Below are 64,869 nucleotides of genomic sequence, written 5' to 3' on the forward strand. Positions count from 1 at the left end.
AGGAGTGCTCAGTTGCTTGTAGAGTCCATCCCTATAAGACTTCGGTAGCAATTTTGTAGTGTCCATCCCTATAAGACTTTGGTAGCTCTTTGGTAGCAATGATAGTAACATGGAATAAGCCCCATCTAGGTAATGTAAAATAAACTCTGTTTATATATCCCATCACAGCTATTTTTGTGGCTGATGGACCTCAACCGCCACCCATCACAGTCAATGGGCAAGAAGTTGAATTTGTCAACTCATTTGAGTATCTTGGCTCCAATGTCACCAAGCAAGGAGATTGTCTTGCTGCCATGAAGTAAGGTGACACTAAGTATTATCTAAACAAACACCCATTAGGGATGGTCTGGCTAATACTTAGTCCTGCCTCAAGTGCAGTTGACTGGACTAGAAGACTGGACTAGAAGACTTCTTGAGGTCCCTTCCAGACCTACAATTCTATGAAACATTTAATCAGCACTGCTATGCATGTTATGCTCACTCTTTGGAAGCCTCTGTTGTATTAATGCCACAAGTCAACTCGGACTATGACATGTATCTACCAAGCAGCAATGGCTTCTGTGTTGTGTGGCTCCACAGAGGCACAAATGCACCTGCTGGATGCTTTTGACATGAAATAGCAATGATGTATTGAAGGCATATGGTGGTGTCATGATGTAATGAATGAGGATGTCAGGCATTGGACCAACCAGCCTCCAATGTCTTCCCAAGTGACTTCATGTTGGCTCAGGTGGCTTGTCCATGTGCTCAGTATGCTGGAGACCATACCAGCCCACTACCTTTGTGCATTTGTCTAACAAAAGCTGGATGGATAGACCTCGTGGACGGCTTCGCACATGCTGGAGGGATGTCATGACCCCTGACCTCTCATGCCTCAGCCTTAAAAAGAGCAGGCTGCAACATTGGTGGGAGACCAGGCTCTCTGGAAACAGATGATCCAAAGTGTGCACTCTGTTCTCCATGAGCAAGAGAATTAAGGAAATGAATGAATCTCTGCAATTAAACTGTCATGTTCCAGGCTGATGGTGCCAATGGCTAAGGTCCTCATCTGGGAGTTAGAAGACCTGGGTTCTGTTCCTTGCTGTAGTATTAATCTGCTGTATGACTTTGACCTCTCTATCAGTTTCCCAGCTATAAAAGAGAGGTAATGATACTTACCCTTCCTTGTAAAGTAATTTGAGGATGAAAAACTATATGTAAACTAAGTATTGTTATTACTATTCCAATAATCCATGAAAGTAAAGGGTCCATGATTATTTTGTTGGAGCAAGACCTGCACGATCCTGCAGCATCTAATGAGTAAATGAGGTGAGAACCTGCTGTAGAAAGTCTAAGTCCATAATTCAGACTCTCGGGGAGTCACTGTGAATGCAATTTGTGTAGGATGTTGTCATTATAAGTATTCGAGAAATGAATGCTGTTAAACCACCTGGTTTGCTGTCTGCTTTACAAGACGTCAGTTAAACTCCTCTGCTCTCCTTTTCCTCCTAGTCAGCAGTAAGGAAAAGTCCTGTATGCCTCAGGCATCTTTTAAGGTGCTTCATGCTGTCTGAATGGGAATCTGCCTATCCACAGTCAATGCTCTCTTTCAGTGGGGGGCGGAGGAACATACCTACAGTCCTTATCTGTACTGTCTGGAATAAAGGAATACGTCATGTCACACAGTGAGCTTGGAAGTACGTCAGACAGTTTAACTGACACTTTAAACTGTTGGGGACAGATCTTCAGTTGGTGTAAATCAGCATAGCAATGTTGACTTCAGTAAAAGTATACCACAGGGATGGCCAACCTATGGCTCTATGCGGCTCTTCAGAGGTTAATATAGGGCTCCTTGTATAGGCACCAACTCCGGGGCTGGAGCTACAGGTGCCAACTTTCCAATGTGCCGGGGGGTGCTCACTGCTCAACCCCCTGGCTCTGCCACAGGCCCTACCCCCACTCCACCTCTTCCCGCCCCCTCCCCTGAGTCTGCAGTGCCCTCGCTCCTCCCCATCCCCCTCAGAGCCTCCTGTATGCCTCAAAACAGCTGTTTGGGTGGGGGGGGGCATTGATCGGCGGGGCTGCCAGTGGGTGGGAGGCACTGGGAGCAGAAAGAGCTAATGTGGGGCTGCTGACATATTACTATGGCTCTTTGGCAATGTACATTGGTAAATTCTGGCTCCCTCTCAGGCTCAGGTTGGCCACCCCTGGTATACCAGTTCATGCCACATGAGGATCTGGCTTTTAAATACTTAGTTTGTCAAATGTGTTAACTGCAATGTCCTGAGAACATGTGAAATGGCCCTTAAACAACACGAGATTACTGCAAAAATGATTACTGATTAGTGCTAATGCAACACCTTTTTAATTGTTTGGATGGAAAGTGAATTACAAATTCTGGAGTGTTTTGGAAATAACACATTGCAAGAGATGGGTAAGAGAGAGTGGACTTTCTGGGGAAATCAACAGCTCTTGAACAGCGTCAGTGCTCACAATGTTAGGCTTGTGGGGTCAGGGGACAGCTTGGAAAGGAAATATAGAGTTCAATGAAACTGATGATACAATTTGCATGAAACTTCTCACATTTTTTTCAATACTTCATTTTATGTCGTTTATTTGGCGGGGTTGGGGTTTTTTTAGTCCCCATCATTTCACTTTTCCCAAAACTTCAAGGAGCCTGCAAGCCTTTTGCAGATTGGCCTGTTAAATCCATTTCTAGCTCAAGGTAGCACATTTTAAACTTCACATGAAGACACACTCCCTGACAGCCATCGTTAAAACAATAGACGGACAGTCACATGCACGTTTATAATACATTCTATACACAGAGACATGTGCATGTACGTAATAAATACCATCTGACTTAGGTGATCAATCAGACTCAACCAGCCCAGCTCAAGCTTTGAAAAAAGCAATGGGAAAATCTGCCACATAATCTTTTCAGGCATCTTAATGAAAACACACAAACACACTCATCAAACAAATCTGAATTTTATTAAAAGTCTCTTCTGTTTTGCAACCCCAAAACTGAGCCTATTTCAACAAAACCTTTTCATATGAATATTTTGTCTGTGCTACTTGAGAGATACCTGTCCTAAGAAAATGAGTGAATTAAACTACTCCTACTTAAAGCAGAATAAAATAATAAATCCGTTAATTTAGGCCTCAGTTCAACAAAACATACATGGTTAAATTTAGACATGCACTTAAGTCCTCTTAAAGTCAGTGGTACTTAAGTACATGTTTGTTTAAGAGTTTTGCAGGATAGGTAGGGACTTAAGCACATACATAAGTGCTTTATTGAATTGGAGCCTAAGGGTATGACTACACCACAGAGCTATAGCAGCATACCATACATAACCCTGTAACATAAACACAGACTGCAGAGACGGAAAGGGTTGTTCTGTCTCTGTAGGAACTCCACCTCCCAGAGCAATGGTAGCTAGGTGAACAGCAATAGTGTTTCATCTGCCTATCTGCGTATCCACTGGAGATTAGGTTGGCATAGCTACAGTGGTCAGGGGAGTGTGGATTTTTTTAGCACCCCTGAGTGCATAGCTATAGCAACCTAAGTTTTAAGTGTCGACCAGGCCTCAGACAGAGGAGGGAATAATATTCACCCTGTTGATAGACCTGGTCAGAAAACAAAATTTCTACTTCACAGGAAATTCCAAGATTTGAAGAAAAAAAAAATCCATTCCAAACCTTAGTGAAAACAAAAACATTGAAATTTCCCACAAAACAAAATTAAAAAATAAATTAAATTGGGGGAGGTCAATCTAAATCTTTGGTTTTAATAAAATTGAAACATTTTATTTCCATTTTTACAGTTAAAATGCGTACTATAAATTGCTAAACAATCACTTTGAAACAAAAAAAAATTAAAATATTCCATTCCAAAAATTTCAAAATAGAACATTTTTACCTTATGAAAATGCTTTGGGGTTTGTTTGTTTTTTTCCTTTTTTTCCCCCAAAATTGCTCAAAATCAACACATTTAGACAAAGTAATTCACTAGCCACAAATCAGCATTTTCTGATGGAAAATCATTCTGTTCAAAAATTTCTGAGTGATTCTATTTGTGGCCCAGCACCGGAAGCATGGCCACATGGAAGTAAGTAGGCATAGAGCTGGTTGTGGGAGAAGTGAACAAACAGCACATCAAGACTGGCACTGATGGAGCAGAGTGGATAAGAAGTGATGCAGAAAGAGACACGGGTAGATAAATAGGGAGGGTCAGAGTTTGGCAGGCTCTTGAAAGCAAGAATAAGGCCTTGAAGCCAAAGTAAGCACTAGATGAATGGGATTAGAGGGAAAAATATTGTCCTCTATTGAATCAGGGTGCTGACTTTGTACATCTGATAGTACTTTGTATATCGTCAGCATCACTGTTTCCCCTGTAGGATCAGTCTCTAGGCACGTTGCCCTGTTTGTGTCAGTCATTCATACAGCAACTGGAGAGAGCATTTTTTAAAAAACAAACAGGAAAATGTTACTATAAAACACCAAAATTGGTGAGGGGGATCCAGGACAGGGTTACATTTTTTTAAAAACTGACTAGATTTCAAGTTGATAGCACCCCTCAAAGGGTGGTAAAACTGACATGCATTTTCCTCATGTCCCAAATATCAGCCTTTATTCAGGCAACTAAACGTTAAAATGACATTGCAGACCTTATGCATTTTGGCCGGTGCACACGTGTGGACGAAGGGCTAGAGGTTACAGGCCTCTCCCTATGTCTTCCGAGGAAATTTCAGCCAATCAGTGGCTGAGTTTGAACTCAGAGTCAACATTTAGCCAGCAGTGTGCCCTCCTCCCACTCTTCCTAGCACTGGCGGAGAGTACAAACTGCTGTCCTGCACAGAGTTGTGAATACTTCACATAGCCAAACGCTTTATTATTGCACTAACAATGTGAAATGGCTCCTGTGTAAATCATGCGGTTGTTTACAAGAGAAGGGGTGAGGAGCAGGGAGATAGGCCTTGATGGGTTGCATATCCAACGCACACTGTGCAATGGCGAATATGGGCCCAGAGGCCCCTTAAATCAGCTAGGGTGCACCTAGCCTGGTCGAATTAGAAATAAAGCCCACCGGTAGGGGTGCTCCTCTTTCCCCTGCCCCCATAAAGAGCTAGGTGAGGGAGACCCAGAGAACAGAAGATGGAGAGTTTTTGCTCTCTGGGAAGCAGCATGAAAGAAAGCTGAGATGGAGAGAAAAGCAGATAGGCTTCTCCGGGGGTTAGCTGGAACCCTGAATGGAGCCCCTGCGTGAGGAGCGGGGTTTGTTGACTGAGGTACTAAAGCCTGTCGGAAGACAGTCTAGAGCGTTAGAGGCACGCCTGTGATGAGGTGGCGGCCAGCTGAGCCTAGCCAGTCCAAAGGTTTGGGTTTGTATGTGTTTCTTTTGCACTCTGGTAAAAGACACTGTGGCCTTAGAAGGGGCAGGGCTCTGCAGTGATCTGGACAGAGGGCCAGGGTGCTCTTTTGGCTGGAGCTGGCCAAGTGATCGTGGTAGGAAACTGAGGCAAGGGTGCTGCAGTGCTACAACCAGCTAAGGGGGGCGGGGTGTTGAGACAGCAGCTCTGCCACAGAAACTCAGGGATTTTGTCTGCACCTCCCTGCAGTGCTGGTTCAAAGGGGAACAGCAAAAGAGGGAGATGGTGTATCTACTCCAAAGGGGGATTATAAAATGACCTCACAGGGGTCAAGGTTTATCATCTGTGTCTCCAGAACAGATTTGCTCAGCTTCCCAAGTAAAGGATGTCAGTTGTGGTTTTTCCCAAGCTGTGAGCCCCGCAAACTCAAGCTGGGCTCTTACCCGCTCATGAATCAGCATTGTAACAGGGTGGCCTTCTGCTTCGAGGGCCTGGGGCCAGTCAGCCCTGTTCATTCAGCTCTATCCTACCACAGCTGGGCAGGTGTGCGACTCAAAAGGAGGAAGAAGAAGCTGCAGAAGAAGGTGGCCAGAATCCCCTGGAGAGGGTGGACTGGGTGAGGGGGGGAAGTCTTCTGTGTCTAGCCCTGAGGCAAGAAAGCCCTAAGGATTACCACCATAGCGGGGAGCTGGCCTAAGAGGAGGAAAGCCCAGCATTCAGGCTGGCTCAGGAGGAAAGTGGACAGGCTCCTCCGTGTGGGACAGGAAGCTGGGCTCAGGCTAGGAAGTGGCTGTGGGTTATAGCCTGCCAGAGCCCTTGGTAGGAAGCTAGACCTGGCCTAGATGGTTGGGTTGATTGGAACCCAAGAGCTGGCAGGCCATTGCTGCTGGGACCCTGCCTGTAAGGAAGGAGGCTGAAGCCTGAGCCTGGTGGGGCTGAAGACGCTCTTGTTTTGATATTGTTTCTGGACTTGGAGTAAGGGACTCTGTTACCCTGGAACGGACTGAAGGTTTAAAGTAAGTTGGTTGGAAGGTCAAGCCTAGGGTTGCCACATGTCTGGTTTTTGACTGGAAAGTCCGGTCGAAAGGGGACCTGTGCAGTCTGGTTACCAGGGTAACCGCAATCGGCCTTCATTGCCCGGAGGGCAGGAAGAGCAACTGCTGCAGGAGGAGCTCAGTGGATGGGCAGAAGCTTAATCTGAGGAACTGGCTCCCAGCTCCGCTGAAGAGTTAGGTACCAGCGCCGCAGAGGAGAGGGATCCTGACAGTGCGTGGCATTTGAGGCACGGAGCCAGCGGCTGGGTTTGCCACCCATGACTGCCTGTCCTGCCTTCTCAGTCTCTCGGGATCCTGATGGCCCCTTGCTCAGGGGACAGCCGCACTTCCGCCCCGCCATGCCCCAGTTAGGCCGGCAGGCTCCACATCAGCTTCTCCCAGCCTGGCTCTGCAGGTGGCAGGTTTGTCCCGGGGTATGGAGAGAGCTACCGACGTGTGGGGGGGAGCAACAGAGGTGCCTGTAGTGTCCAGTTTTGAAAAATTGGAAAGTTGTCAACCCTAAGCCGACTCTACAGTGGGAGTAGACCAAACAACATGGTGGGGAAGCTGAGGCAGAGTGGCTGCAATGCCACACGGTGCCTTGAAGGGGCTCTCCAGGATGGTGAGTCTCTTACAGTTACTATTAATTGTGGGGTGTTTGAAAACTGTGTTAATATTACAAGCTATGATTTCAAGCTTTAAGGGCTTACCCTTGTCCTGCGTGCAGGCTAGGGGACTTCCCTAAGGGAAGTGTGCAATCTGTGTCTTCTGCAAAAGAGCTAGCGTGGGGCAAGGTGAGTTGAGTGAGTTCTTTGCCAGAAGCCAGGTCTACACTGCAAACTGAGTGATGCAGTTATGCTGACCTAACCCCTGGTGTAGACAGCGCTATGTTGATGGGACAGCTTCTCCTGTTGACATAGCTACTGACTCTTGCAGCAGAGGATTAACTACGCCGATAGGAGAAGCTCTCCTTTTGGTGCAGCAGGGCCGTCACGGCTGCACTGCTTTAAGTATAGACCTGCCTTTAGATAGTAGCCTGCTATGCCTCTGTCTGTATTTGGTTGCTGTGTGTGTCAGGGTTCTGAACCCTTACAAACAAAGCAGCGTTTCGTTGCAACCTTTCACAAAGAGAATTTGTTTTGTTTCTAACTCTCTGTGTATATGTGGTGAACCAAACATTAGTAAAGATCCTGCAAGCTAAATTACATCCTCAGTAATACCAGTGCAATCCCATTGTCTCCCATTTTAATTCCTCACTAAGTGCTGTGCAAAATCTTGTCACCCATACATAGACTGCAGTGTATGAAGGCTCTGCGTTCTGTCAGCAACGTGGTGGCTGCTGAAAGAAACGGCTAAATACACTCCACTGAGGCTTTGGCCTCATCTCCATGAGAAAGTCACACCAGTCAGCCCCTGTGAGGATGCTGTTACTTCAGTTTAAGTGAGGCTTGTTTTGGTTTAGCCGAGGTCAGTACCTTATGTGTTTTAGATGTCTCTAGAGGCCTGAGCATTCGGGGACTGAGCTGGTTTCTCATGTTGTTAATAATAGTGCTGGAGCTGGACCAGCTTTGCTGCCAAAGCTGACTCCTCTGTGCTCATTGCCCATAATGAAAAGAATGCTCCTGGTTCCCATTTACACTGAGGCCCCCTTTATACCATTCTGGTAGCAAAAAAAGAAGCCTTAAAATGGGTGTAGATTACTTTTACACTCACTGCGAGACCATTTACACTGCCAGAGGAGTGCAAAGCTGTCTTCGAGTAAATAGGAACCATGGTCAATGTTTAAAACATGCAGAAATCCCATGTTTCTTCTGAGTGAGTTCTCTCTGCCTTCCTGGGGCAATGCCTGCTTCCCTTTTTATGACAGTACCAACTATGTACCCCCTGCTAAATTCTTGCTCCATAACCATGTGCTGCTTTAAATACTGTGTGAATGCTCTGATTTGATGCTGCTGCGTGCTCCTCATCCTCTAGTCTAGGCAATACTGACCATGTGCTGTGGTTTGTTGAGCACACACTGAAGTTAATGGAGCTCAGCCAGCTGAGAATCTCCCCCATTCTGTTACTGAATGTAGCTGCATGCTTCTGAGCAAAGTGAACTGCAGTGAACGGGTAACACCCGTGCTTTCTTCTCCGTACTGGCTTGCTGTTCACTTCCAGATGCAATCCAAGTTGTTGGTGATTTCCTTTAAGGCTATAAGTAACCTGAGACCTGGCTATTTGAGAGCTTGCTTCTTACCCTATGTTGCCATGCAGAGAAGAGGAGCTGGGAGGCTCTTGCTGATGGTTCCTAGTGTGAAATACTATCCTGAGCAACCTGTTTTCTCTCAGTTGAAGGCCTTTAAAAGTGCTCTCTTTAATTAACCAGAGCCCAAGCTTGAGACACTTCAGATCAAGGAGTTCTTATTTCTTTAGCCTAGGTCTAATTTTGGGGACATGCTTTTCTCTGTTAGTCTTGACAAAAGGATGGTGGCTTTCAGGCAGATTTATGTACCACCAAGAGTGCTGAAATGAATTGTTATGCAGCAGCAGAACTGACTGAAACCTCCATTACCTTGCACTAGGCCTGCTGTATGCATTACTGCTAACCCAAGCATTCAAAAATCATAGGCCTAGCTCTCAAAAATCATGAAACTGGCTTAATATTTGGTGGGGGGAGGGGTTAATTGCATCCTGGGTTTCGAACCTTCAGGGTGCTCTCATGCCATGGTTTCAGGTTACGTTTGCAATCATGAGGGCTAGAAGCTTTGTGGTTTTTTTGTTTTGTTTTGTTTTAAATAAAAGCTGAGGTTTTCATGAAACCATTTGTCTGCCCGAGCTGGTGCTCGAACCCCACCACACATCACAAGCGTTGGCCACAGTGACATTTGGAGGAAATGACTAGAGCTTTTGGAACAGGAACTTCAATGCAATGCAGTTTACAGAAGCAGATAGTCCACTCAGCCAACCCAGGGGCCACATAAAACCACCTTGTCCCGCGTTTGGTTCTGTGCCAAGCCCAGCTCAACCAGATCTGGTATGTGCTCCTGTTTTCTGACCCGAGAGAGGGCAGAACAGAAGAAAAGTCATAGTCTAGGCAATTGGATAAGTACATGGTCACTGTGAGACCCACAGCAAAGGGTGCAAGGGACAGAATGATCACGAGCTGGTGAACACTGAGAAAATTTGAAGAACAAGCAGACGGTTCATCATGGGGACCCTACCTCAGAGAGGTTTTGGGGAAATGCTCCACACAAATTAAAATCAATAGGGCTCAAGAATTGGTAACACACCTCGAAGGGCTACAGCACAGCAGCAGAATTTCAGCAGGTGTTGTGGTATTGTATCATTCTGTAGATCTTTGTAAAACAGCATCTATTTGTTAGTGACAAGTAGCTCATAAATGCATACACACTAGTAATAGCTAATGCAAGTGCTGCCCGTCTTCAAGCCAGTCTCATCTGCTGTGATGTAAAGCCCTCTTTGGGCATTCTGGGCCACCGCACAGGGAAATGTATGGGCGCGTACATGTAGAAATGAGAATCTTCCATCCTTCTGTCCTCTCTGCCTGTTTTTGTGATACTGCTATTTGACCCCACTCCCCTGCCCCTTGTACCACACATATTAGCCCTTATAGTTCCACACTGAAGATCATCCAAATCTGAATAATTCCCTTGTGTGGAGCTGGCAGGATTACTTCTAAAAATAATATCCACTGTGAATGCAGCTTTCCTTTCAGTTTGTGGCTCATTCATGAATGGATCCTGACTTTTGTGAACATATTTGGCATGCACCGAATAGTAGTCTAAATAAACAATTGTCAGCCTAAGGGTGGTCAGCTAACTGTTCACTTAGACCCTTAACTGTTTGCAGCGTGAATTCATCTTCTGAAACTTCTTAAACTCGGAACAACAAACTGTGACCAGCAAAGAGTGAATAATTTACTTCTGGTACAAACCTTTGGATGAATAATGATTTGTGCTCAAACTCATGGAACTTTCAGGATTCAGCAACACTTTTTCGTGACTACCTTGTGGTTGTATACATAGTCTTAAATACAGAATCACATGAAGCCATGAATAATAGTGACCTGGACTCAAGGCTTTCATTCATGAATCGGCTTTTTACATTTTCAACCAGTTCTGCCTTTGTCTCCGAATATCATCTGACTGAACATCTCACTGCTCTCCTGGGCATGTCCTCTGCAGTCTAATCAGGTGAAGAACCAGGGCTTCTGAACTTCAGTCAGGGTCAGTTTTACAGGCAGGTAGTATTGCCCATATTACATGTCAGAGCTGAGGGTCTCCAAAAGAGACATCAGCCTGAACCAGATGGGAAAACATGGGACAGTATTAATATGTACTAGAGGTGTTCCAGTAAATGTACTAACCCGCAGCTATTTACTAGAACAATGTAACGCTTCAATGGTTTTCAGTCAAACAGAGTTTTGTGACCTCTGTGCCATGCAAGAGCACTGATTATGGTGTATGTTTTGAATGAGGCATCTCTGAACTTAAAACCACATTTGCTGTCTGTGGCTGTGTTTAAGAGAGAAATATATGAGCTGCAAATCCAGATCTTTATCCAAATTTTCCCCAAGTTTAGGAATATTAGGAGCCATCTTTACTGATGTAAAATGTTTGTTTTGTAAAAGGCCAGATTCTGATAGCTTTATTCATGTTAACTAGACTAGAATGGTTGGACTAGAATCATCTGGTGGTCCCTCCTGACCTGAAACTCCTTATATTCTACATATAGCCTCTTTAGTCAATAGAACAGTTCAGTTAGTGTTACTGACCCCGGGGTAAGGGTCTCAATATCTGGCCCAAAGTAATATTACAATCATTCATTATAATGATTATTACACTAAAATTTTACAAGAGATGGAAAAGAAGGGACAAGGGGGATCCATCTCTAGTATGTAAGTGTTACAGTATGAAACCATTTGACTATAGGGTGTTGCAAACTTTTTGTATCACAAAATTAATCAAGAGACTAAGACAATGAGGACTTGTTTACAACTTGTACTTATTGTTAACAGCTGAGAAGTTTCTGAAGAATCTGTGGTTCATAAAACATTCAGTATTTTTTTAAACAGCATTCTAAACCACGTGTCAGTGTCGGGGGGGGGGGGAGCAGGAAGCAAAGTACAGGAGAAGTTGCACAGATGAATTTCACCTTTCTCCATTGGTGACCTGGGTAGAAGGAGAAACAAAAAGGATGACTCGGTAAAACTAAAATGTACATCTAAACCACCAATAATTGTATATGACAGACAAGGTGGGTGAGGTAATATTTTATTGGACCAAGTTCTGTTGGTGAGAGAGACAAGCTTTTGAGCTTAGATAGAGCTCTTCTTCTTTTCCCAAATCTGAAGAGCTATGTAAGCTCAAAAGCTTGCCTCTCTCACCAAAGAAGTTGGTCCAATAAAAGATATTTCCTCACCCACCTTGTCTCTCTAATATCCTGGACCAACACGGCTACAACAACACTGCACACAATAATTCTGTCTGTCTGATAACCAAAGGTGACACATTCCATTTGTGAAAGTACATGTGTGGTAGTTAAGAGTTCTGTTCACATCATCTGCTTGGTTTTTTTGTTTTGGTTTTTTTTAAAAAATACAGTTTAAGATTGCAGGATCAGAGCCTCTGTACTCCAAATTATTCACATGCTTAACTTCACACACTATGTGCTTGATTCTGTACCATTCAAGTCAATCAGAGTTTTCCATTAACTTGAATGTGAGCAGGATCTTGCCCTATGAAATCATTTGGGACTGCTCTCATCACAAAGTTAAGCATGTGAGTAACTCCTTGTAGGATTGGGACCATAATGCTTCTCAGTGTTGTAAGTCAGACTTCCATTGTCAGCTCAGCATAGGAATGTCCTGAGCACAGCTACATCTGTGCCAGAAGACCAAGTTAAAGCACAGAGCTCCCCAACTCAGTTAGAGCCTTGATCACGTCCACACAAGTTGTATTTGTGTTCTATCTCCAGTCATGGAACAGGGTTAAGCTACAACCCACATTTAGCCATCTTGTAAAGGGATCAGTAGAGAATCATACTGTAACTATATATGCAGTTGGACAGGTCTACCATGTTTCTACAACTCTATGGATCATGTTGCCATAATATCTGAACACCTTACAAATATTAATTTATCCTTCTAACATCCCAGTGAGGTACTGTAAGAACTTCCCCCATTTTGCAGGTGAAGAACTAAGGTAAGGAGAGACTGTGACCTGCCCTCAATTTAGGAATAAAAACTGGATTTCCAATTCATAAATCCCAGTTCAGTGCCTTAACCCCCAAACCCATCCAAAACCATCCATTCTCTCTTGCTTTGATCAATATGCAGTCTTGATGATGGTTGTATGGCTATCGCATCTAACCTATCTGGGATGATTTAGAGGTCCAAATACAAGTCAAAATCATGAATGAGATTTACAGTTCATAGTTTGGGTTTTTCTCAAAAGAGCCTAAGGGAGTTAGGCACCCATCTCCTTAGGTTCCTTTGAAAATCCCAGCCTGATCTTTGCCCTGGTCTAAAAGGTTAAATGTATGAAAATTACTATGAAGGATTCTTTGTCAGCATGTATCATTTAGATTAAGAACCCTAGAATTTCAGCAGAATGTTGATTATTCTTCGGATTGGGCTCGCCAAAGTTAGTGAGATGTTCAGTGATGATAAAGGAGTAATTAGGAAACCCCTTCTGAATTTGGGAAGAAAATTTTGGCACATTCTCTGTAAGAGCAAAAACCACATACATAAGGGGCCAGGACCATCTTTTTGTTCTGTGTTTGTACAGAACCCTAGAACAATGGGATACTGGTCCATTAGTAGGCCTCCTAGGCACCATGGTAACACAAATAACAACAAGGGAGATATCTGACATTAAATTATGAGCATATTTGTTCTGAGCAGTTAAATGCACAGAGATCCCAATAGATACATATTGTTGCTGTTACCTGAAATGCTTTAGACTCCGACAATTCCTAAAATGACTTTAATTTCAGCTATCAGTTTTGGATCCTGGAAAAAGATTACAAATATTTACAAGAGAGAATCAAAGAAAGGAAATTGCATAGTATTTGAGCAGGGAGCTTCTATAAGCTAAATTCTACAGCCTGTGTTACACAGGAGGTTTGACGAGATAATTATAATGGTCCTTGTCCTGAAGGGCTGGAAGACCTGTGGCAGTTTGCCTGGGAGAGGCTTGCTGCAAGAGTTCATACTTTATTCTGCAAACTCAAAGTGATAACACGTTTATATAGAAATTTATTTCCAAAAGATTAATATCCTATCTGCCTGTATTATGTCCTTGCATTTTTAATGTACCCACCTATGTGGTATCTGAGTAATGAGAAAAAATAAAATACGTAATTAGTCTAAAATACCCCAATTCTATATTTCAGTTATACGCTCATATGAACATATTCAATATATGGATGATAATAGAAGTAGCATTAAAGGATAAATCATTATTAAAATTGGATGGGGGACCATTTTAAAGGGAGGGTATGTGTCATGAGAGCCAACTGAGTAATTTAAAATAAGAATATTTGACAAATTTTAATACTTTCTCTGAGTTGTCTGTGAGTCTTAAATTATTTTTCCAATTTCTGTGAATAATTCTTAGTAGGTCGCTCCCAGGTAGCTTTTTCCAAATATTTGATTTTTGAATTTTGAAATTTGAACTGTTTTGACTGGACACAAGTCACGTTGCACACTTCTGTCTCCTGACTGGATAAGCATAAAGCTTAGAACTTGCAGAAATTGCTTTCTGATACTGTTCTCCAATATTTGCTTAAAATTAACAGTCTCTGTGATTGTCTGCCTGAATATTCAGCAAAAGCAAAAATCAAAAGGAGTTGGAGGGCTTAGTCAAAGGAAACTTGTTTAAAAGTTGGAATGAATATCCACAGAACATAATTTGCCCAGCTCTTCCTCTTTCCATGTTATTATTCAGACCTCTCTGCAATTATACAGATGCAGTTTTCATTTGTAATCCTTAAAGCTCCTATTTTGGATATCCTAGAAGAATCTTTAGCACAAAGGGAAAATGTTGGATGCAAGCTCAAGCAGATTTAAACATATCTTTTAGATTAAATAAATTCTCTATGCATGCATACACACACACACACACACACACACACACACACATATGTATATATATTGCTGTAGAGTATATCATCTAGGCAAAATTATTGCTTCTTCACACACAGAGCCATTCTAGGTTGCTGAACATTTGATTAAAATATATATATTGACATTTTCCATGCGTGCCTTTAATCAAGAATATACCCTCAATACATGAAAATAGTGAGATACCTCTACCCCAAAGCATGCCTCGTGTTGTTCAGCTTTGCAGCACTTTTGTACCATGCCAGTAAAATCTGTTAAGATTTTCTTTAGCTGTTCATCTGTTACAGTGGTCTTTAGTTTAATGAGGTTGACAAGCAATCTGAAACAAACACAAAATACAGCAAAGTAAAATTAATACTAGTTATTGTGACTTGAGTTACCAATTTGTAATATCACATTTCCCTGATTCCTGTGCAGATCCAGGGCCTGTTGTGGCTTTACAATATGCTCCATATGGGCCTGAGCTGATGTTCAGTGAAGTTTAAGGGAGTTTTTCCATTGATTCCAATGGACTTTGGATCAAGCCTAAGTGCGGAATATAATAAAACTATGCAGAGGAAACTTTAAATAACCACCAGCCCTGCTTCTGCCACTCCACCTACAACTCCAGCCTCATGACACTGTTTGTCCACTGCTCCCACAACCACCTTCATCCCTTTTGCAACATTGCCCCTATGTCTGGAATAGACTTCTTGCACAGATTGGCAAAAAGCCACCATCAAAGTCCCTCTTTAAGACCTAACTCTGCTAGGATGACTATGTGAAACTGGCCAACATAGACCCTTTTTAGTATTCAGAGAAAATAACACCTTACTTAGCATTGCACAGCTATGTATTGGCTCATGCTGAATAACCATGTCCTCTTATTGATGTTATCACTGCCTAAAGTCGTTCTCACATGCTGCTGGATCCTAAAACATAGAAAATTCTTCCTCTTTAAAAAACAAAAAAACTAAGCTATATGACAGGTTTCAGAGTAGCAGCCGTGTTAGTCTGTATTCGCAAAAAGAAAAGGAGTACTCGTGGCACTTTAGAGAATAACCAATTTATTTGAGCATAAGCTTTCATGAGCTACAGCTCACTTCATCGGATGCTCAAATAAATTGGTTAGTCTCTAAGGTGCCACAAGTACTCCTTTTCTTTAAGCTACATGAGTTGACCGTGAAGTGAATTAACTGGACTATTGGAAATTATTGCTCAAAGTTTCAGTGCAATGGGTCAGATCCTCAGGTGGGGTATACTGGTATAGTCAGTTGACTTACACCAACTGAGAATTTGGCCCACTGAATGCCTACAATTGTGAAAATAGTAGCTGCAAAGCCCTGGCTAGGTATAAAATTCATCACATTAGTAAATGATGATGTGTTGACAACTCGCTGGTAAGACTACCATAGTGCTATTGTAGCAAATGATTCCACACTGTGTATGGAAAATTTTAGAGACAAGGTGTGGGCGAGGTAATATCTTTTATTGGACCAACTTCTGTTGGTGAGAGACAAGCTTTCGAGCCACACAGAGCTCTTCTTTAGGACTGGGAAAGGTACTCCTAGCATCATACAAAATGCATGGTGGAACAGATTGTTTAGAAACGAGCAGTTACAATATGTGCAAGGGACCATTCAAGGTAGAGTGGCCCATTAACACTTAGCAATCATAGGACAAAAAGAGGGGGTTAGCGGGTTACAGATTGTTGTAATCAGCCATAAATCCAGTGTCTCTGTTCAGTCCATAATTTTTAGTGTCTAGCAGAGTAATGAATTGAAGCTCCCAGGCTCGTCTTTTGAAGGTGTTGTGCAGGTTTCCTTTGAGGCTGAGGACTGAAGGGTCAGATAAGGAGTGATCGCTTTGTGAAAAGTGTTCACCCACAGGTGATAGTGTGTTTTTTGTGTTTTATCATTTTCCTGTGCAAGTTCATTTTGAGAGCGTAGTGATTGTCTGGTTTCACCCACCTTACGTTTTGCTGTGACTCTGGGAGTACCTTTCCCACACCTGAAGAAGAGCTCTGTGTGGCCCAAAAGCTGGTTTCTCTCACTAATAGAAGTTGGTCCAATAAAAGATACTACCTCACCCACCTTGTCTCTCTAATATCCTGGGACCAACATGGCTACAACTACACTGCATATGGAAAATTATGTTAAACTGTGACTCTCCTTTTCTATCAGAGCTTAATCCTAAAATCTGCTGTGAATTAGCAGACAGACATCTTACGTTAGCTGTTTTATATGCTGTGTTTCAGCAGGAGCAGTGCACAAATCTTCATGGAAGGTAAACAGTTCAGGGGTGAATTGAGGGGGCTTGTAGCTTTCATCAGCTCCCATCTTGGTGAAACATGGTCTCCTGTCAGCATATGAGTCATCACAGCAGTGTGTGACTTTTTCATTTATAGGTGTAGCCTCCTGTCTCATGCACATATCCTGAATCACCACGCTCAGCTGAACAAAGAAAGAGGAAGAGCAACAAAACAAGGTTCACAGCACTCTTAGCTTTAATGCTAATAAAAGCAATGCATGTTCCTAATGTTGCAATAGTATAGGCAGGGGTGCTGGCAGCTTTCACTTCTTGTTAAGCAGAGCTCCCATGAAAACAGAATGAAAACATTCAGTCATTCTGTAACTTTTCAGACTTAGACAAGTGATTGTCCTAGACAAAAGTTGCCCTTTCTAAATCACGGTCTCTCCCATTGGGTGCTCTTTGCTAGTTTCACAAGTGGCATCACTTCCTAGCAAGATGAGCCCACTGCCAGATCTAGACCCTTGTTCAGAAATGCCTAAATCTTTAAACTGTTTTCAGATAAAACCTATTTCACATGGTAACCAGCATTTGGGGAGATCATCTCCATTGCAAATGGGGCAGATTTCCACCTATGCATTTGGAAGCCTAACTTTAGGCTTCTATTTAAAAAAAAAGATATTGGCCAATGTCTCCATGAGAGAGCGTACTTTGTACTTCCTCCTTAACAGGATGTTGAACCTTCGAGAACAATATTGCTGCTCTCTCTGCATTTGGGCAGAATACCTAGAGTTGTAAATGTGCAGTACACAGAAAACACATCAAAAAGAAAGCTACAGTAAAGAAAGAAACGTACTCACATGTTCTTCTAAACAAGGTATGTGTCTAGCTTCAGGTTGCTGGCAGCACTTGCTACCAGCGGCTGCCATTTTCTTTGAGATTTCAATCAGTGTTTCAGGTGACACTTGAGGCATTTTCCTGGTGTAGCGGCCAAGGATACTGAAATAAAAAATATTCTAGATTGTTCAACTATGAAGAAAATTTTTAAATAAAGCACCTCGATAGGGCTGTTCAATGAAATACAAATATATCGGTCCAAAGCTGAACTAATTTTTTGCATTCTTAGCCGTTGTAACAGAAGCAGCAATGAGTCTACTATTACATACACTATGAAAGCCTACATTCCTGTTCATACCATAACTTCTAAATACTCTTCTTCTTAATTGGAATAATGGCATCGTCTGCACTGCCAGCTGAACAAATGCTAATGGTTAAATTGTACCCTTGTCTTATTCATTTGGGTCTGGAGAATTTCACCTTTATAAAATCCCGAACATTCACTATATAAACATGAAACCACTCCAAAACAAAGAAACATACGCTTTTTGGAAGTCATGTTCTCCCAAGCTCGCAAGGAGATCACAGTTAGTTTTTATTATTTCCTGAGTCTCCTGGATGTGACTCCTAAGTTTCTCTTCCTGCAAGTAAATATAATCATTATTAGAGGCAGGTTATTTATCTAAGGCTCTCATTAGAGCGTACACCCAACTCACAAAGGAACTCCTATCTATCCCATTTAGGCCCTTTCTATTCATAAATATTGCATCATTTCTGAGGTACACCTATGGCCCTCATCACCAGTGTGTCTGAGACCCTTGCAATCATTATTGTATTTGTCCTCACAACACGTCTGAACGGTAGGAAAATATTCTCAATATACAGATGGGGACCTGAGTCACAGGCAGCCTAAGTGACTTGCCCAAGGGCATGCACCAAGTCTGTGGCAGACTAGGGAACTGAATGTTATATCCTGAGTCACAGACTACTGCCCTAACCACTCTATCATCCTTCCTCTTGAGAATGACCTTTGACTTGTAGGAACTTGTTCATTATTCAGAATTATTCACTCCTAATGTGAATGTTCATTTAGACAGTATACATCGTATTTCCTCTGTCTATGAACGTTCTTGTGAAAATATTTTTGCTCACACAGACATCTGTGAAAAGTGAACAGAAGGTTCACAAATGCTATAGAAGCAAATAGGTGGGTTTCAAATGGAAAAAAGTGTTTGTGCACCACTTTAGTTTTAGTGCAGTTTTGTCCAGGTTTGCAAAATCATAGCGCCATAGATTTTAAGGATCAAAGAGAATAGTATAACCATTTATTTTGATGTCCTGCCTATCACAAGTATAGAATTTCACCCAGTAATTCCTGCACTGAGTATAACAACTTGTGGTTGAACTAGAGCATATGTTAGAAAGACATCCAATCTTGTTTAAAAGTCTCCAAGTAATTAGCAATCTATTACCCAAGGATGTAAATTCTTCCAATAGCTAATTATTCTCACTGCAAAAATTTGCAACTTATTTTCAGTTTTAAATTTGTATAGCTTCATCTTCCAGCAATTGACTCCAGTAGCACTGTAAAAAGAGCTTATGCAAGTTGTCACCTTCTAACAAATCCACTTCCATTCTGTCTAGTTAGAATGTCTCACTGAATGGTAAACTCTTTGGGAGAGAGACTGTTTATATACATTTGTACAAGGCCTAGTACAATGTGTCCCTGATCCCCACTGGGGCCACTGCCATTGCTGCCATTAGTCCTATTAGGTTAGCATAGGATTTTGAAAGTGGATTCAAATCCATCCATTGACGGGGGTGGGAGGGGAGGAAACGCTTTGACTTACTACATACAAGATGTCTGGAGTTTTGTTTTATTTTTGTATCTTTTTATTAAACCAATTTAGTGTTAGTAAAAGTTACAGGGCTTTTAACTTTGGAGATCGTTCAATGGATTAAAAAGAGAACAACAAAATTAAAGGCAACATATGTTGTTCTACTAACATGCCTTAACCCTCAATTTGAGGGACCGTTTCTGGAATCACAGAACTATCCATTCTCCGTGTTCACTGAATCTTTAGCCCCTCTGCGGAAGTTAACATATAAGATGTCTCTATGAGGTTGCTTTTTTGATGTGCATACATGTCCATTAGAACTTAACTTAATGATCTCAGTCATTTTACATGGGCTCGGGGTGCTTTATGGAGTTACTCTAATTCTTCATTCATTCATTCCAGAAAACCATAGGTCTTTGTCATGAATGACAAACACAGAAATGCTATGTCATCTATGCAAATCCCAACTAATCCCCTTTATTAATCCCCAGTAAATCCCTAACCATCAGAATCCTATCGGTCATGATCAACTCATGAGAGTTCATCACCCAAACATTCTAATGTTTTCCTGTTATGTGTGATTGAACAGTAGAACTTACTGCGTGACTGTAACATTCAGAAGCACTCTCTTTTTTGCAGCACTCTTTCAGGATGGATTCGTAGCCCTTAGCAATCCGCAAAAGCATCTGACTAGAGAACTCAGGATGCCTTCTCGAATATTCATAAAGAAATCTGGAACAGGAAAACTGCCAACATTAGAGTTTAAGAATGTAGTAGCCTCTAACAAGTAACATGATTACATGCTTGTCATGGGTACAGTTTTTTCCAGTTTGGCTACAGTTCTCCTGTGCACAGGCGGTGGAGCAGCAGCCTGACTAATAGAGTACAGCTTTTGGAGCTATAAGAACAGTCTGTCAACATGGCTGCTGATGGAGAAGCTGCGGCCCAGGAACAAAAAAAACTTTTAAAATTAGATATTACAGATGAAGCACATGGAACTACTGAATGTAAAGGAATCTCATGCCACTGACAAACTGAAGAGAAGCACTGATGACCTGCAATTTATCTTCAAAAGGATGGTGGTAAATACAATGTGTCGCAAAATGTGGGAATTACAATAGAGGAAAATGGATAGAATTTCAAGATGCCATAAGCGATAGGTCAGCCACTCAAAGAACCAGAAAAAGGAATCTCTCCATTATATACTTGATTACAATACTCTGCAGCACAGATCCTCAGGTGGTGTAAAATGACATACTTCAGAGACGTCACCAGCAGGACATCTGGCCCTTTATATTTTAGTCATTTCAAATAAATCTACTTCTGGCCTATCAGTCCCTCTGTGTACATACAAACGTAATGAGCTAAGGCCAGACACAAGAACATGTGACATTTGCTATACGTACTCTGCCATGAAGACATCTTGCCCTGCAGTAAAGGGTTTGCACACCTCCTTGTCTTCTATGTACTTCTTAGCTAGCAAGGGCAAGCCTTCAGGTGTGTCATCAAACTGTGCCCTAACAACACACTCACTTCGTTCCACCACTGGCTTCTCACAACAATCTTTTATTTTACTGGAGAAGATGTCTTGTTTAGAGCAGATATAGTTCACAACCTCTGCCTGCAAAAGGAATGATACTGTGTCAGTTAAAAGGCCTTTATAAGCAACTACTTATTTTTAGTTTCCCAGTTGCTTTTCTTTTTCCAGTTTTGAGGCCAAAGTCAGAGCTGAGCTTGCCAATTTGTTAAGGAAATGGGAGACTCACTAGAGAGGGGAAACAGTTTTTTCAGGCGGCTACACCAGAAACTCCATTAGGCTGCTTTCTGCCTAGTGAAGAGCAGCCAGAGCTAATGGAGTTCCAGCTGTAGGCACTGCTGTCTGCTGAAACATGGTTGGAGCCATGGCAACCCTGGGCCAGCATGGGGTGGTGATGTCCCTTCCTTGTCATTAGAAAGCTAGAGGGGGTGAACAGTCAGGAGAGTTTGTGCCCACTAGAGCACATGCCTCTCCAGTACCCAGAATGGAACCCGAGATCTCTGAGTCTCCCTGTTCCTCCGCTGTCAGCAACTATCAATGAAACCCACTGGCAAAGTGTCCCATCCCCCAGACTGATTAATGATCTACTACTATCAGTTACTCCATTAATTCAAGTGGCAGAGGTCTTTGTGGTGAATGGAAAAGTTCCAATCCAACATGACAAACTATGTTTAAAAAAATATTAACATGGAAAAAATAGTACAGTAAGTGTCACATAATTAAAGACTGTATTGTAATACATATACACAAGCAGGGCAAATTAAGGTGGCACAGGCAAATTTGTTCCTGGCATTTCCTAACTTTTTTGAATGTTTGACTTTGCAACCTTACTGTTCTTTTAATGTAACAGATCCAGAGTTGGTGTAAATTGGCCCAATTTACACTAGCTGAGGATCCAGCTCTGACTTTTTAAGGTGCCAACCAGCGAAGAGTGTATAGGTGTATCATTGTAAGGGAACAGGCAGTGTTCTGATTTTTTCAAATATGTCAATATGAGGCAAAAGCAATGTAACTTACCCTGTCATCTGTACATTCGATCATGTCACCAGCACAACACTCCACATGGACATGTACGATATCCTTTACAATTTTGGAAATCTCTGAAAATGAAGCCTTAGGAAATTTTTGGCTAATTAAAGCAAGAGTACTAAAAAGGGGAAAAATCAGAAAAATGTCTGATTTAAAGCTCTGTATTGAAAATGAAACTTGCAAGTCATTACAATTTAGGTTACTCTAAATCATGATGGATTGGTTTAAATAAAGCAATTTTAAATCATTTATTTTAGTCATGACTTAAATCAGCAAACAGAAGAGCTTGAATTAAATCAGTGATTTTCATTTTGTTTTGTATTTGTACTTTTTTAGGGTTTCCACTCTACCCCTAAAGAAAGTCTCATTGGCTGGTAATTATTAAAACATGTTGATTTGTAACCAAATATAGCATTTACACTAAACTTGGTCATCTTCTGACTAACTAGGAGGACACACTTTATCTATACACATTTATTTAAGCAATTATATAGCTAAATGTACATTTAATCAGAAACTTAATTTTCACATTTTTGATTGTTAACAAATGGTGAATGATGCATTTCTTATTTACAAGAAGCTGATTAATTTTGTACTTGTGATTTGTGTCAAGCTCTATTTGGGTGCAAATTCAAATTCAGTTAAATACACAAAAACAGCATTTTACCTTGTTTTTTAGTTAAATAAAACTAATGATTTTAGAACTAGTATATCTCATTCTCTCACACCTCATTTCTGTTCATAGATTGGAAGAGGAAAACAAGCTTTTCTGCTGTTTGTTTGTTTTTGTTTTTTAACTCCCATTGGCTTCTTAACTTTAAATGACTAGTCAGTGAACTGAACTGAAAACAATATTCTCACTGCACCCATAGAAGAGGATTCTGCTGTAATTTCTTAATTAAGTTTTTCAACAAACTGGTTCCAGGGTCTTATATAGTAACTACTACCAGGTGAGTGGCTTGACTTTCTTAAAATCTTGGCAGCAGCCATGTACTGTTTCATATATATTTTATTTAATCTAAATGTTTTAATAGATTGTAATACATTTAGGCTTTAACATAAGATGCCATAATTTCAAATTTAATTTTAAATAGGATTATTTTTAAAAACTTGTATTTAATTTAAATGAAATACAACTTATTTTTTAATCACTGAATTGTATCCACCCTGCTTTAAATTACGCAGGGTTAAGGGAAATATTTCATCACTGGGAGTCTTTAAATTGGTTCCGTGTGTGTGGCTCTTCTAAAACAAATGCACTAGTTCAACTTCAAGGTACTGGGCTACTTGCAGGAATCACTGGGTGTAATCTGTCTCTTCTGTTATGCGGAAAGTTAGACTAGATCATTAGACGGACCCTCTACTGACCTTAAAATCTATAAATCTGCAACTGAACTACAATTCTGCTGGGGACGGGGCTCCCTTCTGTCTTCTGGAACAGGCTCCGGATTCAGGGACTAGCAGAGGAGGGGGGTTGTGGAGCTATAGGAGTTATAGCCCCCCCCCCCCAGCACTGCCCAGCTCCAGCTTCTGGCCTCCAACCTGGGCAGGGCCTCTGGCGGGGGGAGGTGGAGCTACCATTTACCTAAGGAGGAGCAGGGGATTGGATGACGGAGAGGGGCAGGGCCTCAAGGGGAGGTGCAGCCCCTCCAATTTCCTGTCTAGCCCACCTCAGCCATCCACACACCCTCCCCCAAAAGAGGTTGGTGCTGTCCCTGTCCGGATTGATTGATTTTTGTCATTTACAAAAGTGCCCATCACCAAAATCTCCAAGCTATATATATATATATATAAATTTGAAGAAAGGTAGATTAAGAACATCAGAGTCTCTGATTCTGAGGTAAGTGACACCATCCTATGCAACTCCATAGCTGAGCGAACAGTTTGGCAAAATGAATTCTAGAGATGGTTAAATCTGCCTTTAGCCCATGTGGCTAGCCTTTCACTAACATTCACCATTAACGTAAAAAATATAATTCTTCCTTAGTGTGTGTCAATATACTAAAACTAACCCACAATTCTATTAGACATTGAAATCAATGGGAGCTTAGCAGAAGCACAGTAGGAATTGGCCCATAACTGGGAAAACGCTTTCCTGGCCTAATCTTTACACTGGATTTCAGAATGGCTGTCAGTGCTAGTTATTCCTTCTGCAAAAAGCACCTCCGCATGTATTAGAAGGAGGAGCATCAAACTCAGCACATGCAAACAAGTTACTGATTTGTTTCTGATGCTTTTCTCTGATGTGTCTTCAGGTCTTATGACAACTACTCGATTTTTATTCTAAAGTAGGGGTCAGAGACTTACTTTGCCTGGAAAGTTCTTTCTCCGAACTTCTTCAGGATTCCACAGGTGTAGGTGTACTTCTTGCTCAGAAGTAGGACTCTTTCCTTTATCAAAGAAAGCTAGAGTAATAACAAGCACATTGTTAAACGAAATGATCACATTTCATGGATTAGAAAAGAAAAGGCTGGCAGCGCCAGTTTAGAAACACAAAGGGCTCTTTCCTGATTAACTAAAAGTCCAAGCAAACCTAGAGTTCATTAGGCAATCCTTAGCTCCAGCCCTTTATTTTGTGTGTGGGTGTATTGTGCACCCAAATTCTACTACTCGCCTCCTGTGTAAGAAGCACCTTGCTCTGCAAATAGCTCAGTTGATTTGAATGGGACTACACAGCCCTATGCTCGTAGGACTGTATGCTACTCTCTGTGCCACCTACCTGACCCACCACATTGAAATAACTGGGAGTGAATAATCACTGTGTCTGAGTATTAGTAAAGGCAGAATTTAGCCCATAGCGTTCTAAAAGTAGGTTAATGGCTAGATCGTAACTTCCCCATAAACTGTATGTCAAGGGAGATACTCTGCTACAGATCCATACTGGTACCAAATCATGAGAGTGCATGCAGTTGAAAAGAAAGCAGAACCAAAGCTGTTAATGTTTCATGTCCTATCTGCTCAGGGCAGGAAGTACAGTGACTGCTTACCCCTGCATGCCTGGACCTAAGGTGTGTCTTACTCCCCCTTGCTCTCCTGTACTGCATGCTGCTCCATCACAGTCTAGACCCAGGCAATAAGCATGTGATTTTTTTCCTAAGGAATGTATATTGCCAATATTTAGTACAGCTGAGCAATAATGATCACGGATTGACAGAATGGGTTGGGAAAGGGATAAAAATCTTGCAAAATTTTTGATGGTAAAAATATATACTCGTATCATGAAATTTCAAAATGTGAAATTTTTCAACCCTCTGTCTGTAACATACTGATTCGTTCATGAGCAGATAGTTTTCTGTGAGAGGTCAGGTAGTATTTATTCAGACGAAGATCAGTTTTCACACACAAACATGCAAAAATGTGATTTCCTTCCCCCCGCCCCCCACCACACACACACACACATTTTGCTGCATGAAGCCACCCACTTTATGAAAATTTCACAAAAAGCAAACTTTCCAGGCAATTAGATGACCTGGAACATAACTATAACTATTTTCATATAATTTTTATCAATATTTCCCCTGCCATTTTCACACACCACTACATTCAATGCCAGTAATCTGTCATTTGTGTGCATTGCTTTAAAAAAAACAGATTAGTATATACAGATACGAGGGGGGAGAGAGGCAGATTTTAATTTCAAAATTCCTAGAGATTATTGTAAAAAAATTGACAGAACAAAATTATTTGAAAAATGTTATTAAACAAAATTTGTTTGTGTCCCCTTAAGGTTAAAATTGTTCAATAAACAGAAGTACAGTTAAGAGCAGAATTAAACTTTTTAATAGTTAGCAATATTTGGTTTTTCACACTGAAAATCTGAATACCTTTCCATCCAAGCAAACGCTAATGGTGGCCTCTTTGCAACAGTGTTCAATTGCATGCTCAACGTCAACAGCCAGAGCAAGGATTGTGGGGGCATAAAGAAATGGGTGCCGTCTTGAGACCTCATAAATGTGACTGAAAAGAAAATGCAAAACAAATGTGTGTTACAACCAGCAACAAATAGCCTCTAGTCTATAGAAAGCTTTTATTAAACAATTCTATACTAAAACAAACCAGTTCTAGCTCTGGTAACTACCAATGATACATGCCCAGTTCTCAGCTGTATTGCAGATTTTTGTGTGAACTCCTTACATTTTCAGCTGCTCAGATTTTTGTTAACATTCTTTATTCGTTTATTTATTTGGGGGAGCAAAACTTGCAAAATTCCCTGATTTTTTTTAAAGGGAAATAAACAAAAAAATCCCTTTTAAAGAGGTTTTTGGGGAGAGCAGACTGCAGCTTTTTTCTCTCTCTTTTTAACATTTCCCTGTCTCTCTTCAGTAACAAAATGAGAAGAGGAACAAGGGGAGGGGGGGTGGAAGAGAAATCCAAAAACCAGAAATGAAGGGGGGAAAGGTTTGCCAAAAAGCAAGATTTCAAAGAAAATTCTCAAATGAAAAAATTCAATCCAGTCTAGCAACTACATTCAGTGAAAATTTTCATTAAAATTTCTAATTTTGACCAGCTGTATATTCTAAAAACTGCATAAGTGACCTAGTCGAGTGTTCACAATGTGTGTGTGCAGCGGTTTCCGCACACACACAGAGGCAGTTTTTCTAAAATGTGCTCCTGTGTGGCAGGATAGCACAGGCAGCATGGTGAACACTGCTCTTCTCCACGACTAAAAATATATAATATAAAATCAATGTTCTTACTGTGCCATAAACGACTCTTTGTTTTCTTGGAATGTCTTGCACATTACTTCAGGCTCAGGTCTTTGATATGGAGGAAGGAACCCTGGAGAAGAATGTTTGAATGACAGGAAACACTGATTTCTTTCGGGGTCAGCTTTGCTACAGCAGTTGGCCATTTCGCCATATGCTTGACCAAGCATCTCTATTTTGCAGATTTCATCCAGGACGATAGTAGGCTATAGGGGAAAATACATTGACTAGGGTCAGAGTTAAGGTTGTTCATGGAATGTCTGATGTAAATTTTCAGTCATCTAGATTTTTATAAAATACATCTAATCTGAAAAGAATTAGAATTCATGAGCCAGAATCTCACCTGGTGTACATTGACACAGCTCCATTGACTTAATTAGAGTTTTGCCAATTGAGATCACCTGAAAATCTGGTCCTATATTTATATTACTTTAATTTACCATTTTAATGCTTCATTATTGGGATGGATTCACTGGAGGTTTGACTTAGTAGGCTCTAGAACAAATCCTGCTCACCTTATGCAGGTAGCCTCACTGAAGTCAATGAGCATATGTGGGTGAATTTGGGAAGCAATTGTTATTCCTATAGTTAAATATTAATTTGGGCAGCCTTTGAGAAGAAGCCATCGGATTCCTGTTAGTTGAATTACCAGTTAGAATGAGCTAGAATACAGTTTCAAACTGGCACATTAACTATAGTGCTGCCTATGAGCATATGTTAATGTGGCTGAGCCCAAGTTGCAAATTTCAGGTCTGGATCCAAATTTCAAAGCATTCAGAATTCAGGTGTTTTCAAATTGTGATTGACTTGACTGGGCAAGCATCTGTGGAAATTTAATGCACTCAGGCTAAACATTTTCAAAAGTGCCTAAGGGCTAGATTTTCAAAGTTATTTAGGTACCTGAAGATGCATAGATGCTTAGGTGCCTACTACTGGGATTTTCTAAAATGCCTAAGTAAGCTAAATACCTATATGCATTTTAGACACCTAAGCATCTTTGAAAATCTGAGCAAAGACTTAAGACCCCGCATCCCATTGAAAATGAATGGAACATAGGCTCGTAAGTCATTTAGATGCTTTTGGAAATCCCACTCTCAAAATGTAAGAGAATCAAGCACCATGTTTCAGAATATATATACAATGGAGAGTAGCTCGCTAGCAGTATCAAAACCTGAGAGTCTTAAAGTTTTGTGATGAAATACCAATAAGTGATTTTGGTTCAGTATTAAAGATTGCTACTGAGTGCTTTATCATAATGCTGTATTTGCAGTGTAAACAGAGAAGAATCACAATAACAATGGACTCTTTGCCTACCACTGGTTTCAAACACTCCGGGTCCTGCTCATTGGCAACACACTTGTGTGCAAGATCCATGACATCCTTCACCTGTTTAGCTATCTCTTCATAAGGGCACTTGTAGAGAAACTGGGCAAATGTGATCAGGGCACTGAAACACAAAGCATATTTGTAAAGATGTAGATAAGGGGGGGAAAAAAAACTTCCCTGAAGTGCTAGTCTTCTTCTGGATTCAGAGACTTTGCTGGTATCTTTGGTAACCAGACAGAGAACCACTGAGTGAAAGAGGCAGGCAAGAAGTTTGCTGTAGGCTCAACAAAATTAGTGAGGGCCAGATGTTCCAGGGGCCTCAGTACCAGTGTACACAAACTTGTATGCACTATCGTGCAAATGGCTGAGAGCAAAAATTGTGCATTCAAATGTCAAACAGGTGCCTAAACTGAGAAACCACATAATCATATTTCCACAATCAGTATCCTTCCTTGTCCATTCCTCTTCCTAGTGTATGGTTTATCTTAACACTTCTCTAGCAAGACCATGACATAGACTATAAGTGCCTCAGACCACGGACTTTTCTTCTGTGTGTTTCCTGGAACTTGTACCCAGCACACCTGTAGGTGCTATAAGTTAATTATTATTGTCATTGTTGAATAATGAGATCTTCTGTTATCTCCATCATGCCTAAAAACTACATAGGTCAAGCTGACTTGTCTCAAATAAACATCCGTTTGATCTATAAATGTGACTCCTTCAGTCATCCAGAGGGAATCACACTACCACACTACTCTTAGGCCCTAGCGGGTCACTGAGGGACTCTGACTAAATCTTGCAAGGAGCAATGTATTGTGTTGCCACAAGGCCAGACAATGATACCGTCGCTCACCCCTGAGCATCAACCAAATGTAGGATTGTGACTGCTTCAGCAAGCAAGTTTTATCCATATATTATCTAACTGGACATTTAGAAGGCTAAAATTTCTGTCACATTCTTTGTTTATATGTCTCGTGTATTCTATTGATTCATCTTGATGGGGTTTTTTGGCCAACTAAAAATGTAAAATGATGAGGATGATTATCACTACAGAACATAACTCGAATGGTCACTTACGCTCCTTTAAAAGTATCTTCTTTTAAATCGTTGAAACGGTGGACAATCTCACTCTTGTGTTCTGAGTGGAAAAAGAAAAGAGAACAATGAGGATCATTTTTTACATTAGCTATGTATAGAATCGTGCCCCTATAGCGAATATATTCTGGGCATTTGGGGTGGGATTTTCAAACATGTTCACCATTAACCTAACTCTTGAACTCTGGCAATTTTCCCACTGATTTCAGTGGGATCGGAGAAAGGCCAATGCTGAGCACTTTAGAAATCCCACCACTTGCTAACCTGCATTTCTGCTAACCCTGTATTCTCCCTCTCTCTAATCTCATCTCATCTGGCCCACCTATTCCACTTGCCATTGGCTACCCTGGCCTCTTACATGTGCTAATCTATCCTAAGTAAAATATTCCCACCACTGGCATTTTTCTGATTTAGTGTTTAACTGCATAAGTATGTTCCTATTTCAAGTATAGGAAATAACTACCATGAGTATGTCTACACTTAGTATAGACACTACCTGTGCCGACAGGCTGGGTTCTCTCATTTGCATAGATAATCCACCTCCCCAAGAGGTGATAGCTCAGTCAACAGAAGAATTTTTCCATTGACCTAGCACTGTCTACACAGCGACTTAGACTGGAATAACTCTGCCACTCAGGGATGTGGATTTTTCACACCCCTGAGAGACATAGTTATGCCAACCTAATTTTCTGGTGTAGACCAGGCCTATAACTATTGGCAAGTGTGGACTTTCAATGACAACCATTGTACTATTCAAACTGGAGATGAGATGAGGACGATACATTTTGGTTTGGGGATCTGTTGGAAGAGTTTTTATTTTGCAAACTCAAAATTAAAGCCAGGTTGGGTTGGATTCTTGTTCCACTGTATGCAAATCACCATTGTCCTCAGTGAGTGGAAGTGTCATATAAAAGATTTCAGTTTGGCCTATCTGCAGTGAATGTAGCTTATGATTATACAGCATTGTTCATTCCAAGGCTCTTTGCAAGATGTGTGCATAAAGCAATCATTCATCTACCACTGTACTTCATACACCTCTGGGGTGGAACTTGGCAGCCATTCTGCCCTAATAACACTACTTGGTGATTTTTTTGAAGCAGTGAAGAACAATTACACTAACTGAAAGTAAAAGAGAGACTTTCACTAGATAAAACGTAATTACTACAGGTGTTATCTGGAAGGATATTGCTTCAGGCCTACCTAAGATTATGGGATTTCTACATTCCTTTTTGGGGTGTGATTCTAAGCCTCCTGAAGTAAGTGGTAATTGTTTCATTAATTTCCATTGACTTTGGATCATGCCTTTAAAGTTCAGTTATGAAATGGCAAAATTAACTTCAACCAGTCACCAAAACAATTATAAAATACAAGGTTTGCAAAGACAACATGAAAGCAAGTAGCTAATATAGATCTTTCTTACCTGCATCTCTAGCAGATCTTTTCAGATCTCTGGATATACCAAAACTGAAGAGTAAAGTAAAAGAAATAAATGCTAGCCACTTCATGGTTGCGGCTTATTTTTTGGGGATGAATTATTCAGGAATGGTAGAAAGACTGATGGAAAGAGCATTGATTAATATACTCTTCTCAGGCGGTGTCTGTAAAAGATTAACCATACACTAGACACTATCCATTTGGCCTGAAGATTACAAAATGGGAAATATCCTTGCCAAAAATGAATTTGATAAAATTATTTGCTTATGAAGTTTGTTACCTGGAACTTTTTGTTTTGAAGACCTGGTAAATTCATTAGCTTTCCAACACCAAGACAGAAAAAGATTTGTGTAAATTACCTTCTCAAATGACATAAAAGGGATTCAAGGGATCTTATTAATGTATCATTTAGCCTAATCCCATAAACATGCATATTCGTAGCAAATATTTATACAAAAGTGATCTGGACTAATGATGTGCAGATAATGGTTTGGCTAGCTAGGAATATTAAGTTCAGGAATTAATCTGTAATTGCAGCTATCTAATAAACTATTTTGAAATTAATTTTTTTTATAAAAGATGAGATACCAGACTCATCAGGAAGCACAGATGCTTTGCACTGCTCCAATGGCAGACATACACTGGACACTTAAGATGTATTTATGGTTGCTTTGCATGATTAGAGTAGCAGAAAGAAGTCAGAGCTGCTAGTGAATCTGATTCTCTATTTGGCTAAAGAAAAATATCACAAGTTGATGTGGCACATTGATTGATTGATACATTGATTCCACATTTAATTGGCCCCAGAATTCTCAGAAAAACAAAAACTAAAGATGTGGAATGACATATCCTGTGCTTGTGTTCAGATTCCAGGACACTTATGGAAACAAAGATGAAACTGAACCTTAGAATGTACATGTCCCAAGGGAGAAAGAGCCCCATTTCAGACAATGTATCTCTGTTATCTAGAAGATGGGATTGACCCTTCCCCATTGTGTAGGACCAAATAGCAGCCCACAACTTCTTGGAGATGACCTGAGGTAACATCCACGAGGAAAGCTGGTCAAATAGTAAAAGATGTGAGTTGTGCAGTTTTGACGTGAGTTTGAGTTCTACATTTCATGGGTTTGAGTTATTCCTGATGATCTGAACAACTGGCAGAGAGTTGTGAAAATGTTTGCAAGTCACTAGTTTTAACACACATCAAAAAATGATTCATCCCAGGAGTGCTTTATTTCTTATTCACAATTCTCCCATTTTAAAAAATGTCATTCCACTAGTCAGAGAGATTTGGGGCCCAACCATGCAATAGGAATGATGAACAGTGATCGGTTTGCAAAGAGTTTTATGACTGACTGACGCATAGGCTGAAAAATATTTGTCCAAACTATTCAGTGAGTATTTTTGAATAAGAGAGCTAGACTGTCAGATGGTGTAAATTAGCAAAGCTCCACGGTGGGGAATGCAGTGATTTGTACCAGCTGAGGATTTGGCTCATAGTTATTTTAAAATAGGGATCAGTTTATGAATGGAGAAAGGGGATGACCTCATAACAAATATTATCCACAATGAATAATGCAACCATTCATAGCCCGATTACATAACTGACTTTCTACTGGACCTCTCAACCTCTTTGTTAATCACCCTTTAACTTTCCTCCAGTGAAGTGGTAGTCTGACCTAGAGTGGGCAACCCTTTGATTTTGGCTGGGAGGAATGAAATAAGGCACTGGTGGAAACAGCCTTAAGCATACGCAAAGTAGAAAAAGTAGGAGAGTAGCACACATCATGGATAGGCTTGAAAGAATTAGATTTTGATCAGTAAATGTTGATAAACGTCGACTTCACTGTACAGACACAGCTGACAAAATATGTCCCTCAATAATGATTTAAACTTTCAGATAGGCAAAGGAAGAAAAATTCTCCTTGAAAACTTATTAGAGTTTGATTTATTAAGGCTGTTTACTTTGTATATTTTGACAATTCGTCTTTTAACAATTATGAAGATATAACTTTTTAAAACAACTGTCATTAAATAATGATTGACTGACACCCCCTATTGTCTGACACCTCCCGCCCCCAAAGTCTCCTGCAACTGTGAACATTTAAATCAATAAAAATAAAATGCTGAAAAATAAACATTGAAATTATATAAAAAAAGAAAAGGAGGACTTGTGGCACTTTAGAGACTAACCAATTTATTTGAGCATAAGCTTTCGTGAGCTACAGCTCACTTCATCGGATGCATTCAGTGAAGTGAGCTGTAGCTCACAGAAAGCTTATGCTCAAATAAATTGGTTAGTCTCTAAGGTGCCACAAGTCCTCCTTTTCTTTTTGCAAATACAGACTAATGCGGCTGCTACTCTGAAACCTGTCATTATATAAAAAAAGTAATTCTGCCAAACCTAGTCACGGATAAATTTAGTACTTTCTCTTCAGGATTAACATGATGACTGTGCTAAATGCCCATTTGTCAAATGTTCCATATTTGTACAGAAAAGGTAGGAGCTAAAGCAGCCAAGCTACAAGCTCTGTGTAATTCTAATGAATATGAAAACTTGGAGAGTGGTCAGTTTGGATGAGCTATTACCAGCAGGAGAGTGAGTTTGTGTGTGTATGGGGGTGGGTTTTTGGAGGGGGGTGAGGGAGTGAGAGAACCTGGATTTGTGCAGGAAATGGCCCAACTTGATTATTATGCACATTGTGTAAAGAGTTGTCACTTTGGATGGGCTATCACCAGCAGGAGAGTGAATTTGTGTGGGGGGGTGGAGGGTGAGAAAACCTGGATTTGTGCTGGAAATGGCCTAACCTGATGATCACTTTAGATAAGCTATTACCAGCAGGACAGTGGGGTGGGAGGAGGTATTGTTTCATATTCTCTGTGCATATATAAAGTCTGCTGCAGTTTCCACAGTATGCATCCGATGAAGTGAGCTGTAGCTCACGAAAGCTCATGCTCAAATAAATTGGTTAGTCTCTAAGGTGCCACAAGTACTCCTTTTTTTTTTTTCTAATGAATATGATCAGCCTATCAATACATCTTCTCCAGCCTCAGTCCCAGTCTGTATGCTTTCCTCTCTCATCCCAAAATGGGACTCTGAGCTATCCCTCCTGCTGGGAGTTTTTAACCCCTTAATCTACCCCCACTATCCAAGTCCCTCCTATGATGGGATGTACCAGGGCTTTTCTGCCCCCTGCTGGCGGCATCACCACCCTGACACACCCACATGGAGTGGGAACATCACCTGGGAAATAGGGGCAGCAAGTTTAGGTCTCCAGGCACTGCCTAGAGAACCACTCAGGCCCTGGTACTGGTGGAACCAACAAGACTTAGTCCTCCAACAGCTGGGAGGAGACCCAGCAGGTGAAATAAGAATGCTTGCCTTTTTATTATGAAGTGCTGGGTGGAGCTGGACCAGAACAGAGTTGCTCCCCAGTGCTAACAAAAAACATTCAGGCACTGGTCAGAACCTAATTATTCAATGGCACCTTCAAGTAAAAACCTGTGACAAACTGGCAGTGGTGATGGTGCTGTTTAGAGGCTAGGTGGCCATTTTTTGTCAAATTTCAATTAACTGTTACAGGAGTAGCAAAGGGCTTACTCCACACCTTGCTCCTGCAAGCTTTAATACCCCCCTGACTCCTCTCAGTCCTCTTCTCAGCTTCTCTTACTCTCTTACCCTGAAACTCACTTCTCTCACTGTGTGGTGGGGAGTGCTCCCCCTACTGGTCCTGCAAGAACTGAATTGCTCCAGGTGAGCCTAATCAGACAACAAACAGGTGAGCGTTAGGCTGGAGGCAGCTAATTAGAGGGACGCTCACCTGTGAAGGAACAGAAGGTTTCTACAAAATCCAGGAGGCTGGCACAGAAGGTAGTAGGTTACAAACTAGGCAGATGGGAAAGGCAGTAGGAAGCTGTCACTCCCTGGGAAGAGCAGTCTTGGAGCTGGTACACCCAGAGAAAGGAGTGGAACTAGGAGTTGGTAGGAAGTAGTCCAGGGAAGGAGTAGTGAGGGCTGGAAGAGTAAAGCCCAGAACTGCTGAGCTGAGGGTCCCTGGACTGGAACTCAGAGTGGAGGGCAGGTCTGGGTTCCCCTACCAGCCACTGAGGGAGTGGCATTGGGGCAGTGAATGGCAGACTGCCTAGGACTATTGGTGGACTGAACCCCAGAAGGGGGAACACTAAGTGACCTAGCCAGAGGGCTAAGTCATGAAGAGGATGCTGTGGGTCAGGACCCACAGAGCTAGAGAAGCTGCAGACCAGAGTTGGAGTGACAGCATGCAAACCGTTGATGGGGATGATGACTTCAAGAGCTAATCCCCAGCGTGTCCCAGAGGAGGTGCCTGCACAGTGGTGAGTGGAGCATTCCATGACACACTGGAGTAATTTCTGTTAGCCTTCAAACATAATATGATATCCCTTTGGCTATTAAAACCCTTGACTTTTCAACTACTGTCCCCACTACTTTTCTTCCCTTTGCCTTGAGAATGAGGTCTTCTCCCTCTGATTTGACTTGCATTCCTCTAGATCCTTCTGGGATCTTGTGCAGTTGTTACCATCCCCTGCCTTACTCCACTGAAATTTGTTCTCTCGGACATGGTTAGGAAGAAACTTCCCATATGGGCTGGTAATACCATAATTGTCTGCTATTAAGTCTCTTGTAACTTTCTCTGACACACATGGTTCTGGCCATTGTCCAAGACAGGACACTGGACAATATATACCTTGGGTCTGCTCTGACGTGGTACTTCCTATATTCCTCTTTTCTTATGTTTTTTTCAATATTTGCTTAAAATTTTCTGGTTTGGGGAATGTTCCTGCTTGTAAGTGTAAAACTTTAAAACTAATTTTAACTGTTAAAAGTCATTTACCATGAATAGTGTAACAGTTGTTGCTGGGGAGTTACTTGAACTAGCTGCGTTGTTCTGTTCTTTGACCTGCCTTTCCTCTGCATTCCCCTCCAATCCATCCTTCATGCCAAAAGCATCTTCTTCTTCTCTTGTCACTTTGACCATATCAATCCATCTTCAAACACTGTATGGTTGCTGGTTTCCCCTGATTTTTTTTTCTCTCATGCTGACTTTCATGATCCTGCACAGTCTATCCCTTGCTCTCTTTATCCTTCTTTCTTTCTAGCTCACAATATTCAGCCCTAGCCCCCCTCCCTTTGTATCGGTCTCCCACTGTGATTTCCATGCCTTCACTACGCCCCTCATGCAGATGGTTCCATGCACCAAGCAAACTCTTTGCCTTCGAATTCCTCCTCAAAACACACTTGACTCTTACCCTACTTCCAGTTTCCACTCGCGCACTATGAACTATGGCTGTCTGGATAGTTTGTATTTGAGCTAGTGTGACCCTCTCAGTGGCATGTGTTACACTTCCTGCTCTGTGCCTGTCTACAGAGGTTGCATGTTATTACAGTCCCCAGCTCTAGAGCCTTGGCTCTTTAGTTCAAACTACAGCAGCTTAGGGTCTTACCTCTGATGGTCTCTGGTGCAGTCCCTGGTGTGTCTGCCAAGAAGGCAGCTATCACACTGGTAGGTTTCAGTCTATTCTTTTCGTAAAGTGCCAGCCATAGAGTTGGTGCTCTCCCGCCCCCAAAGTCAATAACAATGACGACAACAACAGTGATTTGGGTTCTATATAATCCATGACCTAGAGGAAACAGGCTCCACAGGCTATTATCTGGCCCTTTTAAGAACCAGACCATAAAAATATATACTTACTCAGCAAAAGACATAAACTAATGGCTCATGTTCCCAAGTCATCCTTGAGTTCATGGGGTTATGAATGTGTCCCTTACATATTGATAGGAATTTCCTGAATAGGTAGGGTTGCCAATTTTCTATTCGCACAAAAACAAACACCCTTGCCCCGGCCCTGCCCCTTCTCCAAGGCCCCGCCCCTGCTCACTCCATTCCCCCCTTCCATCTGTTGCTCACTCTTCCCACCCTTACTCACTCATTTTCGCCAGGCTGGCTCAGGAGGTTGGAGTGTGAAAGGGGGTGAGGGCTCCAGCTGGGGGTGCAGACTCTGGGGTGGTGCCAAGGATGAGGGGTTTGCAGTGTAGGAGGGGGCTCCAGGCTGGGGCAGGCAGTTGGGGTATGGGGGTGTGTGAGAGGGGGTGAGGGCTCTGGGTGAGGGGGTGTGGGCTCTGTAGTGGGGCTGGGGATGAGGGATTTGGGGTGCAGGAGGGGGCTCTGAGCGAGAACCGAGGCATTCGGAGGGCAGGAGAGGGATGGGGCATTGGAGGGGGTCAGGGGCTCAGGCTCCAGGCGGCGCTTACCACTACTTCCAGGAGCTGCTTGAGGTATGTCCCCCCTCGGCTCCTACACTGAGGCATGACCAGGCAGCTCTGTGCGCTGCCCCATCCTCAGGCACTGCTCCCATTGGCCGCGGTTCCTGGTTAATGGGAGTGTGGAACTGATGCTTGGGGCAGGAGCAGCATGCAGAGCCCCTGGCTGCTGCTACATGTAGGAGCTGGAAGGGAGGACATGCCGCTGCTTCCGGGAGCCACACTGAGCCACGGCAGGCAGGAAGCATGCCTTATCCCCACAGCACAGCAGACTGGACTTTTAACAGCCTCGTCAGTGGTGCTGACTGGAGCCGCCAGAGTCCCTTTTCAACTGGGCATTCCGGTCGAAAACCAAACACCTGGTAACCCTATGAATGGGGCCTCAACCCGGCAAATCACTTAAGCACATACTTAATATTAAACATTGAGTGGCCCACTTGAAGTCAATGGGACCTTCTGCTTGGTTAAAGTTGATATTCATGCTTCAGTGAAAGGACACTATGATGTCAGTGCTACTCAGTGCTCAAAGTTAAGCATGTGTTTAAATGTTTTACAGAATAGAGGTCAATAAGCCTAACACAGACAAAAAATAAAAAACTAAGTCAAATTTAAGGTTGAGAGGATATGTCAGTAGCTGATTGTAAAACATAGAAATAAAAAAAACACAAGAAACCCATGTCATTCAGGGTAAAAAGTTAAGGATTTTTGTAAGTCTTTGAAAAGGAAAATGCTAGTTAAAAAATTGCAGAGTTGGTATGGCTAATATTCCTTTCCAGAGAGACTCCAAAAGAAACAGATTTCCAGATCCACCATGCTTCCAAAGTCTTGGGCAAAGATTGTCTTAGCTTTCTATTGCTGCCATCTACACTAGCCATGAATCCTTCAGTGTAAATGTTGTCTGACAACAGGCAGCCGGACATGAGAGCAGGGATGGCAGACTTCTTCCCTCCTAGTGGCTGGATTTGAATCAATGCATACAACCTGAACACATGACCAGAGCTTAAGCTCTAACCAGGTCTCTCAGCATATGTCTACGTTGCAATTAACACCCTTGGCTGGCCCATCTCAGCTGGCTTGGGCTAAGGGGCTGTTTAACTGCAGTGCAGTCGTTCTGGCTTGAGCTGGAGCATCCTAGAGCCCAGTGTCATGACCCATGGGTCTCAAACCAGGGTCTGCAGGATTTATAGATGCAGCCACATGCCAACCGTCCATCTGGCAGCCTGCTGATGCTTGTTTCCCTGGGACCCATGAGGCCCAGCCCCAGATTCAGACTCTGCCCCTGCGCTCCTAGTGGCAGAGTCCCAGAGCAGTTGATTGCCCTGGTGAACCTACTTAAGATAGCAGCAGGAACAGGGAGCTGCCAGAACAACTGGGCTACCCCGTTCTGGATTTTGTTCCTTGTATTTCCCTGGCTTGATTTCCTAGCACCGTGACCCAGCATGGCTCCTGGCATCTGATTCATGATCTCCAGTTTCATTCCTGCTTCTGACCCCCTGGTATCCTGACCCAGCTGATTCCTGGCTCTTTCTGTCTTGTGACTGTGGACTCTGGCTCCTACTACTTGGTCTGGCTGCCCACAACCCAGATGTGACACCTGGGCTCTAGCCCAAGCCTGAACATCTATGGCACAATTAAACCGCCCCATAGCCTGAGCCCCACGAGCCTGAGTCAGCTGACGTAAGCCTGCCGGGGGTATTTAACTGCCATGTAGACATACCCTAAGTGTCTGTAGTCAGTAACTTTTGGTAAGTCTAGAGGGAGATGCTAGGATTTGTACTAAGTCTAGCATATCAGAAAGCTGCCCTTAATGTATCTTATTGACAGCTTCCCCTTCCCAACCACTGTCTTGCTTTTTGAGGGCGGGGAGGAGTGCAAGGGAGTTTGTCCTGTGAAAAACCTAAATTGCACCAACAGCTTTGCAGCCAAGACCTTTCTTGGTGAGGACATATGGAATCAGAACATTTTAAAGGGTGCTCTACTTTGGGAATTGAACTGGAGCCAGACACATCTCAGGGCTTGTCTACATGGGGACAATTAATCCAAATTAATTTTCAAATTGGATTAGTTAAACCCTTAAATCCTTGTGTGGATACTGTTATTTAGAATTAAATTGGCCTTCATTTGGTTTAGCTTAGCCCATTTCCAAAAGGTGTCCACACAAGGATTCAACACAGTTTGAGTAATCCACTTTAAATTCATGCCTTTATTTAATTCAGATTAATTTTCCTGAGTGTTCCTATGCAGACAAGCTTTTTAAAGGTAGTGGAAGAAAAGAAGACTCTCAGAATTATACAAGCACTTCACCATGTTAGAAATGGGGACAGTTCTTAACAAGATTCCAGCCACTCTGTGCTGATCCAGGGCAAAGAATCTGACCTTTTCAGCTCAGACCTTTACTTAAGCAAAACTCTCAGTGAGGAAAAGTGTAGTTTTGATTGCTAGATCAGACCCTTCATCCTATTATCAGATCTGCCTGACAGTTCCTTTTTGTCAAGAACAATCCGTTGCACCAACAGAGGCTATTTTTGCTAACATGTTAGCTTTGGAATGCCCAAATATTAAGGAATTAGATATTAATTCATTTTTAACTCTGTAGTACCTGTCTTAGACTCGAAGGGTGAAATCCTGGCTTACTAAATTCACTGGGAGTTCTGCCATTGACTACATTAGGGGCCTAGGTGCTAAAACAATAATCATAGACATGTAGGGCTGGAAGGGACTTAGCCCTGGTCTACACTACGAGTTTAGTCGGATTTAGCAGCGTTAGTTCGGCTTAGCCCTGCACCCGTCCACACTACAAAGCCATTTTTTCCGACTTTAAGGGCTCTTAAAATGGTTTCTGTATTCATCCCTGACGAGTGGATTAGCACTGAGATCAACCTCGTTAGGTCGAATTTGGGGTAGTGTGGACCCAATTCGACGGAATTGGCCTCCGGGCGCTATCCCAAAGTGCTCCATTGTGACCGCTCTGGACAGCACTCTCAACTCAGATGCACTGGCCAGGTAGACAGGAAAAGCCCCGTGAACTTTTGAATTTCATTTCCTGTTTGGCCAGTGTGGTGAGTTCATCAGCAGAGGTGACCATGCAGATCTCTTCAGCACAGGTGACCTTGGAGTCCCAGAATCGCAAAAGAGCTCCAGCATGGACCGAACAGGAGGTACTGGATCTGATCGCTGTATGCGGAGATGAATCCATGCTATCAGAACTCTGTTCCAAAAGACGAAATGCCAAAATATTTGAAAATCTCCACGGGCATGAAGGACAGAGGCTATCACAGGGACCCGCAGCAGTGCCAAGTGAAACTTAAGGAGCTTAGGCAAGCCTACCAAAAAACCCAAGAGGCAAATGCGACCTTGTAAAGAAAGCACACATGCTATGTAATGTTTACAGCTTGGTTCACCGTGAAAGAGTCTACCCATTAGTTTAAAAACAAAAAAAGACATTTTAGAGAACAATCTCCCTTTTTTTCCCTTCCGCAGCTGCAAATTTTTCAACGCTCCCCCTATCACCTCCATCCCAGAGGCTATCAAAGATTAGAAGCCAAAAAAAATGCACTCGCGATGAAATGTTCTGAGCTCATGCAGGCCTCCAGCACTGAAAGAGCCCAGCACAGTGCATTGAGGGAGACCAGGAAAGCACAAAATGCGCGAGAGGAGAGGAGGGATGAGCGAGAGGAGAGGTGGCGTCAGTGTGATGAGAGGAGGCAGGATGCAATGCTGAGGCTATTGGGGGATCAAACTGATGTGCTCCGGCATATGGTTGAGGTGCAGGAAAGGCAGCAGGAGTACAGACCGCCATTGCAGCCCCTGTGTAACCAACTGCCCTCCTCCCCAAGTTCCATAGCCTCCTCACCCAGATGCCCAGGAACACGGGCACCCAACGACTCCACCCCAGAGGACTGCCCAAGCAACAGAAAGCTGGCATTAAGTTTTGAAGTGCAGTGTGGCCTTGTCCTTCCATCCTCCCCTCCTCCCGCACCCAAACCGGTGCTTCCCTCCTCCCCTACCCCTCCTAGGCTACCTTGGAAGTTATCCCCCCCCCCATTTGTGTGACGAATTAATAAAGAATGCATGAATTTGAAACATCAATGACTTTATTGCCTCTGCAAGCGGTGATCAAAGGGGGGAGGGGAGGGCGGTTGGCTTACAGGGAAGTAGAGTGAACCAAGGAGGTGGGTTTTCATCAAGAAACAAACAGAACTTTCACACCGTAGCCTGGCCAGTCATGAAACTGGTTTTCAAAGCTTCTCTGATGCACAGCGCGCCCTCCTGTGCTCTTCTAACCACCCTGGTGTCTGGCTGCGCGTAACCAGCAGCCAGGTGATTTGCCTCAACCTCCCACCCCACCATAAACGTCTCCCCCTTACTCTCACAGATATTGTGGAGCACACAGCAAGCAGTAATAACAATGGGAATATTGGTTTTGCTGCGGTCTAACAGAGTCAGTAAACTGCTCCAGCACACTTTTAAACATCCAAATGCACATTCTACCACCATTCTGCACTTACTCAGCCTATAGTTGAACAGCTCCTGACTACTGTCCAGGGTGCCTGTGTATGGCTTCATGAGCCATAGCATTATGGGGTAGGCTGGGTCCCCAAGGATAACTATAGGCATTTCAACATCACCAACTGTTATTTTCTGGTCTGGGAATAAAGACCCTTCCTGCAGCTTTTGAAACAGACCAGAGTTCCTGAAGATGCGAGTGTCATGTACCTTTCCCAGCCATCCCATGTTGATGTTGGTGAAACGTCCCTTGTGATCCACCAGAGCTTGCAGCACCATTGAAAAGTACCCCTTTCGGTTTATGTACTGGCTGCCTTGGTGGTCTGGTCCCAAAATAGGGATATGCGTTCAGTCTATCACCCCATCACAGTTAGGGAATCCCATTGCAGCAAAGCCATCCACTATGACCTGCACTTTTCCCAGGGTCACTACCCTTGATAGCAGCAGCTCAGTGATTGCATTAGCTACTTGCATCACAGCAGCCCCCACCGTAGATTTGCCCACTCCAAATTGATTCCCGACTGACCAGTAGCTGTCTGGTGTTGCAAGCTTCCAGAGGGCTATCGCCACTCACTTCTCAACTGTGAGGGCTGCTCTCATCTTGGTATTCTTGTGCTTCAGGGCAGGGGAAAGCAAGTCACAAAGTTCCATGAAAGTGCCCTTATGCATACGAAAGTTTCTCAGCCTTTGGGAATCGTCCCAGACCTGCAACACTATGCGGTCCCAGCAGTCTGTGATTGTTTCCCAGTCCCAGAATCAGCATTCCACAGCATGAGCCTGCCCCATTGCCACCAGGATGGCCAAATTGCCGGGGCCTGTACTTTGAAAAGAAGTCTGTGTCCATGTCCTCATCACTCTCCTCACCGTGCTGCCATCGCCTACTCGCCTGCTTTTGTAGGTTCTGGTTCTGCATATACTGCATGATAATGCACATGGTGTTTAGAACAGTCACAACTGCCGCGGTGATCTGAGCGGGCTCTATGCTTGCCATGATATGGCATGAGCAGGAGAGCAGAGCGGCAGTGGAAGGATGACAATGCTGACAGCAATATGGTGCCTGCACAGAAAAAGGCACAAAACGATTGTCGGCCGTTGCTTTCACAGAGGGAGGGAGGGGTAAGCTGGAAGCAGATGGTGCTGATGGCTGGGAGAGCAGCCTGAGGTAGAATGGCCCCCTCAAGGATTGAACTCACAACCTTGGGTTTAGCAGGCCAATGCTCAAACTACTGAGCTATCCCTCTGCCAATATTCCAAGCAGGACTGAATCTCCATTAGACAAAACTTGAAGAAGAGAATGACCTGAGTAACTCCCATTTATGTGCAGGCACCCCTGACAGACTTTACCGAGGTCTGCCAGGAGCACCCGTGTCCAACCAGGCGCCCCCAACAGACCTTACCGAGGTCTGCCAGGGAGCACCCATGTCTGCCCAGGTGCCCTGACCAACCTGACCAAGGCCGGCCAAGAGCACCCAGGAGACAACGAGGATGGCTACTAGTCATACTGTATTATCTGCTGCCACAAGGCAATGAGCTGCTGCTGTGTAGCAATGCAGTCCCAGGTCTGCCAGCACCCAGGAGACGTACGGTGACGGTGAGCTGAGAGGGCTCCATGCTTCCTGTGGTATGGCATCTGCACGGGTAACCCATGAAAAAAGGCACGCAATGATTGTCTGCCATTGCTTTCACAGAGGGAGGGAGGGAATGGGGGCCTGACGACATATACCCAGAACCATCCGCGACAATGTTTTTTGCCCCATCAGGCATTGGGATCTCAACCCAGAATTCCAATGGGCGGCGGAGACTGCAGGAACTGTGGGATAGCTACCCACAGTGCAACACCCCGGAAGTCGACGCTAGCCTTGGTACTGTGGACGCACTCTGCCAACTTAATGGTCTTAATGGTTTTAAGTGGGGACACACTCAATCAACTGTATAAAATCGCTTTCTAAAAATTCGACTTCTATAAATTTGACCTAATTTCATAGTGTAGCCATACCCTTAGAGATCATTTAGTTCCACACCTTACTCTGAGGCAGGACCAGGTAAACTTAGGCCATCCCTGAGTTCCTAACAGGTGTTTGTCTAATCTGTTCTTAAAAATCTCCAGCGATCGGGATTCCATGACTATCCTTGGAAGCCTATTCCAGTGCTTAACTATCCTCACAGTTGGAAAGGTTTTCCTAATATCTCACCAAAATCTCCCATGCTACACGGTAAGCCCATTACTTCTTGTCCTACCTTCAGTGGAGATGGAGAACCATTGATCAATGACAGATCCATACAGAATATATAAGTGCAATGCACATCTTACTACATGGGGAAGAATCCAACAGGTTAGCTAACGTGGACGGGGTTATCAATGTCAGCTCCAAAAGTATAAAGATTAAATAACACTTAAAAACTAAAAAGAGGAAAAGAGATAGTGAATGAACACTGAAAAAGGCAACTCATTGGGTGGGCTTTTCAAAAGCTCTCAGTGTTGGCCTCACTCTGCTTCCACTGAAATCAACAGTAATCCCATTGAGATTCCCATAGGGAGCAGAGTGAAGGCAAAGCAGAGTGTTTCCACCCCTTGTGACTGGTCCTGTCACATTCCCACTAGGATTATAGTTCTATTTCCTCTTATCAGTCAAGCTACTTCAAATCTGCCAAACAAATGTCTTCCGCTGTTGCAAGTGTTTGGCACGGAAGGGAACTTTCTCTACGTGCCCAGCCTTGCAAGGTGATGACCACTTCCTGTCAGGTCCTGAATGACCTCAACCCCCATCTAAAGGCCTCTATTGACAGAGGGTATTTGAGGGCTTTATCTTCCCAAGGCAAATACAAGATATATCCATAGACTGTGTCCGCTCTCAACCTGAGGAGAGCTCCTAGAGACTTGTTTGGAAAAAATAATTGACATCTGCTGCTTGGTATGGAGAGTGAGGAATGTGAGCTGGCAGAGCAGCAGTATTTCAAATCGAGCAGGAAAACAGGCAGGCTTTTATACAAAAGCGACACAGCACTGAAGACTTCTGGGGAGATAGCGTGAAAAGAAAACTGGCTTGTGATTAGAGTATAGATCTTGGTGATCGATGGGTTCTATCCTTGGACGTGTTCCGTAAGATTCAGTCCTGCAAAGTGCTGAGGGCTTCCAGAGATGGGCCATATGCTGTCCCTCCCACTGAAGCCAATAGGAATGGAGGCGGCACAGACCCACTCAGGAAGAACTCAACTCTTGTTCTGCTCTGAGCCTGTTTCTACATAGGGAAAACAGATAATGATCCTGATTGCCTAATACCCTATTCTGATTTGGTAGAGCTTTACTCCTATTCTGCACTATGTAAATTACTATGCAGGGTGATGGAGAATCTGGCTCAATAATTTTTGAGTCCCTGATGGAAAGCACCACTGAAATGCAAAGCATCGTTAGTTTAAAAATGAGGGGCCTACTTCTCCTGCGCCTTGCACTTTGTGTCATCATATACGTCCCCATTTAGCCCCATGGCTTAAACTGTGGCTGCACATGCATGCAAAGTGAGGGTAAAATGCTGCCATATTGGAAGAGTTAAAAAGTGAAAGTGATTGAAAAAGATGCAAAGGAGTGAAGAATCAGACCCTAAGGTAGCACTTTGAGGGATGTATATGGCTGTAGAATTTTAAGCAGGTCTTCAAAACCGTAGGTGATTAACATCTGTTTCCTACATTGAAATGCAATACAAAAAAAAAAAAAAAAATCCAGGAAAAAACCCAAAACTGCTACCTGCTGCATCATGAATTTGGTTTGGAATTTTCCCTTACAGTATTGTGCAGTGTTAGCAAGAATACTGCTTTTCTCCTTGAGTAAATATGTACTTTTCTACCTGCAGGGTCCATGTTTACTTCCAGATATCATCTGTTGTCTGTCCTGTACTTCGCGCCAACATTTCTTGTAACTGCTGAAAAAGAGATTTGGGTTCCAGTGTTCATATTTACTTTAAAGATATTAAAGGTTATCCCAAACCCATTAATTTCCTACATTTCCATACTGTTCTAAACATCTGGAGGTAAATTTCCAACAAAAGTATCCTTGCTTTGCATGCATGAAAATGACAATTGCACCTTAAAATGGATGCTTCTGCACTCAGATTTGCTTCTAAACTGGTGAACCCCTAGATGTGCATGACTGGAAGCATTTGAGAATACTCTGCATGCTTCCATAGATCACTCAGTCCTTAGCATCTCCTGGGGCTGATTATTCACCTTTGCATCTCTAATAAACATGGGGAAATAGTTTTACTTTGTGTAATGACCCATCCACTCCCAGTCTTTATTCAAGCCAAAGTTAATTGTATCCAGTTTGCAAATTAATTCCAATTCAGCAGTCTCTTGTTGGAATCTGTTTTTGAAGTTGTTTTGTTGAAGAATTGCAACTTTTAGGTCTGTAATCAAGTGACCAGAGAGATTGAAGTGTTCTCCGACTGGTTTTTGAATGTTACAATTCTTGACGTCTGATTTGTGTCCATTATGCTCAAATAAATTTGTTAGTCTCTAAGGTGCCACAAGTCCTCCTTTTCTTTTTGCGCATGCAGACTAACACGGCTGCTACTCTGAAACCTCTCTAAATATAGACATTTTCATTCAACTATGACAAGTATACACATCTGGCTACACAAACACCCTTACCCTTCACTAATTGTTCATTACTGACAGGCGGGAGGCCAGGGCTGAGGGGGAAAAAAACGATAATTGCATTTGTAAAATTAGTATTTCTACGAGTAAGTCTGCTATCCGTCTCCTAAGGCAGCGTTTTGTTGGCCAGCTGCTACTGGTAAAATTCTGACCGTCCCTTAATAACGTATTGAAATAAAGAATCTCACTACCGATGAAATGTGAGGTCGGAGACAGCAGTTGACATAGTTTAGGGCCTCAGAATGTCGTAATTCCTGATCAGGCCTAATGATACGGAGTATATTTGATTCAGAAAAGACGTATATTTTGAAAAGGTTTTCCCCAGGAAAGAAATATTGTTTCTCTTGCTATTAAGAATACAGGCAAAGGATTTGTTGTTATGTGTTACCTTTGGATCTAGGACCCCCCATTGTGCTAGGTGTTGTACAAATACACCGCAAACATCGTACAAGGCCGATGTTTCAGAGGGATCCAATGACCAACTCCTGCACACATATGGCTAGGTTCTGCGTCATACCATGGGCTATTTTACACCACGAGTCACGTACCCCATGCAGGTGTGCATGGGTCATGCTGTAGCCTCAGCCCCCTATTGCAGGGATTGTCAAACAGTGGGTTGGGACCCCAAAGTGGGTTGCAACCCCGTTTTAATGGGGTCACCAGGGCTGGTGTTAGACTTGCTGGGGCCTGGGGCTGAAGCCAGAGCCCTACCACCTGGGGTTGAAGCCAGTGGCAGACTTAGAGTTAGTGGGGCCCTGTGCTCAGCTTCATTTTGTGGGCCCCCCCTGGGGACCCTGCCAAAAAAAAGAACATTCTCTCTTATCTCCCTCCTGCCCCCATTTTTCATTCTTTTTTCCTTCATCCTCCTCCTATATTATAAGTAATAGGAAGTAAATGAAAATAAAGTGAGGTACCTTGATTGGTTTGGTAGTCTAACTTTTTTTTCCACAGACCACTTGAAAATTGCTAAGGGTCGAGGCAGACTACTTAATGATCTTTCCAAATATTGTTTATACCGTTAGCTAACTATTGTAAAGTGCTTTAGATAAGAGCGCTTTATAAAAAAAACATAAAAAAGCATTGGGGTGCGGGGTCTGGCCAGGATTTAGGGTGCGGAAGTGTGTTCAGGGTTGGGGTCTGGGGTCTGGGAGGGAGTTAGGGTGCGGGAGGGGGTTCAGGGTTGGGGTGTGGGGTGTGGGAGGGAGTTCGGGTGCAGGAGCAGGCTGGGGGTTGGGGTGCGGGGTCTGGCCAGGAGTTAGGGTGCGGGAGGAGGCTCAGGGCTGGAGCAGAGGGTTGGGGTGCAGAGTTGGGCTGGGTGTGTGTGGGGAGGGGGCTGCAGGAGTCAGGGTGGTCAGGGGGCTGGGGATTCATGGGGGGGTGCAGGAGTCAGGGCTGAAGTTGTGGGGGGGGTGCAGGAGTCAGGGCAGGGGGCTGGGGGGGCTGTATAGGGGGTGGGGGAGGGAGCTCAGGGCTGGGGCAGTCCCAGTCGCACCGCTGGGCTGCCTTACCTGGCTGGCTGCCCCGCCGCTGCTCCTGCTCACTGCCAAAGGGAGCTGTGGTGGCAGCAGCACGTGAGAGCTGAGGCCCCCCCTGGCCTGCCGCTCCCTTGCCCTGGCCTTTTTCCAGGGGCCGCCGGCAGTAGGGCGCACGAGGGACTGCACCTGCGCTGCCCGGCGTCCAGAGGAGCAGGGCAGCAGGACAGGCGCGGATGGACGCCCCACCAGGGGAGCAAGCCTGCCTCCCCTACAGCGCCCCCCCAGCCGTCCCCTCACCTGGCTGCCTGCTGTGACACAAGGGGCCACCAGCGCCAGCCTGCAGCAGGAGCCCTGGGAGCCAGCGGGAGCCCGGCTCACCGGCTGGGAGAGGGCACAGCACGCTGCGCCTCCAGCCTGGCTCTTAGACGGCCCCCTCCCTGCTCTCCCCCACAGCTTCTGCCCTCGCAGCGGTCCCCCCCGCAGGGGGTGCTGGACGGTGCTGGGCTGCCTGGCCCTGGGGCCCCCTGTAGTTGGGGGGGCCCCCGGGCCAGGGCACTGTGTGTTTCATTGTAAATCTGCCTCTGGTTGAAGCCAAAGCCTGAGGGCTTCAGCCCTGGGCAGCAGGACTCGGGCTTCAGCCTTGGGTGGCGGGGCTCAGGCTACAGGCCCCCTGCCTGGGTCTGAAACCCTTGGGCTTTGGCTTTGCCCTTCCGCCCGGAGTGGTGGAGCTTGAGCTTTGGCTTTGCCCACCGGGGTGGTGGGGCTCAGGCTTTGGTTCCCCCTCCTGGGGTTGTGTAGTAATTTTTGTCAAACAGGGACACGGTGCAATAAAGTTTGAGAACCGCTACTCTTTCCCTGCTGCCTCAGCCAGGATTCCATTCCACCACCCTTAACAGAATGCAACATTCATTCCTGACTGCACCAGGGCTGCGAGGCTAGCTGCAACAAATCAGAGAGAAGAAAGGTCGTGGCCACACCTTTGACCTGTATCCTGATTATGGCTGACCTCTGCACAGGATCCATGGAAAGGAAAGCTTCTTGTACCCTTGTCCCACACTTGGACATAATCTGGCCTTTAATATGGGGAGTGGAAAGGGATTTGGGATATGGGGGGTGGGAAGTGGGGAATTGCCCATATTTTAATAGGTTTCAGAGTAGCAGCCATGTTAGTCTGTATCTGTATTTTAATGTACTTAACATTTCTGCATGAAAAATAAAATAAAACAAAAGAAAAATCCAGATGATTTTCAGGTGCCCAACTTGGAACACTTTGAAGAGATCTGATTATTTCAAGTCGATCACATGAATGAGATGTCCAAATCAAGGCAGCTGAGTTTTTATGAGCATGTCAAACATCTGATATTGATTAAGGTTTTTGATATTGGGAATCTTGTCCTACCATTTGACCCTGAAACGCACCGAAGACAGCTCCTATGGAAGTGATAAAGTGGTTGTCCGTGTCATACTGTCCATGTGTCTCAACCATAAAGAAGCATTGTGAGCATCACTGCATGAGAGTCTTTTCGTTTCACACCCCATTGCTTCCTAGATGTTGAGACAGCATTCCAAATGCAGAGTTGGCCTTAGCTGTGTGATGGGTAATCTCATCATGAATTGTGGCATTGTGTGACACCATGCTCCCTCGGTAGCAAAACTCCTTCACGGACTAGAGAGGAGCATTGTTGATCTTAATATTTGCATAGATATGCACACCCCTGGCACAGGCTGCTAGGGTTCTTCAGTTTTCTTCAGGCTGATGGTGAAACCAAAGTCATTGATAACATTCCCGTTACTTTGCTCATGCAGTCAATCAAGTGAGCAACAAAATGAAGTAGCAATAAAATGAAGGCTGGATCCTTAGCTGATGTAAATCGATGTTGCTCCATTAAAGTGAAGGGAGGTAGGCCACCATTTGAAGTAAATGAATCTGCCCTTCTTTATGCTTGTAGAGGATCTGGCCCTTGGTCTTCTCTTTTCTCAGCTTGGTTGAAAAGTAAATGTTGTATGGTGAACAAGGCATAAGGCTTTTATCTGGGAATAACTGAATGTTGTTGATATCTTCCAATAGAGGATTAGGTAAATTTTGTTTGTAAAAAGTGGATTATTTTACAGACTTTATATAAACCGGGAGGAGAAGTCACACATTTCATTGCTTCTGTAGGATGAGTGCACTGCACACATCAAGGGCTTTCTTCCAGTCCTGCCTCCTATCCCCCTCTATTGCAAAGACTCCCTGTAACCCCCTATCTCATCCCTCACACCAAGGATTCTGTGTCTCCTATTTCTCCCCTGCCCCTGCCCTTACAGCAGGGCCCCTCATTCTCCCTCCACCACATGCCAGGGGTTCTGTGTTCCTCCATTCCCCCATCCCTCTTCTTCCCCACCATAGCAGGGGCTCTGTATCTCCATCTTCCATACCATTCCCCCGCATTCTCCTCCATGGCAAGGGCTCCATGTGTAGGGTGACCAGATAGCAACGGTGAAAAAACAGGACAGGGGGTGGGGAGGAGGTGGTAATAGGCACCTATAAAAGAAAATCTCCCCTAAAACGGGACTGTCCCTATAAAAATGGGACATCTGGTCACCCTACTCCATGTGTTCCCTCTTCCTCCCATTCTTGACGTCACCATTCTTATTTCTTTCTGGGAGATAAGTCATTAGGGTGTCAACATTTTTAAACTCTTGGGATGATAGGCAGAGCTGCAATGGGGCGTGTTATGCAAGAATTGATCTAAAGACAATAACAGAGGTGGCTGAAGCTGGTTCATCTGCTAATCAGATGATAGGGGCACCATGTTTGCCCCATTTCCTCCCTCAGTTTTCTGACTCTCACCAAAATCAGTAGGGTTCTGCTTATTGGTAGCTAGAACACTCCCTGAAACTGAATTGACCCAAAATGGCATTCTAAAGTTATCGCATTACAGCCAGCCAGACAAATCGACAAACTGAGAGATGCCATCGAGTTGAACATAGAGCGCTGATTCGCTCAGCCAATTGCTACACCAAAAAAGAAAAGTCACAATATGATTTTTAAAAAAAATCTATGAAGATTAACATTGAGGTGCAAATTCAAATCTCCATTAAGAGCCAAGTTTTGAAAGGTTAGCGCCCCCAACTCTCTGCCAAAAATGGACACGTAAAAGTGCACAAACCATGGTCAGAATGATGAATGCACAGAGTGACGAATGCACATTGTGCATAGAATGATGAATGCACTTTTGCATATGTATTTTGCTTTGAATCCCAAATGTCTTTTCATTTTGGCTCTAACCCTCAGTAAATCGCCGAGTAAGTGATTAGGTTTTTAGAACTATGACCAGCGACCAGTCTTTTTTGTTTGGTTGGTTTTTTCCTGGCAGATTGTTTGCTGTACTTATCAGTTTGATTTTTTCTAATGTTTGGCTTACATGTTTAAAAAAAAAAAAGTCAGACATTGACAAACAGTAGGTATGCATCTTTTATTTGCGACTAGATGGAGACTTCGCTATAGAATGTGCTAGAATGAGCAGAAAATGTTCATTTGAATAGAAAACAAAAATGTGAATAGGGTAGTTCCTTTGATTGCTATAGTGGCTAGGACGTGCTGATATGTATTAAGTAATGTGCTACAACAGGGCCATTTGCTCAGGAGAGCTGTCAGGCAGTATTGTCAGCCTTTTGACCTTAATGCTTGTTAAAAGTTCCTGTAATTAAAAATGTGTAGTTCTCTGTCTAGGAGAGCTACAGTATATGCTATGGCTGGATCCTTCCACTGTGCCTAAGGGATTAGCGCACCACTTCCCATCAGGAGTTAAATTGCAATGGGAGTTAGGTGCCAAACTCATTTATGTGCTTTTGTAAATCCCTCTAGGTATCTATCTGCCTTTTGAGGTGCCCAAATACCAGGTTGACTCTGCACACTAATGCAGAGAGGGCGTAGGGCTCTTCACTTTCCAGCTGCCTTTGCCACTGTATTTTTCCATGTACAAATGACACACACACTTATCTCTCGTCAGAATATCCTTTACTTTAGATCAAAAGAACAATAAAGCCGGCATTATCTGTGAGTGTTTCAGCATTGTCAACCCCAAGCATTTAAAACCTGTGAGTCAGGCCTCAAAAAAATAATACATTACTTTAAATATCATGAGATTATTTTTGAATTTTTTTTTATTATTTCTAAGCCGTTAGGATGCATGTGTGTCACTTTTTCAAGCTCTTCTCTATGATCTTAGGGTGACAAACTTAAAAAAAAGTCAGCTGAGATTCTCACACAATCACATGACTCCAGAAGTAGGGGGCTTTAGGAAAAATGCCATTTATTGCCAGACTGGTGATAAAATCAGAAGAGTTGGCAACACTGGCGTCTCTTCTTGCCTCTGCAGCAAGCAGGGACAGGCTCATGTCCATTTTCACACATGACTAGTCAGAGCAGACGCAAGTCACATGTGCTACATCTCCCTCTTGCCTCCGAATAAGCCCCCATTGGTCAGGATCAGTGGGCGTGTCCTGTTATTGTATAGGATTTGTAAGCACCTCATAGTCAAAGACTTGGCCAATTACTTTTGAAGGACTTAGTCTTTTAGTATGGTTAATTTTCCTTTTGCCTGCACAGGACTGAGCTGCTCCTTAGTATTCGAAGTATGAAAACAATAGACAAATAGAGGCCTCTGATGCACACACAAGCCCTATTGGCGTCCATGAGTTATGTATGCACATACGAGCAGGGACACCATTGGTCCGGTTTAGATCCGGACAGCCCCAGTTCTGTATCTGTCCAGGGCGGCTTAGCCCTGGATGTGGCTTTCTCCAGTAAATGAGGTCTCATAGCCCTGGCTCCATTCTGAGTGGGAATGTCTACACTGCTGCTTTTCGCCCCGAAGCAGAAGCCCAAGTCAGTTGACCTGGGCTCTGACACTCTCAGCTGCAGAGGAGTTGGTTTTTTTGGAGTGGGGAGGGGTTTGGCCCCACAGCGCTTGTTGGTTTGGACATGTGTAGCTAGATCTGAAAGGGCAAAGAACTTGCAACAACATTCCAACCATGGCCTCAAACACAGCTGAAAGGATTGCTAGGCCTTGATGCTGCAGGGACTTGCCTAGTGCTCTGGCAGGAGCTCAGAGCTGTTGTGTTCCAGTCCTGGTGCGAGTGGGGTCTGCACAAGGGCACCAGAAAGGGTAGGTCTCTCGCACAGAGCAGAATTATGTCTCATGTCCTTTGCATCCTTCCTCTTAGAAGTTGGGGTAAAAAAGCAATCAGGGGTGGGCACAGTCAGTGGGTCTAAGGAGGCAGGGTCTCAACTGTGATGAAAGGAGATGCTTAGTTGTAATATATACTTCCTGCTGAAGCCTTACTTTTGCTACTAGACCTGAGTTACCATGGGAGCATACAGCAGTATTCTCATTAACACAGGATCGGTGTCCTCAGCAGTATTCTCATTAACACAGGATCGGTGTCCTCACCACTCCCTGCCCTACATGTCGGTTTTTACCTTGCAGTTCCTCAAGCAATGAACCAATGAGTTACACCAGCATGAAACTAGAATAATGCATCAGTGAATCAGGCCCGCAGCGTCCATCATTTTTATGGGCATGTGAGCTTTTGCAAACTGTCTGCCGAGAGAGGTTCCTTTTCAAAATGTGGCTTTATGGGTCATATGTAAAACTAATATTTTGTTTGTTCCCCTAATCTGCCACTCTGCCCATTTCTGACATAAAGCAGTACCTTTACGGCAATTCAGGGCTGATGCTTCCTTCAACGAAGACCTCAACACACAAATAACCCACTGAAAGGGGATCCATAGTTGCCATACCTTAGGCTTAGAACAACAAATGTGGAAGTTCTTGGCTGGTAACCTTTGCTACTTTGCTGATGAGACATATTTTTATCAGTTTCCATGGTGTTACCCAGGAAACTTTGAACTGACATTTTTGTTTTGAAAACTTAGTTATTGTACCTCCTGGTCACAAACACAAACCGCACTGATATGGACTTAGGCTGTTGAACAGTGTCCTGCCACCCACAAATGGAAAATAACTAGCAAGTTGGTCATTAGACTCAACAGCACAGAAGATTCAGCATTTGCTAAAAAAAAAAACCTTACTGGGGCAACTTTCAAAGTTATAGTGCATTCACTGACTGGACTTACTGTTGGGTTATTTTTATTTTTTTGCTTCTTTCTCAAAAATAATTTTATTTGGCTCATGCTGTCTGCAAAAGGGTGTTCATAGTCTGTCTACTTCCTTCACCTTGTCAAGGGAAAGGATCAGAGAGCCAACTCCTTCCATATATTTATTGAACCCTGACTGTAAATAATTAAGGACAATGACCCACTCAGAAGGAGAGAAGTTGGAGATTCATAAAGGGGTAGACTTTTAAAACCTTTCCCCCTCTTCTCTTCTCCCCTCCCCTGCAATCCACCATTTGCAGGTACAAGCAACTGTGGGCACAAATTATATCATTTAATCTACCTACATATGGGCAAAAGCAGGTAGTAAAATACCTAGGGTGGGATCAGTGCTAGCCTCACTCTGTTCCCGCTGGAGTCAGTGGTAAACCCACTGACTTCAGTGGAAGCAGTTAGGCTAAAACTGAGCGATTTGGAAAATCCCACCCCTGCGTTACCTCAGTTGCACCTGCAGATTACCTACAAACTTGTTGGGTCAAAAAGGGAGACAGGGACGAGGCTGGATGAAAATCAGGCCTTTTATATAAGGAATAAGACACTCTAGATTACAGAATCATCCAGGTCAATTCTACATGTAAACCCTGGTTCTGCAATTGGATCCACACAGATGAGCCCTTACACATGTCTGGTTTCAATGAGGAGCCATGCCAGGATAGTCCTTGATCACGCAAACACTTACAGACACACATTTAACTATATGCACGTGGGTAGTCCCATTGATAAAGTTAAGCATGTGAATTGGTGTTTGCGGTCTTGTTAGTTTGGATGTCTGAAGAATTTCATCTTGGTTATGGGTAATCTGCTGGGCAAAATATTCTTCATGAAAAAGGAGAGGGATTTTGGGAAGGACTGTATTCACAAAGGGTAGAATTTTCAAACTTATGTAGGTGACTTAGGTTCCTAAGTCCTATTGATTTTCGAATAGAGAGGCTCCTAAGTCACTTAGGTGCTTTTGAAAATGTTGCCCACTAAGTGACTTTAAATTTACAGAACTTCAGCAAAATTGCAGTAATCTTGTGAAATTATTTGAACTTGCAAAATAATGATGATGAAGTTTTTTTTGTGTGCAAAAATTTAACTTCTCTGTAAGAATCCTCTTCAATTTTGACCCAGCAGAAGCAGGTTGGAAAAGACCTCCTGGAAGACCTAAAACACAGTGGCTGGATAGCGTCAGACAGATGTCCTTCACAGGCATACTATCTCATAACGCACCAGACTTGGCTCAGGACAGAACATCATGACATGTTCGATGGCCTCTATGCTGTCCAAGCGACAGCATGAGAAATACCCTAACCTTTGTGCAAACTTTTCAGTGCAAGGATGGCGACAGTTGCAGTTTTCACATGAGGCAGGTCACATAAGTCACATAGTATTGCCTCACTTCTCTCTAAGCTGAGCCGATTCCAAACCGTCAACATGTTCAGCAGGAAGCATGGCTGGTGTTTCTGTCAGGAAAAAGCTGCGGTTAGAATTATTACAACCCAACACTTCAGTAGAGCCCCAAACTGTGGTGTTCACGCAAATGGCCTGCTGTCAGCTTGGGGGAGCATGGAGAAAAACTGCCGAGCCCTTCAGTTCAGCCCTCACACCACTTTGCTTGCTGTTCTCCACACTGGGGCACAACTGACCCATAATCATTCTTAGAGGTGGGCAAAAGTAGCAATCCAAATGAAAGCATGCAGATTTAGTCTGATGGCATTAACACCCCTTTTGCTCATTCTGAGCCCAGTGTGCTGCCGTCCCTTTCAATGGGGAACACTTACTTACACATGATTTCCCGCTAAAATCTAGGGGAGTAAGGACTGCACAATCAGGACCCGACTGCAAATGTTCAACTGAATACATTTTTGTTCTCCGAAATGTCTGGGGAAAGGGGAAGTGTAGTGAAGTTTAGTCTGGATTTGTGCCAGGAGCGTTCACAAAGTCAGCTGGAAGCTCTTTGTGGTTTGGCAGTCATTCATTCAGGAAGCAGAAATGGTGCCATTTGGCTTATGTGATCAGTCAGACTGGACAAACTTATGTCTCGCAAATACTGAAAGCAAGCAGTTCGCAAACGTTCCCTAGGTCAAGCGATGTTCACAAACCAATGGTCTGCAAATAAGAAACAAATTCATATGAAGAAAAGGAGTACTTGTGGCACCTTAGAGACTAACAAATTTATTTGAGCATAAGCTTTCGTGAGCTACAGCTATGGCTGAATGCATCTAATGAAGTGAGCTGTAGCTCATGAAAGTTTATGCTCAAATAAATTGGTTAGTCTCTAAGGTGCCACAAGTACTCCTTTTCTTTTTTGCAAATACAGACTAACACGGCTGCTACTCTGAAATTCATTTGAATTTGTCTGTTTGTAGATAAAATTGCAAACAGAGCGGGAGGCTAAATTCATCAAATCCACAGTTGTCTGTGCATAGGTCACCCAACTCTAATCCTGATATAGTTCCTTTCCAAGCTACATGAGATTATTTTAAAACCAGCATCAAAGCACCAATCCTTACAGGTGCTTGCAGGTACCAGAACCCTCACAGGGGAACTGGCAACATTTCCTGCAGAAAGCAGTTTACAGCATTCAGTACTAGGTGCTAGCATAGGTTCAGAGCATGCCTCCTTGTGTTAGTCAAAAGGGATTCACAGCACTAGACTCAGCCAGGACAAGGGTGCCATCTCCTGTTAGAATAGCTCTTCTGCACAGAGAAATTTTATGCTAACATAAGGCAGAAAAATGTTTGCAGTTTGGTACAAAGAAACTCACAGTCATAGCTACTAAAGGCAAGGAAAGGTTTTTACTTCTGGACAGAGACAGCATTCCCACAGGCTGCTCCCATTCAGTAGTTGGCTGTTCTGGCATACACGACTCTTGGGCCTCTTCTATATATTTCATTACATTGGGCAGGGCGTTATAACAGAGTAGTGCCCCGGTAGTATTTTCAGCCATGGGTCCCATGTCTAAAAAATTCATCAACACTCAGGCCCTAACTCTGCAACAACATAGAACTTTCCTTCTCCAAATTCCCACCAGGGAGGGATGGGAGAAGCCACCATCTCCCTTCAACACCCACTGGGAGAAGGAAGGCAGAAGCTACTGAAACAGTCCCCACAACCTATCTGTCAGACCATATGGGCAAAGGAGGAAGTGCTGGGACAAAATAGGGAAGAGGCCTTCTCTAGTGGATAGGTCACTGGGCTGGGACTCAGATGAACTAGGCTCAATTCCTGGCTCTGCCATTGATGTGTTGTGTAACATTGGGCAAGTCACTTCACCTCTCCGTGTCTTACCCCACCCTTTGCCTGTCTCGTCTATTAAGATTGTGTGCTCTCACGGCAGGAAGTGTCCCCTGGCTCAATGAGTGTCTGATTTTTAGTTGGAGCCTCTGGGTGCTACTGTCCTGCTACTAATAATAATAATCAGTGACTTTAATTTTTAATTTTCATATTTTACTTTAAAAGAACTCTCAAAAAATGTGCTTTGAGCTGAGGTGCATTGTGTACTAATGTGTTAGTTGAGCGGGTCACAAAAAACCATGTAGGTAATTGTCCAATGAAAATACCATGAAAAAATTGGAGGATTGGGCCAAAAGAAATCTGATGAGGTTCAATAAGGATAAGTGCAGGGTCCTGCACTTAGGACGGAAGAATCCAATGCACCGCTACAGACTAGGGGCCGAATGGCTAGGCAGCAGTTCTGCGGAAAAGGACCTAGGGGTGACAGTGGATGAGAAGCTGGATATGAGTCAGCAGTGTGCCCTTGTTGCCAAGAAGGCCATGGCATTTTGGGATGTATAAGTAGGGGCATAGCGAGCAGATCAAGGGACGTGATCGTTCCCCTCCATTTGGCATTGGTGAGGCCTCATCTGGAGTACTGTGTCCAGTTTTGGGCCCCACACTACAAGAAGGATATGGATAAATTGGAGAGAGTCCAGCGAAGGGCAACAAAAATGATTAGGGGTCTAGAACACATGACTTATGAGGAGAGGCTGAGGGAGCTGGGATTGTTTAGTCTGCAGAAGAGAAGAATGAGGGGGGGATTTGATAGCTGCTTTCAACTTCCTGAAAGGGGGTTCCAAAGAAGATGGCTCTAGACTGTTCTCAATGGTAGCAGATGACAGAACGAGGAGTAATGGTCTCAAGTTGCAGTGGGGGAGGTTTAGATTGGATATTAGGAAAAACTTTTTCACTAAGAGGGTGGTGAAACACTGGAATGCGTTACCTAGGGAGGTGGTAGAATCTCCTTCCTTAGAGGTTTTTAAGGTCAGGCTTGACAAAGCCCTGGCTGGGATGATGTAACTGGGAATTGGTCCTGCTTCGAGCAGGGGGTTGGACTAGATGACCTTCTGGGGTCCCTTCCAACCCTGATATTCTATGATTCTAAATATAGCCAAAGTGCAGTTTTTGAGACTCACTTTTTTCACTGTGACGTTAGCATTCTGCTCTATCATCCACAATGTAATTGTTCAGAGCTGAACTCATGAAGCTATTTGCAATGCATCATACCAACAAAAAACTTTACTGGGCCAATGTGATCCTTGGATATATAAATGGGAATCTCAAGTAGGAGTAGAGAGGTTATTTTATCTCTATAGTTGGCACTGGGGAGACTGCTGCTGGAATAGCATGTGCCCACAATTCAAGAAGGATGTTGATAAACTGGAGAGGATTCAGAGAAAAGCCACAAGAATGATTAAAGGATCAGAAATCACTGCAAGGCAGGTTAAATAGATTAAGCTCCTTGAGTCTAACTTGATAAAGAGAAGGTTCAGGGGTGACGTGATCACAGTTTTATAAGTACCTACATGGAGAACAAATTTTTAATAATGGGCCCTTCAATCTAGCAGAGAAAGGTATAGCATGATCAATGGCTGGAAACTGAACGTAGACAAATTCAGGCTGGAAATAAGGGATACATTTTTAACAGTGAGGGGAACTAACTATTGGAACAATTTACCAAGGGGTCATGGTGGATTCTCCATCACTGGCAATTTTTAGATCAAGATTGGACATCTTTCTAAAAGATCTGCTGTCAGGAATCAGGGCCTGCTGCAGAGCTAGTCTTCAGGCAGCTTCGTCAGTACAGCTGCTGTTAGCCACACAACCTGATTGGCTGCCAAGGCCATCAGGCTGGCTCTTAAGCCAGCAGCAGCTTGCTGGCTTCTCAACACTAATGCTTATTGCAATGTTGGTCCCGTGTTGCCTTGTTCCTGCTGATCCTACGTTGCACCCAGCCTTGCCTCTGGCTCCTGACTATGGACTCCAGATTCACCCCCAGGTCTGATTTCCAGTTCATGACCTCTGTTTTTGACCCCTGGCAACTGACTGCAGCTCTGAATCTGGCCACTAGACCTGCTGCCCACTCTGGCCACTAGGCCAGACTGCCCTCATCCTGATTGGCTGACACATGCTCTAGGAATCATTTTGGGGAGGTTCTATAGCCTGTGCTGTACAGGAGGTCTGACTGGATGATCACAATTGTCCCATCTGGCCTTGGAATCTATGAATAAGGCTAGCCAAATTTTCATCAAACGGGGAGTAGTGGTGTGTGTTTTGATAGAGAAGATGCCTTCTCAAATTTGTGGAAAATTTTCATATCCTTTTAAATGTTTCCATTTATCAAGGAAATTATTCAAAATAAAAAAAATCTAATTAGAATGGAATTAAAATTTTGTTTTTGTGGGGATTTTTTTGTTTGTTTTTCCCCACCTCCCATCTCTCCTTTTTTTCTTTTAAGGGGAACACTAAAGTTTCTGAGATGATCACAGAAAATCTGAGTGGTCTTCAATGGGCCAAAGTGTTTTCAGGCTGACTCCTTTAGTCAGTTTCAGCTTGATAAGTAGCACCAGATGTACTTTATTAAAATACATATTAATTCTTACTACTGAATCTGTGTTTTTAAATAAAAATATTCCAATCTATTGATTTTTGCATATATAAAGTTCCTATCCTCCTGCTATTAATTTAAAAATATGTACTTGATATGCATGAAAAGATAAAGTAGATAATTTAAATGAGACATGTACAGTGATTGTATGATGGAATTTACCATTAAAATTCATTAACCTGAACGAGTGGGAGTCTTTAAACATGCAGTCTTGAATGGACTACATTTAATGCAGTGTTTAGGTCTTAAAATGAAGTTAGGCACTGGATTTTATGAGATCAATATTATTTTCCCCTGTCAGAAAATTACATTAGCCCCTGATTAAAATGTATTTATGACTAATGGTCTCCTCAAGATAAAATATATTTACCTCATTCTGTACTGGATTGGGAGAGTCCACAGACACAAAGTACTTTACAATCAGCCCGCACACCCCAGGACAGCGTGACATTTTCCTTAGTTGGTCAATTTACTCATTAAGCACCAGTTGCACCTTCTTTTGCAAAGTGTAAGCCAGATAATTTCATGCATAAACTATTTAAAATTGGAATCTGCAAAGCACTGTTGGGACCAATTCTGCATTGGCTAGGGAAGAGATAATGGATTAGATTATTACCTAGAAGGGGCCTGATTTTCAAAAAGCCAGACCTGTAATTACAATCCGTACATATACAGATTAGGTATTTACACGTGCAAATTGCCACTCAGATAAATGACTATTTGTGCATGCAAATATCTGAAGACATACTCAGTCAAGGTAGCTTCAGTTTAGATGCACAATTGCTCAGTAACTTTTTGAAAGCTAGACGAGGATTTAGGTCTTTTTATAACTCTGATTCCGTGATCCAATGATCACTGCACTCAGAAACTCTGCAGCTCTGAAGAACTCCCTTTTTATTTGCTACTGATGAAGGAAAATCGTATATTAACCTGTAACTCAGGTCAAGAGTCAGGTGAAGAACCAGCTGTAAATGAGCAAACAGACAAGAAAAACTGCAATATTTTATTTTTAAAAAAGCACATGCCTTGGTTTGTGCCCACAGCTATCAAGCACCTATTTCTATATTGTCACAGATTCCTACTTGGGTGCTTACCTGTGCCCAGTTAATTGATTAACCCATCATGTACAATAACCAAAGCAAAAACTTAATATCAGAACTCATTTAAAAAGAGGTGTCTATGGGCAGAGCCATCCCTTGGGTATGGCGGATCGGGGTCACTGCTCAGGGCCCTGTGCTGTGGGGGGGACCGCAGGCCAGTGCGATTGGACCCCGGGTGTGGGGCTGGCAGTGGGGAGCCTGGGTGTGCTGCAGCACCCCCCGCACCACTAGTTCCCATGCCTATGGCTGATTTGTCCCAGGCCCTGCTCCCCCCCAGGAACGGCCCAGGCTATGGGATTACACATATGCTCAAAGTTAAGCATCTGCTAACATGCTCTGCAGAACTGGGACTGTAGGTGCCTTCAGTATGAGTTGAGGAGCCTAAGCAACTCTGTCATTAAAGACTGTTTCATTGTGCGTGCACACAGAAGGGTCGAATTAATGTTGTGCAAGTGACCATAATTCTGATATTTCCTAACTTTTCAGAGCTTGGCTGTGCAACTTTAATGTTCTTTTTAACATAGGTTTGGGCTTTCTCTGGGATGCAGAAAAGTGGCAAAAAAGTTACAACGCACCACATGTTACTGCACCTCCTCTGGGCTATCTGGTCCCATGCTCTCTTGAACATCAGGCATTTTGACTAACTGCATCTGTAACTCATGTTTCTCAATAGAGGGCCAGATTGTGATCCCCTTACTCCTGTTAAGGAGACTCCTCTTCCACAAGCAACCCAGCTGGGACTGTTTGTGGAGTAAAGTACTACTCAACATAAGTAAGGATGTCAGGGTCTGGTCCTAACTGAGCTTTAGGGAGACACTGATTTCAGTATTTTTGTAATTAATACAACTCAGGGCATCTGACATGTTTCACTGTATTGAACTCAAGTAACTCCAGCTGGTTTCATCACTGCTTGAAAAGTAGGAGCCATATTTGACTCCCAGCGTCAAGAGGAGTTAAATTTCCTACTGTAGAGAAGGTCTTTCACTGAGCTTCCTGTAAGTTTGTTGTTATAGCCCCATTTAAAACTTCCTAAATCTTCCACTACAGGTGCAGTAAAGTGATTTCAGGGGTTACCATTTTCATACATTTCTGAGCAGTGTGTATGAGGAACACCTGTAGCTTCTTGCCGCTACACTTTTGTTAATGTTAAGTGTATAAAACTTTGTCTTCCCCCAGCCATATTTTTGAATTTGGGCTTTTGAGATTTCAGCTGTCTAATGACACTCACAATTAAGCAGTTGGGCCAGTGAGACCTTCTCTTAGTATACAAATGGGAGATCACCCCCTCTCTAATGGGGGTATTTGGATTCAGGATTTTGGACTGAATGACCTCTCCTCCTAGAGATTGTGAGGGGTGTTTTGGGTCTGAAGTTCTGGTTTGGCTTATTAGGAAGGAGAGAAACGGAGGATTCAGCTGTAAAATTGGGATCCAGGTCTAGACTTGTGTTCCTAATACTTCCTCCCTCTAAGATGTGGCGTTTTCAGACAAGGGGTTGTGGTTCAGACCCCTCTATGATATTAGGCTTTTTCGGAATGCATGGCTAGTAATGCCAAAGCATTTCATTGCCAAAGTTGCCATCTAGTGGCCAAAATTATTAGTAAATAAAAGTGTCAACTTGATTATGCCTCTGCACTCACCTGATCTGAGATTTTGGCATTTCATTACCATGTTAACAAGGGATGACTTAATTATAGTGTATAAGTACATACACAGAGAACCAAAATCTGATAAAAGAGAGTTTTCTAATCCAAAGGTATAACAAGATCCAATGACTGGAAGTTGAAACTAGACAAATTCAGACTCAAAAATAAGGCACAGATTCTCAACAATGAGCATAATTAACCAAGGGCTGTCATGGATTCTCCATCACTGGAAACTTTTAAATATAGATTGGATGGTTGTTCTAAAAGATATGCTCTAGTCCAAACAGGATTATTTTAGGGACACTCTCTGGCCTGTTATACAGGAAATCAGATTAGATTACCACAAGGGTCCCTTCTGGCTTTATAATCTATGAATAAAATACTCAGTGACAAATTAGGTCAGAGCCTCAGTTCCCTAGCAACACGAAGAAAAAGCTACATAATGTCTTTCTCTGTCATTAACAAAGGTTATGCTATGAACAGACAAATGCCAGTATCAACCCTGTATTATGAGTCAGATCAAGAGCTGGCTTTCAGCTTTAGTAGGCACTCTGTCAATGTTCTCAGTGCAGAGTATAATTTAATGCAGGGTTCCCTTGCCACATGGGCAGTGTTGAGTAGGGACTGAGCACTGTCCTAACAGGGTCGCAGAGCAGCAACCAGTCAAATAGAGAGATTTCTCAGCGCAGACAGGTTGTGGGAATTGTAAAGGAGAAAATGTAAAAGCCTGTACTGAAAGGGGTTAAACTGCAACTAATTTACAGCATCGTTTTTGATGGAATATTTGTCTGTTTCTCTGTATTCATGTTTATTAGAATAAAAACTCAAAACCATACCCAAAAGTTAGTCTCAGAACAGTCAAGAGCCAAAATCCCCAAAACAAAACGCTCTCTATCACTGTTCCTGAAAATGAGACATTTCAAAAGTATAGGCCCCCAAGCCACCTGCAGCTTCCCCTTGCTCATCTATTTCTTCTCAGCCATTACTAGAGACTGAAAGGTGGTTCAAAGAGCTCCATCGGTAAATTGTCCCTTGCCTGGCAATGGACCAAGCAGCAACTCTGCCATTAAGTAATACAAAACTAGTACATTGATTATTGAGTGCCGCCAAGACAATTCTTGGCAATACTCATTCTTTCCTTCTAGATGGGGATGCACAGTTGTCCAGAGTCTGGAAAAAATCCAAACTTCAATTGTACGTAGGTCTGGCCACAGAACAGTAACATTCTCAACTTTCTGGCCAGCAAATTCCAGATACTGAAGTTAAAGGACCAGAATAGGAGAAAGTGTTCCATAGACTCCTCGGATCCAGAGCACCCTTTCTCTCCTATGTACTTCCCTTATAAGTTGCCCCTGATATACACTTGACAATCTTTCAAAAATACACTAATAAACATAGATGGCTTTAGGGAGACAGCAGAGAGCACTGGAGCTTAGACTAATAGCAAAAAGCAAGTCTGACTTAATTGTATAAATTTGTGTGTTACCAGTGTATGATTTGTTTGGCTTTGCTATTGCACTTAAAAAAAAATTTAACACTTCAAATATTTTTAGTGTATTTTCAGTGTAATGTAATAGATTTGTCTTATTTAGAATAATATTTAGCCTTCAATATTTGTAAAGTGCAGTAAGATGTTAACAAACACAAAGTTCCATGTTCCAAACATCCTAGAGGGTTTTCCCCAGTTCCTAGCCTCATTACTTGAACTGTATGCAGGATTTGGAACTAAGGTCCAGCAAAACACTGTAACATTGAAGCATATACTAAATACATTTCTATTCAGCAAAATGCTTATACATGTGCTTAAATCCCATACAAGTTAAACGGATGCTTATGTACTTCGCCGAATAGGGATGGACTTCATCACAAACCTGAAGCTAAGCACATGCTTTAATACTTTGCTGAACTGGTATTTAAATGCATGCTTGGTTTCTGGCATACTATTTTAAAATTTGTTAGCGAAAGTCAAAAATTGTCTCTTAAATGTAATTGCAAAGTACCCAACTAAGTAAATAAAGAAGCAACCAGGTATTTAATGCTGAGCTTGGATATCACAAAAGTACAGATTTAAAATAAATTATACAATTTTACCTTGCAACACAGTTTACTCATCAAAACCTCCACAAGTAAATGTGACTACTGTTTCACTAAAAGAACAGGAGTACTTGTGGCACCTTAGAGACTAGCAGATTTATTAGAGCATAAACTTTCATGAGCTACAGCTATGCTCTAATAAATTTGTTGGTCTCTAAGGTGCCACAAGTACTCCTGTTCTTTTTGCGGATACAGACTAAGACGGCTGCTGCTCTGAAACCTATTGATTCACTGTGTTCTTTTCAAGTGATTACTTTCTAAGGCCATGTCTACACTACGAAATTAGGTCGAATTTATAGAAGTCGGTTTTTTAGAAATCGGTTTTATATATTCGAGTGTTTGTGTCCCCACAGAAAATGCTCTAAGTGCATTAAGTACATTAACTCGGCGGAGCGCTTCCACAGTACCGAGGCTAGAGTCGACTTCCGGAGCATTGCACTGTGGGTAGCTATCCCACAGTTCCCGCAGTCTCCGCTGCCCATTGGAATTCTGGGTTGAGATCCCAATGCCTGATGGGGCTAAA

The 64,869-nt window shown here is 43.1% G+C and overlaps 1 protein-coding gene across 1 annotated transcript; it reads right to left on the minus strand.

The window, feature by feature from the left end:
- Positions 1-13,349: 13,349 nt before the first annotated feature.
- On the minus strand, positions 13,350-30,618 carry LOC144263470 (albumin-like). The gene is made up of 14 exons (XM_077814346.1): positions 30,534-30,618; positions 29,096-29,156; positions 28,007-28,139; positions 26,684-26,898; positions 25,811-25,943; positions 24,294-24,391; positions 21,975-22,104; positions 20,827-21,041; positions 20,020-20,152; positions 18,126-18,223; positions 17,606-17,744; positions 16,725-16,948; positions 14,703-14,835; positions 13,350-13,403 (listed from the first exon to the last, which is right to left on the minus strand). Exons 1-14 carry the CDS (start codon positions 30,616-30,618, stop codon positions 13,350-13,352), a joined length of 1,851 nt encoding a protein of 616 aa, XP_077670472.1.
- Between the last annotated feature and the right edge of the window lie 34,251 nt (positions 30,619-64,869).

The sequence above is a fragment of the Eretmochelys imbricata genome, chromosome 4 (assembly GCF_965152235.1).
Source record: "Eretmochelys imbricata isolate rEreImb1 chromosome 4, rEreImb1.hap1, whole genome shotgun sequence".
In the NCBI taxonomy this organism is placed as follows: domain Eukaryota; kingdom Metazoa; phylum Chordata; order Testudines; family Cheloniidae; genus Eretmochelys; species Eretmochelys imbricata.

What these genes read in the sequence shown, in the direction of transcription:
- LOC144263470 (XM_077814346.1), bottom strand. Translation starts at nt 30,618, where the DNA reads ATGAAGTGGCTAGCATTTATTTCTTTTACTTTACTCTTCAGTTTTGGT. An exon ending in AAAGAGTCGTTTATGGCACA is followed by an intron (nt 25,944 to 26,683) that starts GTAAGAACATTG and finishes TTTTCTTTTCAG; the next exon opens with TCACATTTATGAGGTCTCAA. An exon ending in CAAGATGTCTTCATGGCAGA is followed by an intron (nt 20,153 to 20,826) that starts GTACGTATAGCA and finishes TTCCTGTTCCAG; the next exon opens with ATTTCTTTATGAATATTCGA.